At 41.7% G+C, this 72,089-nt stretch overlaps 1 protein-coding gene across 1 annotated transcript; it reads left to right on the top strand.

The window, feature by feature from the left end:
- Window positions 1-42,850: 42,850 nt before the first annotated feature.
- LOC147607697 (uncharacterized) lies at window positions 42,851-68,519 on the top strand. Its single transcript, XM_086790383.1, has 9 exons — window positions 42,851-43,637; window positions 55,300-55,392; window positions 55,479-55,583; window positions 55,678-55,821; window positions 55,991-56,089; window positions 56,203-56,331; window positions 56,720-56,899; window positions 67,585-67,701; window positions 67,886-68,519. Exons 1-9 carry the CDS (start codon window positions 42,951-42,953, stop codon window positions 68,057-68,059), a joined length of 1,728 nt encoding a protein of 575 aa, XP_086646509.1. The 5' UTR covers window positions 42,851-42,950; the 3' UTR covers window positions 68,060-68,519.
- The last annotated feature ends 3,570 nt before the right edge of the window (window positions 68,520-72,089 follow it).

Below are 72,089 nucleotides of genomic sequence, written 5' to 3'. Positions count from 1 at the left end.
ATTCTCTATATAAACTTCTTTTATCTATAGCCTGCATGTATTGATGAGTGTAATCTCGTCGATATTTTCACTTGTTGAAATCTCTTTCTTTAGAGTTCAACAAGTTTATCTTGTTGTGTTCGGATTAAGGAAATTTGGATTTTTCCTTTGTGGGCATTTCTTTCTCTAGTTCTGTACTTAAGGTGATTTATACAGTCAACCTGATGGTTTACGGCCGGATGGACATATGTGACTCATCGAGACGTTGATGACTCTCTATGTTGATATGGGTAACTCGGGACACCGATAATTCCATGTGCAGATGTGAGTATATCGGGGCGCTGATGAATCCTTGGTTCCTATTGTTGTAATGCCATGTTTTCCTACTTTATTCCGAATGGTTTACAATGAGGAAACTACTTTGAGTATGAATTGCTCTAATCATCCGCAGTAGTCTGATGGGCAAACAGAGCGTATGATTCAGATTATAGAGGATATGCTTCGTGCATGTCTCTAGAAAACCATCAAATTGGGAAAAATATCTCCCAATGATGGAATTTGCCTATAATAGTTTTAAGCATACAGTTATTGGTTTTAGTCCGTTCATGCTTATGTATGGGTATCAACCCAGGGCACCTATTGATGTCGGTCTTAAGGACATCGAGCTTGATGCATCGAGGGATTTCTTGCGTGATATGTAGGAAGGAAATGGTGACCGAAGCTCGGGATTCTATCAGGAGTGCTCAGGATAGGGTACGGTTCTGCTGATAGAGGACGCTCAACTTGGTTTTCTAAAACCAGGAGCGTTGGTTTATTTAAAAGTTCCTAAAGATTTTCAAACTTTGTCAAAAGAAAAATGCTCGAATTTATCTCCTAGATATTGTGGTCCATTTCGATTTATACATCATATTGGCATGGTTGCGTATGAACTTAAACTACCTCCACATATTAGAGTTCATCCAGTCTTTCATATCAATAGATTGAAAGGAAAACTGGGAGGTGAGGATAACATAGTTACTCCTCCAGAACTCGTTGAAGTCGAAGAATCATTCTATGTTCCACATGAACCTGATAAGGTACTTGAATTCAGAGAAAGGAAACTTTGTAGTTAACTAATTCCTGAGGTTAAAATTAGGTGGAAAGATAGGAAAATAGATGATTCGACTTGGGAGTTGGTTGATATTGTTCAGTGCAGTTCTCCTTATTTTCATTGCAAGCGTGCAATGTTTTGAGAGAGGGGAAGTATGTTATATGCACACTATATGTGCATATACTAGGAGGCTAACCCACATTAGGCTTGTGAGCATGGGAGCATGGGAACAAGCTCTAGTGGAGCATAGGTTAGGACTAACCTTAAGGGTTAAGGTTAGGGTCAAGCATCCAAAGGGTCACACATGGGAAATGGAGAGCCAAGAGTCACTTGAGGGCCCTCCTATATAATAGGGACATGGGGCACACTCAAGGGGGGCTTGGAAGCCAAGGCTATGTTATCTTTAGGCTTAGGCTATGGTCTCTTGATGTTAGCTTGAGGCTAGGTTATGTTATGCTCTCTTGTGTAGAGGATCATAACTACTCTCCTACCATTTCACACTATAGATACATGCTATTAGATTGGAGTTATACCTCTTGATGGTATGGGACATCAAGGTAAAGGTATGATGTATTTCATTATAATTCATGTGTGCATCCCTTGGGCTCGGGGGTGGATGAGTTTATGCCTGATTTATGCATGTTCATGCATAACAATTATCTAGAGAGATCTTAGGGTTTTAACAAGGTTTCCCTTTTATTTCTATGTAACAACTCTATTAGAGACATGATTTAGTCCAGTTCTTCCTCAATTGTATTGATGTTGTTAGTTAGCTGAGTGCTGAATTATGTCTGTCCAGGGAAGGCTGTAGTTTATGGTTGTAGGTTCATTGCAGTTTGAATAGTCATTGGGGTCTATCAGTGGAAGATCCCCAAGTTTTAAGTGTGTTCTTATGATATTTTTGGACCCATTATCTCAGGGGTGTTGAGACAGAGTCTGTCTTTGTTTTCGTGAGATGAAAGCTAAGAGTTCAAAGCTTGAATCTGTGTCAAGACTGATGAGAACTTGTGATATGGAGCTTGATATGTGTTATTCTGATTGACTTTGTTGAGATAGAACAATTATGAAGGTATGTCTAACGTCCTGGGAGTCAGAGTTATCTCATATTTGAAGCAGTTATCTTCTGTTGAGAGAATACACTCAAATAAGGTCAAAAGAGTGTCAGTCAGTTATGTATCTAACGGGTTAGCTGTGAGGTAAAAGGATTGTTTTCATCTTTTTGGATGCAAGGGAAGTTGTTTTGAGTTGAGTCTGATAGTCAAAAGTCTGACAAAAGTTAGCAGTAGTCAAACAGACGGGTCTGTGGTTTGATTGGTCATTCAGAGTCAGCTCTGCAAGTTCATTGTTGTGCTCAACTAAATGTTAGGGCTGAAATCTTATGTGGCTTGAGTGTTTAGAGGAACTAGAGGTGTTAGAGGACTCAGAGCTAAGGAATTCTAATCCAATTGAGTCAGCTACTATCAGTCCCATCAGCAATTAGATATTAGCAATCAAATCAGTCAGATTAGCCACCAATAGTAAGTCATGTGGATAGCAAAGAGTCTTTGGTATCATATCTCCATGAAATTAGGGTAGCCTAAGGGTTCAGAAGAGTCGATGGACAAGTAAGAGAAAGTTCTTGAGTCAATTATGGCATCTAAGTCAACTCGTTCTGTCTTCATTAACCGAATCAGTAGCCGTCAAGACCAGTCGGATTGATGTTAGTAGGAGATCCATGGAGCATAAGGGTAGGCTAAAGATCAGAGGTCTTGATAGTTTGATATGACCTAAGAGGAAAATTGGAGGTAATAACTAAAGGGTGTTGTGTCTGTTTGTGTTAGTTGGAGTTCAAAGGATTGATTCCTAGTTGATTTGGTGCCTTTTGGGCTGGGATCTTAGTTTCCCTTAGTTCTGATCCCATTGTGTTTTCTTCTTGTGTGTATGTTGGTGGTGTAGTAGAGGCCATCACACATCCTTTGGTACTGCCACTGAGGACCAGAAAGCTCTTGCTTAAGTCTTTGATTTACAAGTTGTAAACCACTTGCAGATCAACTCAGGACCTATGGTTGATTTTGCATATGATATTTTTAGAGGTGAGAGAGGGGAAGATGTCACTTAGCTCCTGAGTGAGGAGGGTTGAGTTGACAGCATTAAGAAACAATAAGGATGATGATGCGTATAAAGCTTCGATGATAGACTACTTCTGGAGGGAGTAGCCAGGGAATGGTATGATGTATTGACAAAGGAGCAAAGGGGTAATTGGGAGTACTTGAGAGATGCATTAAGAAGAAAGTACAAAAAGACTAAAAGTCTAGAGGACCTTTGGAAGGAACTTAGTAGGCTATACCAAGGGAAGGAAGAAGAGATTGTTGCTTTTGTAAACAAATTTGAAGAGGTATGGAGAAGGATTGTGAGGGTGTTATCAAATACCTCCTGATTTCTTGAAGAAGGAAAGGTTTATAGGACTGTTGCATGGGGTTATTAAGGATAAGGTTGAATTGAAAGACCCAGATACCTATGCTGAGGCAATCAGGCTTGCATCAGAACAATGGAAGAAGAAGGTGTAGAGGCAAGAGCTAGCTCGAAAAGAAAGGGAGGTAAGTTTGTTAGCCAGATATAACGATGGTACCTGTGGACACATGGTTGAGCCTTTGCCTACTGATGTTCATGTAGAAAGAGATTGTCGTGTTGAGATTCCCATAGCTATAGAGGTCAAGAAGTTTGCATCAAGAAATTTAGAGACTAACTAAGCAGATTGGGAATCTGAATCCCTCTGTACAGGTCATTCAAAATCAGGTCCAAAGATCATAGGGAGAGAGACCACCAAGGAATAGGATGGAGCACTCTCAATGCTATAATTGTGGTGGGGAGAGGGGGCATATAGCTCCATAGTGTACTCAGCCCAAGAAGGAGCCAAGAGGCGTATACCTGATTATTCAAAGGCTTGAAGAAAACAAAGGAGTTGGTAATAAGGAAGTGAACAATGGAAACTAGGGGTCGGTACAAGGGCAGATACCACCTCAAGGGCCTTTAGGGAATGTCCACATGCTTGATACCATTGAAGAAGAGAAGGAAGATGAAGTTAACATGGCTAATAAAAGAACTAGGTTGTAGAGGTCAGAGTCAAAGGGAGCTGGTAAGGAAACAAGGGCCAAGAAGAAAATGGAGAAAGGGAAGTCAACTATGGAGAAGCCAGAGTCCAACAAGCAAGGGAGAGCTAGAGCCAAGAGGAGGAAGATTGGTATGAAGGACTTTCAACTAGGTGAGGGGGAATCCCCTTACAGTCTATTGTCAGATGTGAAGAAAAAGAAAGCAGATGTTACAAAAGGTCAGGATTTGCAGCTAAACTCTAGCATAAGAAGACAGTGGCATAAGCTTGCTAGTGTCAGACGGGTCAAGGTTAAAACACCCCAGGCTAATGTGGTTTAGCTGAGCAAAGTGTTTAACATTTTACCTATAGTTGATGTCCGGATTAAGGGAAGAAAAGTAAGTAAGGTATATATAGATAGTGGAGCCTAGATGTGTGTTATGACAGAGAAAGCAGTTCATGATTTGGGTTTGGAAGTGATAGGTAAATCCTTTTTCAGTGCTAAGATGGATAGCAATTCCAAAGTTAAGTGTTTGGGTGTGATTGAGGGAATGGAGATGAATATGCTTGGATAGAAGATAGTAACTGATGTACATGTCATGCCAGCTGGGGTTGGGGCATATCCCATCATCTTGGAAAGGCCCCAGCTTATTGCAATGAGGTCAAGGCAAGATTGGTACAGAGAATGTATAGATTTGTTTGTAGAGAGGCCCAAAGGAAAAAGGATAAGATATGATCTAAAAACAGGTAAGATCCTAGAAATTGAAGAGAAGTTGGAGACAGATAGAGGAGCCAATTCATCTTCTATAGACATTTATGATGATGATTACTCTACTCGTTCCTCTGATGGAACTAATGGGGAATAAGAAGTGGATCGGAGTTTGTTAGAGTTGGAAGCAGATATTTGTGGTATATGATGAATCATTCAACAAATTCGGTTGGTGCTCAGGCTGTGAAGCCCAATGTTCCAAAGGAGGAGCTTATGCTAAGGATTTGACTAATGAAGAGAAACAACAATATGGAGAACTGCTTGACAACAAGTACCCCAAGCTGTTTGCAAAGTACTATACTTAGATGAGGGGTACATCTAGTGTTGTTCATGAGATCAAACTAAAGGAAGGAGCTAAGCCAATAGCTCAAAAATTAAGGAGATTAGGAACAATACAGAGGCAGATTTTGGAGACAGAGGTCACAAAGTTGCTACAGACTGGTTTTATTTATCCAATTAATGATGTTAAGTGGGTGTCTCCTATTATTATTGTACATAGGAAAGGAAATAAGTGGAGGATATGTCTGCACTACAAACCACTGAATGCTACAACAAAGAGACATAATTACCCTCTCCCCTTTCAAGATGAAATTTTGGATCAGGTGGCACGACATGAAAGGTATTCAGTTTGTGATGGTTTTAGTGGGTATTATCAGATTAGGATATCTCCTCAGGATCAGAAGAAACCTAGTTTTATAACTCCATGGGGAGTGTTTTGCTCTACAGACTGATGCCTTTTGAATTGCTTAATGTCTATGCCAGTTTTCAAAGTTGGGTGGATAAGATCCTTTCCCCATACTTGGGAACTTTTGTCAAAATATTCATGGATGATTTCTATGTATATAGTGATAGACTGATACATGTAGAGAGACTTGACATTATCTTTAGACATCTTGATGATGATAGAGTTCAGCTCAAACCAACAAAGTGCAAGATAGCAAGGGTAGTGCTCTTTGGGACAAGGGTAGTGCTCTTTGGGACATGAGGTGAGTGAGACTGGCATAGCCCCAGACCCTTTAAAGGTAGAGAGTTTATTACAAATGGAAAGCCCCAGGACAACCAAAGAATAGCATAGCCCCATACCCTTAAAAGGTAGAGAGTTTATTACAAATGGAAAGCCCCAAGACAAACAAAGAGTTAATGAGCTTTGTTCAAAAGCATAGGTATCTATCTAGATCTTTTTATATGCTAGCTAAGTATGTTTACCCTTTGCAAAAAGCTAGTCACAACAAGATCCATTCAAGTGGATTCAGGTAGAAGAGGATGCTTTTGAGAATCTTAAAGATAAGTTGTCTACGCTGCCAACAATGATGCCCCCAAATTGGAACCAGCCCTTCTATCTGAGTCTCATTGTTGGGAAACATGCAGTGGGAGAAGTGTTAATGCAGAAAGGAACCAAACAATCATGTATGAGACCTGTCTTTTATATCAGCATAGGGCAAAGGGTGAGACTAAAAAGGCTTGGCATGAGGTGGAGCTATTAGTCCTCTGGACACTTGTATATGCCACAAAGAGATTGAAGCCTTACCTAATTTATAGACCTTTTATTGTTCTTACCTCTTGTAATGTTCTATCTCATATAATGAAGTATCATGGTGACAACCAAAAGGTACAAAAGTGGATCATGACATTATAAGAGTTTGACGTGAGCTTTATTAAGGAAGATAGTGTGAGGGATCATATGGCTGACATGCTAACCTATAAGGAGGTATAGGTGAGGCCCAAATCCATTAAGGATATTGAAAATTAGGTGGTTCCTAATCACAGGTTGCATGAAGAACTATAGGATATAGACGGGACTCTATTCTTTGACAGGGCTTTTAAAAGAAGTCTTGAAAAAGGGGGTGTTGGGATTGTTTTTGTAAGCAGACAAGGTCAATGGTCTGGTAAACCAGGAGATACAGGTTAGAAGCAATAATGAGGCTAAGTATTGCAGCCTCAGTTTGGGTCTTGAAGCCAGAGGAAGGTGAAAAGAGTGGTTGTAAAGGGTGATTCTCTACTTGTTATAAGATAAGTAAAAGGTACCGAGAAAATGAATAAAGATGAGATGAAAACCAAGTTCTTTAAGGTGAGGAATCTCCTTAGTTGTTTCCAATCCTTTCAGATCTGGCATGTATCCAGAGGGGACAACATGAGAGCACATGAGCTAGCAGAGCAGGTTTTGTCCAAGTATTTACATAATGTGTTAGTCCAAAGAGTAGTGTACCAGGGCGGCATCGAATCCCTTTGTGATGAAGAGGAGCAGGTCCTTCTGACAAGTTTTGTAAGAAGAGGATTGGATGCTTCAAGAAGAAGGGCAATTGTTAAAAGAGCTATGAGATATGTTTTGATTAGTGACATATTGTATCATAAGGGAACAGATGGTGTTTTGAGAAGGGTTTTATGTGAGGATGATATTCAAGATTGTTTTAAATCTTATCATGAAGGGGGATGCGGCGGAGGCCAATATGGGGTTGACATTACAAAAAGAAAGGTATTAACGTCAAAGCTTATGTGGCCAAGTATGAACAAAGACATCTAGCATTAGTGCAGGAGTTGTCATGAATGTCAAGCTTTTCAGAAGAAGGTGCTAGTTCCTGAACCCATGCATCACATTATGAGCTATAGGGCCTTTGAGAAGTGGGGGATAGATGTCATAGGGCCTCTTCCAGGAATTAGAAGTAGAAAAAATTATATCATCACTACAGTGGATTACCTAACAAGATGGTTAGAGGTTAGAGCAACCAACAATTCCACAGCACATCAGGTTTGCAGTTTGTCTATGAAATGATTTGTTGTAGATTTGGTGTTCCTTTGGAGCTGGTCAATGACCAAGGAAAGGAGTTCAGAGGTGATATAGTCAAGAATCTGACCAAGAAATTGGGTATGAAGCATAGGTTGACTACACCAAACCATCCCCAATGTAATGGATTGGTTAAAATCTTTAATGGAGCTTTGCAGAAACTATTGTTCAAACTAGTGGAAGACCATCCCAATGATTGGGACATGTACCTAGATAGAGTAGTATGGGAATTTAGGGTGTCTGAGAGTGTGAGGTACAATAATGCTTTTGATACTACCTTTCAAACCAAATTCAAAGTCAGATGGGAGGGACATTTTATTATACATGAAGTTTTTCCTGATGGAACTTATCAATGCAAGACTTGGGAGGTCAGATGCATGCCAGCAGCGTTAATGGCCTAAGGTTGAGGCCATAATGTGAAGCAGAAAACAGGAAAAAGTAAAACACTTGAAAGTGTTTCACTAAAGGGTTGGGGCAATATGTGAGAGGAGCCTAGAGTTGAAAACAAACATGGTATGTGGGAACATCTAATGTACATAAGATGGATGACATAGATCCTAGGTGGTAGAAGGCAGTGTAGTAGTAGCGAAGAGGATAAGCACACATGCAAAAAAAAATGAAAATAGAACGTGTATGGGCGATTGTGAGAAGCCGGCGACACAACAATCCAGAAGGCGGCAAGGCGGCACCAACCTGGGGGGGATTAAGAAGATTTTCATAGTAGTAGATGGGGACAAATGAAAGATCATATAGAAGGGAGGAGCAAGAGAGTGAAGAGTGGGAGAAGTGAGTGACTACAGTGAAGACTACTTACAGATTGAAGGTCTTATAGAATTCGATGGTTGCAAAGTGAAGTTTAGTGCAGCAAAGGTGAATTTGGATAAATCATAGTAGAGACATGATTTAGTCCAATTCTTCCTCAGTTGTTGTTGCCAGTCAGCTGAGAGCTAAATTGTGTCTGTCCAAGGAAGGCATGTAGTTTGTGGTTGTAGAATCATTGTAGTTTGAATAGCCACTAGGGTCTACCAGTGGAAGATCCCCAAGTTTTTAGTGTGTTCTTATGATATGTTTAAACCCATTGTTTCAGGGGTGTTGAGATAGAGTTTGTCTTTGTTTTCGTGAAGAAAGCCTAGAGTTCAAAGCTTAAATCTGTGTTAAGATTGATGAGAATTTGTAATATGGAGCTTGATATGTGTTACTCTGATTGACTTTGTTTGAGATAGAACAATAATGAAGGTATGTTTGACCGAATTTGTAATATGGAGCTTGATATGTGTTACTCTGATTGACTTTGTTGAGATAGAACAATTATGAAGGTATGTTTGACATCCTAGGAGTTAGAGCTATCTCATAGTTGAAGCAATGATCTTCTATTAAGAGACTATACTCAAATAAGGTCAAAAAAGTGTCAACTACAGTCAGCTCTCTAGGGGGTCAGCTAGTGAGGTAAAAGGGCTTTTTTGATCTTTTTGGATTCAAGGGAAGTTGTTTTGAGTTGAGTCTAACAGTCGTAAGTCTTACAAAAGTCATCAATGTTTTGAGTTAAGTCTAACAGTCACAAGTCTTACAGATGGGTCTATGGTTTGATTGGTCATTCAGAGTCAGCTATATGTTCATTGTTGTGATTAGCTAAATGTCTTTAGTTAGGGCTAAAATCTTGTGTGGCTGAGTGTTTAGAGGGACTAGAGGTGTTAGAGGACTCAGAGCTAAGGAAGTCTGATCCAGTTGAGTCAGTTGCTATATCAGCCTCAGCAATCAGCAAATCAGATCAGCCAGATCAGTTCAATAGGTAAGTCAATTGTGGACATCAAAGAGTCTTTGGTATCATATCTCCATGAAATTAGGGTAGCCTTAGGGTTAGGAATATTTGGCAGGCAAGTAAGAGAAAGTTCTTGAGTTAGTTATGGTATCTAAGTTGGCTGGTTCTATCTCCGTTAGCCGAATCAATAGCCATCAAGACTAGTCAGATTGATGTCAACAGGAGGTGTTCAATGTGGTTCTAGGATAGAAGGATTGAGGTCAGGTGAAATCAGGAGATAGTGAAGAGAGCTAGGAGGATACATATCGGATCGAATTATGTGTTAGTCTTTCGAGTCAATTTACAAACAACTAGGTGATATTAGTGTTGGATGTCAGCAAAGGAGGACTAACAGGTTCTGAGAAGTTCTGGGTCAAGTATTTGAAGTTGGCTGATGTTGGAGGACATTTTGGGAGTTGGGCGACACGTTTTTGACTAGGTTTGGCACAAGAATCCGTCTAGACTACATTTAGAATTTGATTAGTTCTGTATCAATTATGGGGGATTCAAGTAGGCCACTTGTCAAAGGAAGCCATCTAAGGCATTTAGGCTAAAGATCAGAGGTCTTGATAGTTTGATCTGACTTGAGAGGATAGTTGGAGGTAATAGCCGTTGTCGGATTGAAGGGTGTAGAGGTGTTTGTTTGTGTTAGAGGATTGATTCCTAGTTGATTAGTGTATTTTGGGGGCTGGGATCCTAGTGTCCCCTAGTGCTGATTCCATTATAGCTGTGTCAGATTGAAGGGTGTAGAGGTGTTTGTTTGTGTTAGAGGATTGAAGGGTGTAGAGGTGTTTGTTTGTGTTAGAGGATTGATTCCTAGTTGATTAGTGTATTTTGGGGGCTGGGATCCTAGTGTCCCCTAGTGCTGATTCCATTGTGTTTTGTTCTTAGTTGTCTATTGGTGGCGCAGTAAAGGCCATCACACAACATTTTCTTGGTACGTCATCTCATTTATAGCTTTTTTGACTTTTTCTCCGCAAATCTCCAAAGTTGCTAGCTATACCCACAGCTGGTGGAGGATTTAATGCTCCCAGCTCACTCAACCATTGCCCAACACACCAAACTTTGTGAGAATCTTCCCTACCTCTGGACACCCTAGCATTTCACCCCAATTAAGTCGATTAGCTCTCTATCGTCATGATTCCATTGTCTCCTTCCCCAAATCTACCTATTTTCTGGACATACAATGAATTCGGTGTCTAGAACCCACGATCGCCTAATTCTTCATAGTCCTAGGTGTGCCCATATACGCCCTTGCTTGCCCTAAGAGGGATTTGTCAATAGTCTCCTCAGCTAGGAGAACCAAGCTTCTCAATAGAGCTATATTTTTAAGAGCCATATCCACAAGCTCCTACAATCATAATTAGTGATTAAATATCACTAATATTACCTTGTTTTTTAGCTAATCAAGTGTTCTCTCTAAGCCTTATCACTTGTTCCATATCAATGTTTGTCTTGGAATCTCTTGCAAGGCCCAAAAAGTTCCTTAATATTAAATCCAAGCCTTTCACAAGCTCACAAGTGGAAATGAGAAAAAGCCAAGGGACCAAGATACTATTCTAGCATGGGAGACCAGAGATGAAAAAGCAAGAGCTATCATATTAACTCTAGATTTGGATGACACATACATTCACCATACATTCACCATGTGGATGGGTATGAATCTTCCAAGGCTTCATGGGATCAACTGGACACCCTATTTGGGGCTCAATCTAGGAGCTCTAAGTTTGGTTTACTCATTGAGTTTTTAAACTTGATATGAAGTCTATAACGTCTCTTGCATCTCATCTTAACTATATGAAAAGTATTATGACCCAACTTGTAGGTATCTCACTAAAGGTGGATGAAGATATTGCCATTGTGGTGCTACTCTAGTCATTGCCTCCCAATTTTGACAACATTTTGACAACTTTAACCAACATGCCTCTCACAAATCTTGTTGATGTTAAAGCTTCTCTTTTGGAGGAAGAGAAGAAGCTGAAGGTCAAAGAAAAAGAGGACAACTTATCCAACACTTCATCAAATGAAGTGTCTCTCTACACATCAAACAAAGGCTACAAGGTTCCTACGTACAACTCTTCAATCATTTGTGATTTTTGGAAACATTGAGAAAGATTGTTTCTTTCAAAAGAAGGCTCAAAAGGCCTACATTATGCATGAAGAGATTAATGGCAGCAAATTCAGAGAAAAAATATAAATTTACTTACAATACACACAGCTTGACTATGCAAGAGCATGAAGTGGTCTTCTAGCTCTAAAAAGTGCTCCAAAAGCACTCAAGAGTGGGAGAGGGTAGTAGTAGGAGGCAAAACATAGCAAGAGGGAGGATTAATTATGATAAAAAGTAGTTCCCAATAGCTAGAAAAGTAGGAGCATTTTTCATCTTGAGTATAGGGAAGATAAGTCTCGAGACTCCAGGCTCCACACAAGAGATCTCAAAAGTTATCGTGTATAACATTTTGGATAACTCCACTAGCTTAGCAAGGCATAACTCTTAAAAAAAAGACTACAAAAGTCTTTAACTACCTTAATAGCAATTTGAAGAGAACAACTTCTCATAAGTAAATCCTTTATATACGAAAAGCATTTACATTACTAAAAAAACTTGGAAAGCTTTTTTATATACTAAAGTTTTCGTTCCTAAATCTTCCTAGAAATCCCGAAGGCCATGAAGCCTGGTAGAGAAGAGCTACCTGAGCTCAGAAATTTTGGTATAAATGCAATCATTTTTTGAGGTGCTATCTAAACCTACTATCTAGTAATAATCTATGAGTCTAGCCTCCTTTTCTAGTTCATGATAGATGGTGATGTTTTAAACAAGCATTTCTATGTCCTTGACAGGGATTTTCACAATATAAAGAGATATTGGCTGTCCCAAATATGGGTCCAGCTAGCCCACCCATTATCCCCTAGTATCTCTACTTCGTGCTCCAAGATCCACCAACAGTACTGATACGATCCTTGCTTGTAAGTAAAATATTTATCCTTTCATTTATAAAGGCCTTCTAAAAAGACATCACGTGACATTCTAGCCGTGATTCTTGAAAGATAACAATCAAGATTCTTAGCTTCATCATTATTTTTCTAAGAAACATCATTATAACCATGGGTTCACTCTAATACCACTAGTAAAACCCCATGCCCCTGGGTCCACAATCACTTGCCATGTGTGGGTCGCCTCCACTTGGGTCCCAGAATTTCATTATTGAGCCTAAGGGGATAACACATAGCATAAGAACGTCCATGGACACATATTCAAAAACTCAAATGGCATTGATTCCATTCATTCTCATCATACAAGAGAATACACAAGTAGAAAAAAACCAATAACAATGGAAGTATGCTAAATTTTTTACAATATACTCATGCATGGTTCTTAAAAGAACTTCCATCATCAATATAAACACAACGACCAATAGAGTCAGATTGAATGAACAAGTTTGAAATTGAATCAACATTGTGTATATTAGTAGTGAATCAAATGAGATATAACAAATGATAAATTTTAACTCAATCTAGAAGGGCTAATCCCCAACACCCTATCATAATGCTAAGAAGCTCAATCAGCTCAGATCAGACAATTCATACAATGCTGTGAGTGTCAAGCTTAGTCTACAGACTCAACAGGTGGCTTCTGCTCACACTATCTTATTCACTTCAGCTACTATTAGCAGCTGCATATAAGACAAGGTTTTATAATGATCCACGTAGATGAACAGCTCATCTCGAGATTGGAAGATAGATGATGCATGATTGAAGCTTCATCTCCATAATCTTGCCTGCCGATCCAATAGCTAAATTGCATCGGTTAGGTCAGCTCTATAGAACTGTCTCTTGAGACGACAACGACCTAAGATTCCTCCTTTGATGTAGGAATCTCTTTCCATCAAATAGGCACACATCACGTGCACATTTTTTAAAAGCATTACATGATGGTGTGAACTTGCATATTTCAACACCTTCCCTCAAGATCAGCAAGGTCTCTGAACCTTTGTTTAGACAATTGATTTCGTAGAGTGGAAGATGACTCCATAGCTGATTCAGTTAGTTGACTCTGATAGAGATGATTCAGTTAGCTAATACAAATAGCTGACTTAGACTTGCAAAATTAAAAATTAAAAAAATCTAAAACATGTTTATTTTGCAGAAGACTATTGAGCCTTTCCTTGCTCCAAGCATGGAGCAAATGTGGAGCTTTCCCTTACTCTTCAAACACCCTCCCTTAAGGAAAGCTACATCATGCCAAGGCCTACTCGATGCTTGAAAAAGAGCTCTTTGCCTAGGGCTTTAGTGAAGATGTCTGCAACATTTTTTTGGTATTACAATGCTGCAACACTATGTCACCAAAGTGTATCTTCTCCCTCTAATGAAATGTTCTCTGACTTCAATATTCTTAGTCCTTTGATGCATGAATAGATTTTTGGCTAAGGCTTCAGTTGATATGTTATCACAAAGAATAGGAGTAGGAACGTCAACTCCATAAATACCAAGTTCTTGCAAACATCTTTTCAGTCATATAACTTCACAAGCTAAGGTGGTTAAGGCTTTGTATTCAGTCTCTGTGGATGACAAACTAACTATATTCAGCTTCTTAGAACACCATGAAATGGCTCAAGAAAGAATGCATTGCCACTAATACTTCTTCTATCTCATAAGACATGCTTTATAGTCAAAATCACTAAATCCATGCAAACTTAGTGTGTCACCTACATATAAGATATCCCAACGTTGGGTGCCTTTCAAATATCTTAGCACTCTTTTGGCTATAGTCCAATGAGATAATTTGGGATTCTGCATAAATTGAGCAAGGCTATTTACTAGAAAATAGAGGTCAAGCCTAGTGATAGTTAAGTAAGTGAGAGAACCAATTAGTTTCCTGTTCAAAGTAGTATTAGAAGGATGACCTATTTCATCCTTTGTAAGCTTCAAATTGGATTCCATTGGTGTAGACATTGGCTTGTAGGTCTCCATAATACCAAACTTCTTGAGAATAGTCTGAGGCACTTTTACTAAGAGATGAATATACTACCTACTATGGTCCTGGCTACTTCAATCCCAAGGATATAGTGCATGTATCCAAGATCTTTCATTTCAAACTCAGCTGAGAGTTTAGATTTGACAGTTGCAATGCTTCCTGCCAAAATCATATCATCAACATACTAAAGAACAAGAACACTATCCTTGCCTTTCACCATGTAATAGAGAGTATAATCTACATTACTCTTTTGGAAACCTTGAGCTTTGACATGCTCATCAATTCTACCATGCCAGGCTCTTGGAGCTTGTTTCAGACCATACAAGCTCTTCTGCACCTTGCAAACAAGATGCTATGTTCCTGCTTTGACATAGCTTACAGGCTACTACATGTAGACTTCTTCCTTGAGCTGGCCATTAAGGAAGGCATTGTCGATATCTATTTGCCACAATCTTCACTTATGAAAAGAGGCTAGAGAAAGGAGTAACCTGATAGATTTCATCTTGGCTACTGGTGCAAAGGTCTCTTTATAATCAACCCCCTGTTTTTGAGCAAAACCTTTAGCCACAAGTCTTGCTTTGTACCGATCTCTTTTCCCTTCCTTGTTATACTTCAGCTTGTAGATCCATTTGCAGCTTATTTCTTTCCTATTGGGTGGAAGCTCACACAAATCTCAAGTGTGATTCTTGTGTAATGCATTCATCTCTTTGTCCATTGCATCTATTCATTCTTTCTTATCATCACAGGCATCCTCATAGAGAAGAGAGGTTCACCATGCTGCATTAGTGATGTTAAGAGATCATAATTTATTTGTCCAAAGTTTGAATTGTTACCTATGTAGTCCTCCAAAGGTGCTCTCTCCCCTTTGAATGTAGCTAATGAAGAAGAGGTTCTGCATCTGATGGATGAGCTGATGTTCAGCTAGTAGTCTCATCAAATATCACATCCCTTGACACAAATGTTTCCTTTTTTATTGGATCATAGAGTTTGTAATATGTTCACTACTATATCCAACAAACACACACTTTCTTGACTTGTCCCATCAAGCTTCTTCCTATTTGCATTTGGAATATGAGAAAAAGATAAATAACTAAATATTCTGAGATGTACCTGAGGCTTGAGTTCATGAAAAGCTTCATATGGGGTGATGCCTTGGAGTGCTTCAGTTTTGGGGATCTATTCATTAGGTAACATGTTGTGCTGATAGCTTCAGCGGCCTAGTAGGTGTTGGAGAGATTCTTCTCCTTTAGCATACACTTGGTTAACTCAAACATGACTTTGTTCTTCCTCTCAACAACAACTCCATTTTGCTGAGGTGTATAGCTACAAGTCAGTTGCCTTATTATGCCATGCTTAAGAATATATTTTCTGAAATCATTTCAGACCTATTCTCCTTTATTGTCTGACATGAGAACCTTGATTCTTCTACCTGTCATGTTCTGTGAACCATAACATGAAACTCTATGAAAAATGCCAAATACTTTAGCTTTAGATTTCATGAAGAAACTCATCATCTATGAAGAAAACATAGTATGTATTGCCACCAAGTGAAGGAGTGTGGGGTGATTCACAAACATCTGTGTGAATGAGGTTAAGGACTTGTGCTTCTAGATTGCTTGCTCTACTATTGTTTCTAGATTGCTTGCCAATGCAATAGGCTTCATAGACTTTATCAACTTTTTGCAGAGATGGTATACCCAAAACCATGCCTTTTGATTTCAATAGACACATGCTATTGAAATTCAAATGACGATACCTTTTACGCCATAGTTTTGAAAGAGGTAAGGAGGCTGACCTATCAGCTTACATTCCTGATAGTTTTGCTAGTGATCCACTTCACTTGAAGAGTTTTCCATGCTTCTGACCTCTTCTAAATACCTTGTAGCTTTGTTGAGGATCTCTGATCAAGAATTGCTAACCTTCAAATTCCACTTTGAAGCCTTTATCCACCATGGCTCCAAATGAGAGTAAGTTATTGGTTTACTGAAGGCACCAAGAGGACATCTTGAAGCTGCTTCCTTTCCCATGTGTTCAACTTTGAAGCCTTTATCCATCATGGCTCCAACTGAGAGTAAGTTATTGGTTTACTGAAGGCACCAAGAGGACATCTCAAAGCTGCTTCCTTTCCCATGTGTTCAGCTCAAGGAAAACTTCTCCTTTACTTGTGAATTAGGAGTGTTGTTTGTAGTGTAAATCAAACCATCATGAATAGAATCCAACTTAGAAAAGTATTTAGCATAAGAAGTCATGTGGGAGCTTTCCCCATGATCAATCCACCATGGTTCCTACTTGTTGCCATGGTCTACATGGTTGGCCTCTTAGAAAAGTATTTAGCATGAGTGAAGTCATGTGGGAGCTTTCCCCATGATCAATCCACCATGGTTCCTACTTGTTTCCCCCCCCAATTTTGCTAGGGCTTGAGTAGTTAGATTAGCTGGTCTCTCCATAGAAACCATCTTCTAGCAATCTTGGAAGAATAATGGTGACTCCATCTTCAGCTTCCATGTATAGTTTGTATTATTGAGGTTTTCAACTCCCTCTAAGTGCTACTCAAGTTGGGTGCCATTGAGTCAACAGAATAAACGGTTAATTCCACCTTCAGGCTATGACACAACTAGACCTAACTCCAATAGAGCAGCTGATTCTATCTATAGTAAACCTGGCCAAGAAAGTAAACCCAACCAAACAAGTAAATCTAGCCAAGCAAGTAAACCCAGCAAATGAGTAAACCTAGCCAAATGCTAAATGTCGACTCCAGAATGTGGAAAGCTATGCGCGGCAACAAGCGTAGGTCGGAAGATGATGTGGATTCTACAGATCTGAGTCTGTAGGTAGAAGTGGTGGATGCTAAATCTACAACCCAAGTGTAGAACATTGAATGATAGAATGTAGAAGACTAACTTAGCAGTTGTGTAGCACAAACGTGGAGCGGAACAGCTGCAGATCTGAGACAGTGTATGACTGAATCTGATGTAGATGCTGGTGTGCTTGATCTCAAAGGCTAGGTGGCACCTAGGTGAACTCTACACAATAGCAATAAATGAGGTTCTGATCCCATGTCAAAATTCTAAGGACAAGGAAATGCGACACAATGACCAGCATAGTCAAATTGAATGAACAAGTTTGAAACTGAATCGGCACTGCTTATATTATTGAATCAAATGAGATACAAAAATGATAAATTTGACTTAATCTAGAAGGGCTAATCCCTAAAACCCTATCCTAATGCTAAGGAGCTCAATCAACTTAGATTAGATAATTTATACAGTGCTGTGAGTGTCAAGCTCAAGCCACACACTTAGTAGGTGGCTTCTGCTCACTATCTTGTTCACTTCAGTTTACTATCAGCAACTGCATACAAGAAAGGCTTTTCTAATGATTCAGGTAGATGAACAGCTCATCTTGCTAATGGTGGTAGATAGCTGATGTGTGATTAAAGCTTTATCTCCATAATCTTGTCGCAAATCTAGTTAGCTAAATTATGCCAGTTAGGTCGGCTCTATGGAATCTTGCTAATGGTGGTAGATAGCTGATGTGTGATTAAAGCTTTATCTCCATAATCTTGTCGCAAATATAGTTAGCTAAATTATGCCAGTTAGGTCGGCTCTATGGAATTGTCTCTTGAGATGACGTGACCTAAGGTTCCTCCTTTGATGTAGGAATATCTTTCCACCAAATAGGCACATGTTATATGTTTGATTTCCAAAAGCTTTGCATGATGGTGTGAACTTGCATATTTCAGCATCCTGCCCTTTCTAGAAGGAGGTATGGGGAACACATGGCTAGGAATGGGTAAGCAAGCCCCTTGAGCAGATTTCCCAATGATGCCCCTTATTGATTAACTAAGGTTACAATCTCCACACACTTAGGTGTGTCCGAATGGTCACTTACACTAGACCAAAATTTCACATTTCACACCAAAAAAAACATCAAAGTAATTTGTTTTAAATTTTTTAAAATAATTTATTATGTTTCTTTGATTTCTTGCTAATGTACCATGCCTAGCTTGAAATCAAGATTTATGACCAACTTAAGATTTTTGTAGCTCTTTACCTAGTAAACTTTATCTTGCCTAATATATACTACATCGTTGCCCCATAAAACTTGTAAAATATCTATTATTATCTATCTATGAGTCTCAAAGTCAAAAAGGAATATTATATCTCTTTATAATGGGTAGCTTAAGAATTTTTCTAGGCTATTATACCTAGGAAAAAATCACAAGTTCAATTTTTACAACGTAGGAGTGCGCAGTAAAAGAAAATGACTAAGATTTTTAGTTTTGGAGAGGGGGTGAACCTTACAACAAGGTACTCTTCAAGCTAAACAAGCAAAGATTTTAATAGTTCAAATCAAGTTTAGGTGGAACTAAGCTAAGGAGGAGTGCTAGAAATATATAAAAATCTACAAATTTGGAATGGGATATTGAATCTTGAAAGCAAGCAAACCATGGCTGAAACCCATGATTCCCATACCAAACCAACAATGATTTTCTATTTAGGTATTAGAATTCTTCATTCAAATTAGCCTCAAAATTATCATTCACACTTATCTCTAAATAGGCCCCCACTTCTACATATCCTCATCTATGACATAGATAAATTCTTCCCTCAACATTCGCATTAAATAAAAAAGAGTGCACTAGAATTCAAGTACCTCTTTTGAATCCAACCACAAAATAATTCACTACATGAGAAGTTATGCATATAACCTCATCCGAGAGGAATTAATAATGGAGTGGAATAAGAAAGTGATATGTGTGCCTTCTGTATATACATCTTGGAGTAGGCAAAGAGGAAATTCCTTACCCAAGACACAAGGGTGACTCTTCTCTTTGTCTTTCTCTTTGACTTTATCTCCTTTCCCTTGTGTAATCTAAGCATGTGCATCTTTAGCATGCATACCACTACCTATCTCACCTTGTTCTTCCACCCTTTCAATAATGCCTTGACTTTCCACACTAATAGTAGAACCTTCATTTTCCTCTCCTATAGTACACTAATTTTTTATTATTATGTCATGGTAGCTTCCAATAGTGTTAAGACATCCTTATCCTTCTATCCATCTTTATCACTACCATCTACATGTGTCAAAGAAGTCTTGTTATCATTAATAAGGGTTTCACTAGGCTTCCCAGACAGAGTCACAATTTGATTGGAGTAATTCTTAATGGTGGTGGTTGAGGTGGTATGACTAGTGTTTGTAAACGTATGTCAAGCACCCCTAATATGTACCTTTGTGGGTTATTCCCCATGGCAAGTGTAATGCTCATAGCTACTATTTTATTTAGGCCCATCGGCCTATAAGGAGGAGCATAGAGTGTTGAGGATTGCATAGAGTGAAAAGGTGTTCCTTTAAAAGTAGCTAATAGGTGAAGTGGGAATCAAATTCAAGCCCCTCACTTAAAATCCAACTACCTTACCAATTTGCCTTTACAACCACAAATAGTTGTAACTACTAGTTGTGTCACTCGTGGCACTAACAATATTTATGGTTGTTTATAAGCTAGAGGGAACACCTAGTGTTCAAGTCAAGGGCTTCCCTTAGCCTTATTGAAGCATGTGTCATTGGGTGTTGCCTTCGAGCCACAAAATGCAACTTCCCATTGTGTCATCACTCCGTTGTCACACTGGAATGCTCATGCCAAAGGGGCAAAGGTCACGATGGTTCTCTCTCATAAAAGGCAAGAAAAGAAGAAGCTAATGGAAGAGGGAAGCCTACAATCACACCTATTCAAACAAGCATCCATCAAGTAAGAATATGATAGCATGCAAGGAAGCAAAGAGAGGGAAGAAGGAGAGCTTACAAGAAAACTATTGCAAGGGAATAATTATGTCTTGCTTATTATCAAAAATAAATTATATACAAATGACTAGTTTTCACACTAGGCTGACCAAACTTAAAAATGATCCGACCTATATTACTAGTCTTAATAAGCAACTATGTATACTAAGTCTATAGACTTTTCCTATTTGACAAGGCTGCAACTATGTGTAGTAAGTCTATAGACTTTTCCTATTTGACAAGGCTGCAACTATGTGTAGTAAGTCTATAGACTTTTCCTATTTAACATGAAGTACATGGTAAGACTGCCTCATATGCTCTAGCACCATCTTACAAAAGTTAAGTACATGTTGGCATGCAGGTAATATGGCAAAGCACTTTACGATAGGTCAGGTGAGCAAAAACATATTAACCAATAGAGAGGTTATTAACGCGCTCTCCTTCATAATGGTGACTACATCCTCACATCACCCAAGTCCTCAATCGATGGTGAAGCTACTAATGTTGAGAAGTGGATGGTCCCAGGATATGCCATGGAGGTGGCGACCAAGGTTAAGTGGAATAATGTGGGGCCAATTTTCAGCTAAATGTAGGGAAAGTTGATGGGCAACTTACAACACATAGGAATTGGATAGAGAGGGCTTTCAAAGTGCTACATTATTTCTCAATTTGTGTGACAAATACCATGTTATGCCATATTCAGGACACACATAATCCTAAGGATGCATGGGATACATTGGTGAAGCTGTATGATATGACTACACAACCAAAGAAGATGCAATTGAAGAAAAAGATACATGGTGTGGTTTGAAACAACGGGAGCATAAATGATTATGTGCAGGAGATTAAAGAATGTGCTGATGCACTTGCTTCTATTGGTGACCCCATGGAAGATGATGACTTAGTTGCCAATACATTGAATGGTTTGGGAAAGGATTACAAAGCATTTGAAACCTCTATCAAGGTTAGAAGTGGAGGAGATGAAACTTGTTTTTGGTGCCTCATCTAGTACTAGTGGACATTCAAGGGACCAAGCATTCTACACTCATAGAGGTGCTAAAGGCAAGGGGAGAGCTAGTCCAAGAGGATGTACAGGTGGACATGGTTGGCATGATAGGCCACCATAACAACAACAAGATTCATAGCCATCATTTGGTGTACGTGGTGGCAGAGGTTTTTGCCCTCATTCTAGAGGGAGTTTTGGATCTCATGGTAGAGGTTGTTGGCAACCACAACATCAAAATATGCATGGCATTGAGTGCCATTATTATGGAAAACTTGGACACATGGCTAGAGATTGCTACAAAAAGCAAAATGATGTTCGTGTAGTAAAGGACAACATGGAAATTATGCATCAACTAGCAACAGACACATAGATCATTTGTTAGCCAAAACGAAGCATATGATGGGTACTATGACATCTCGCAAAGTGAGTGATGACACATGGTATATGGATTCAAGAGCATCAAACCACATGCCTTGTCATTGAGAGTGGTTTGATAAAATGATGCCAACACAAAATCAGGGTTATGTTGCTACAGGTGATGATATTCAGCATCCCATTACACATGTTGGTAGTGTGCCATTGAGGATGCATGATGGAAGGGTGAAGACTATGTCTAAAGTATTATATGTGCCATCAATTACAAAGAGTTTGGCATTAATGGGATAAATGGTTGAACAAGGGTTGTAAGAAGCGAGATTTAATGAACATGGTTTCTTTGTTGAGGATTTCAAGCATGGCTACAAATTGATTGTCGAAGGTCAAAAAGAAGGAAGATTGTTCAAGCTAGATGAAAGCATTCCAGAATTAAAGTTAGCCATGTTTTCTCATATTCGTGGGATAGTGCCAGACATTGACATTTGGCATAAAAAGATTGGTCATATAAACATTCAAAAGCTGAAATCTATGCAAACAAAAGGCGTTGGTGGTCTACCTAGATTCAAATATGATGGGAGTACACATGTTTGTGATGCATGCCAATTTGGGAAACAAGCAAGGTTGCCATTTTCGAAGGATTGTCGAATGAGTAGAAGACCACTTGAGGTTGTGAACAGTGATATATGGGGTCCCACACAAACCTAACCAATAAATGAGAGTAGGTATTATATCACATTTATTGATGATTTCAACAAGATGACATGGATCTATTTTTTGAAAGAGCAGAGTGAAGCCTTGGGCAAGTTCAAAGAATTCAAAGCACTTGTTGAAAAGCAATATGGCCATTAGATTAAGTGTTTGAGGACAGATGGTGGTGGTGAGTACATCTCACATGCATTTGATGCATTCTTGAGAGACCATGGCATTAGAAGGCAGCTTACATATAGGTACACTCCTCAGCAAAATGGAGTTGATGAGAGAAAGAATCGTGTAATAGGTGAAGTGGCAAGAGCACTCATGAATGAGAAGAATATGCCTTTGTATTTTTAGGCAGAAGCATGTGCCACAACGGTGTACATTTTGAATAAGACACCTACAACAACTACCATACATGAGAGTACTCCTAAGATAAGAATAACAGGTTTTGGGCCAGATATTGGACATCTTAAAGTTTTTGGATGTATTGCCTATGTACATGTGCCAGATGAGAAGAGAAGGAAATTGGACGCTGAGAAGTGCATATTCATTGGTTATGCACAAGATAGAAAGGCTTGCAAATGTTATAATCCAGAAACTAAACAGGTGCTCATTTCTAGAGATGTGGTTTTTGATGCATTAGCAAGTTGGTACAAAAACAAAGATGATGTTATGGTGGATGACATAGATGCAAATGTACATGTCAACTTGCCACAAGAGAGTACTATTTCATTATCTGGGCCAGGTGAAACATCAAGTGAAAGTGATAATGTAAGTCCATGGTTAGGAAGGTTGAGACATGGTAATGTGAGCACAAGTGAAAGTGTTGTTGATAAAGGAAAAAAGAAGGTTGAAGGAATTGGTATAACACGTTATGAGTCATCTAGCTCAGAAAGCTTAGATGAAGAACATGGTATCCCAACCTTACGTACTCCAGGTGTAAGGCAAGAGAGATATGTTCCTCCATATGCTAGATCACATGGTGTACAAAGTGATCCACGGGTTTTGAGAAGGTCACAAAGGATTAGGTATCCAGTGGAAAGATTGACATATGATGGGTATGCAATTATACGTACATGACATCAATGATAAAGCATGTGGAACCATCATGTTTTGGAGAAGCTATTGGAAAGCATGTATGGGAGAAAGAAATGGACGAAGAAATGGATGCCTTTGTATGGACGAAGAAATGGATGCCTTTGTACACAATGATACATGTATGGACGAAGAAATGGATGCCTTTGTACACAATGATACATGGGACTTGGTTGCATTACCAAGTGGAAAGAATGTCATTGGCTGCAAATGGACATATAAAGTGAAATGTAAGTTAGATGGATCAATAGAAAGGCAAGCAAGGTTGGTCACAAAGGGATATGCACAGACACATGGTTCGGATTATGATGAGACATTTATCCCTATGGCTAAGATGAGAACAGTGAGATCTGTGATTGCATTGGCTGCATCGAATAGTTGGGAAATGCATCAAATGGATATAAAGAATGCATTTCTAAATGGTGAATTTCAAGAAGAAGTATTCATGGAGCAGCCAAAAGACTATGTGCATCCCAATATGTGTATCCCAAATATCCTACACATATATGTAAGTTGAAGAAGGCCTTGTATGGATTGAAACAAGCACCACGTGCTTGTTCAGACAAGATAAGCAGGTACCTTATTAGCATTGGTTTTCATGTGGGAACATCAGATTTATCCCTATATGCAAAGAAGATAGCACATGGTATTGTGGTGATTGTTATCTATGTAGATGGCTTGATTGTGACAGGTGATTCAAACAAGGATATTGTTGATGTTAAAGCTTCATTATGTGGTGAATTTGACATGAAAGACTTAGGAGAATTGAGATACTTTCTTGGCATGAAAGTGGTGAAAACAAATAAAGGCATTTGGTTGGTTCAAAGAAGGTAGTATGCATTGAGTATGCTAGAAAAGTATGGCATGACAGGTTGTAAGCCAATGAGCACACCATTGGAGCAAAATGTGAAGCTAAGGGCTAATTGAGGATGTGACAATTTATAGAAAGATGGTTGGTAGTTTGATATACATGACTACCACTAGACCGGATTTATGCTATGCGGTTGGGCTTGTGAGTCAGTTTATGTAAAGCTCAAGGAAACCACATTTGGATGCAGTGAGGAAGAATCTTGAGATATGTGAAAACTATAACACATTATGGACTCCTTTATGTTTATGGAAAAGCTATAGATGTTCAGATATTGTTGAAATTTGAGCATTGTGATGAGCTATGGTGGATCAAACACTAGAATCAACATCATTAACAAAGTGATTAGTAAATAATTAAGCCGTAATTAATGGGTAATTAGTGGATAATTAGCAAATAGATTAATGTAGGCATGGATACTCAAAAACCAGCAAATTCTCATTAGGGCAATGCCTCAATTTATAGAGTTTACATCAAGCATCAAATCCCACTGATTTCTCCATGATTCACTCCACCTCTTTTCCCTGATTCTCTCCACCTCTTCACTTTTCCCAGAATATCTCCACACTTCCTAAATCTTCTCATGCTACCCTTTATTCTCTCCCAGTAGATTCTTCTCACCTTTTCACAGGTTCTTTCACATTTACTCATTCTCTTTTACAGCCTCTAACCAAGGGCTTGTTCCCGCACACACCTTATTCACTTGTATTTTCAACACCTCCCCTCAAGTGAATACTCCTAGTACACCTAGACCCTATACCAAGTTTGCCTCCCCTTACTTGATAGTCTGCGCAACTAGTGTCTAGCACACCTCCCCTCAAGTTATCTTAGCACACCTGGACCCTATACCAAGTTTCTCTCTTACTTGATAGCCTGCGCGACCAGTGCCTCAAGTCCCTAAACTCATAGTCCTTGACACTCTCTCTCTCTCTATGTGTCCAAGGCTACTATAGTTGCCTGCGACCTTGACTAAAGTGCTCACACATACATCTACCACGTGGCCTACACCATCGGTGGCTCAGAGGTGGTTTTACTTTGTTGGGACAGGTTACATTGGGTTGTGGGGTCTCTCTCTCTGTCTCTCTCAGAAAAGATGATTTGACTCCACTTCCTTTGGAGCCTCCGTGAAGTTTGCCGATGTCGTTCCTTCTCCACTGGGTTTGCTGTAGCAGTCTCTTGCCATGTGTCCTGGCTTTCCACAGTTATTGCAAGTGAAGGTCCTTCCTCTTACTCTGCCTCTTCCTCGTCCTCGTCCTTGAGAGAATCCTCCTCGGGTGAAGAATGCTTTTTCTTCTCCTGCTGTTGAGTCGAGCCATTTCTTCTCTTTGCCTCTGCTCTCTTGCTCTAGTAGAGCTGCTTCTATCTCGTGTAGCTTCAATTCAGGTACATTCTTTAGTGTTGCTACAATGTTTTCATATTCACCTTTGTACGCTCTTCAGAAGCACTGCTAGTGCCTCATCATCTTCTACGTTTTTGCCAATAGCTGCCACAGCTGTTGCTTAATGCTTTTATATTTGTTCAAGTGTGTGATTAAAGGTTCACTTTCCTTCATGTCCAATTTGTAGAATTGCATTAACAGATTTATCTTTGAATTTTTTGCTTATGTGTCAAATAATTTATTGAGTTCATCCCATGCATCTTTTGCCCATTGTATCCCTGTGATGTGATGAATGATTTCATCATTTAAACTGAGTGCAATAAGTCCCAATGCTTTTTCATTCCTACTCTTCCACTCATTTTCTCCTCTCTATGGGCATTTCCCTCAACTAATCCCCACAGATTTTTTCTCATGAGCAAATACAAAGGGGGTCTTACCTCTTGATCCAATTTCAAGATTCAAGGGTAGTGTCTACCCTTTTACAACTCAATCTGGTGTTTAATAGATGATTACAACAAATTTATCAGCATAAAATCACCATGTTGAAATTTGAGCATTGTGATGAGCTATGGTGGATCAAACACTAGAATCAACATCATTAACAAAGTGATTAATAAATAATTAAGATGTAATTAGTGGGTAATTAGCAAATAGATTAATGTAGGCATGGATACTCAAAAACCAGCAAATTCTCATTAGGGCAATGCCTCAATTTATAGAGTTTACGTCAAGCATCAAATCCCACTGATTTCTCCATGATTCACTCCACCTCTTTTCCCTGATTCTCTCCACCTCTTCACTTTTCCCAGAATATCTCCACACTTCCTAAATCTTCTCATGCTACCCTTTATTCTCTCCCAGTAGATTCTTCGCACCTTTTCATAGGTTCTTTCACATTTACTCATTCTCTTTTACAGCCTCTAACCAAGGGCTTGTTCCCGCACACACCCTATTTACTTGTATTTTCAACAGATATACAGACACAGATTGGGCAGGTTGTTCTTATGACAAAAGATCTACTAGTGGCTATGCTTTCACATTGGGAAATGCAGTGGCAAGATGGAGTAACAGAAGCAACCCATAGTTGTTTTATCTAGCACAGAGGCAGAGTATAGAGGAGCAGCTATGGCTGCATGTGAGGTGGTATGGATGAAAAAGCTACTCGAAGATTTGGGACAACAATGTGATGGGAAAGTTGTCATACATTGTGACAACATTAGCAACATACAGTTGACAAGCAATCCGGTATATCATGCGAGGGCCAAACACATAAAGTTCCACTATTACTTCATCTGGGAGAAAATGTTGGATGGACAGATAGAGTTGACATATGTGAAGAACAGGTTGCAGATATCACTTGGTAAAGAAAAGTTTGAGTACTTCAGAGACAGGCTTGGAGTACATGAGATGGATATGGTGAGGAGTGTTGAGAATACAACCTCATTTGGATCTGGTGGATAGCGGTAGCATGTGGACACCAATCTAGCAGTGTGTATGTGGACAATAATGGTCGTGTCTAGTTGGCCAAGTGTGTGGACATTAGACTTAGGTTATTTCAGTGTGAACTTATCACTAGTGTAGCGTGCTGTGTTTTGTGGTGTGCAATGAAGGAAAGCTATGGAGCTTCTCTATCATGTAAATGTTGATGGTTTGAGATAATGAGAGCTAATTAGGGTTTGCCTCTCTACACTTGTGTCTATTTCATCTCTTGTTTCAAAAGGGAGAAGGGGAAAAGGTAAAAGGTTCACGAGAATATATTTATTTATTTATTTATTTATTTAGAAAAGCACATACACAAGTTGACCCAAATTGTGTTTTGGAACATTACAATCGTTTTGATACAACTTGTGCAACACTCCAAAAAATTGTGTTTTCCCATAGTTAAGGAGCTTCCTTAACTATAGGAGCTAGGTCTATAGCACTTGACTGTCCCAAAAAAAAAAAGTACATTATTTTTTGTGCCAAATGGGATAAGAAAGTCCCAAAATGTGTTTTTAAAAAACTTTGGACCGTGCAAAAATATTTTTAAAAAAACAAAAGTTCTTGAACTTGTCTAGGGCATTCGTATGACCTTCAAACACCCCACACTCACATGCACCTACGATCTGGGTGGGTTTTAGAGGCCAATTTAGAGGAAAGTGGGTCCATAGAGGTGGGTACATAGAGGTGGGTACATACTAGCCTACACTAGGCTTAGGACCTTTGGTCAAAACCCAGTTTAGCATTGTATAAGGACCTACAATAGGGACCAATGATATTTCGTCTGAGTTTGAGTCAATGGAAGGATCCCGAGTCCCAAAGAGTGAGAACCCTAATCAAGCCTCACCAGTCTGGCTAGGTGCCAGACTTTTTGACAGCGTAGCAAGCTACCTCTCAGAGGTTCGGTCTCAACCGCTACGTCTGAACCAAATCTTACTACATATAAACCACATGATGAAGGAGTTAAGGTAAAATCCAGAGAGATACCTGGTGTAGCTCATCGTTACAAGCAAGGAGCATTCACGTTGATATCCCTATCCATACAGCTCCTATTATAAGTGTGACCATCGAACCACCCCTCGCACAAGTGCTTATGCCTCATGGTAGAACATTAGAAGAAGTGCAGGTAGTAGAGGCACTAATCCACGCTGCTAGAGAAAAAGAAGAAGAGACTTTACAATTGGCACCAGCAGCAAAACGATTAGCAACCCAAACAACTTAGAATGCCCAAAACAAGCCCCAAGCTAGGACTGCACAAGTAGTTGACCCAGGCAATAACATTACATCTACCTTGGGGGGAAAGAGCTACACTTGTAAATCTTGGATCAACGTCTTCTCAACATATGATTTTTTGGGAGTATAACGTATCAACACAGACTCTTGTGGATTTTGCTACATCCCAAGCTTATGGTGTTAGTTGGGAAGGGATTGTCCAGTCAATATTATCTGGTGTCACAATAGAGGAGGAACGATCATAGGGCATACATAGAATCATTGAACACAAAGATATATGGTACAAGTCGGGACATCCAAAGCAGGAATGCCCACAATGAGTGAAATGGTACACCTCATATGAGCCCATTGGATCCTACTTTTATAGTACCACCTAGCTACATGATGGACCAAGCCCCAACTACTGCTATTGTTCCTCAAGGTTACATAGGACTCCAAGAATCTACTAGCATAGACTTCACATTCCAAAACCATAGCAGAGGGGAACCCACCCAAGATGTTGTTAGCATAATTCTAGAATTTATGGTAATGGGTACTACAACACTCATAATAACAACACCACCTATGACTAACCATGCAACATTGCCCATTAGTATTATGCCCTTGATCACAACTATAGAAACCACAGTTATAGTTGTCCCTCCAACAATTACTCTAGGCCTAGTTAACACATCCATATCATCTGCTAGGGTCACAAACGGAGAAACCATCACCCAACATCCTTGATTCCTTGCATCTTCCTCTACTTTGCCAATGCAACCGAGAGCAAGGGGGAGATCATCACAAATGACAAGACCAATGGTGCCCTTGCCTCATATATCATCAGTACCTATGGGAATTTGTGTATGAACCCCCCCTATGAGACTCATGTGACTCCTCTAAGATTCATGCCATTATGTCTACAAAGGCAGCACCCTTCGTACCACATGTTACCCCTACTATACCAATACCTCTAGTAGTACCCCTCCCAAATGATCTAGTAGCCTTTACACAAGCATTAGGTAGAGCTACTGAAAGTATAAGACCAATCATGAGAGGTAATGGATAGAGTAGCTCTAGAAAGGTTGCACAAATGAGATAAGCTTGGAAAGACCAACACCTTTAGCCTTACACTAGATGGCAAGGCTGGTGAGATTGGTATCAGACCCTGAGAGTTGACGAATGTCTAAACTTTACTAGGATTGAAAGGTTATTCCTAAAGCAATTTGTACGTGAGGGAGATTTGTGGAGTGTGGCTTCATAATTGCACAAAGCCGAGAGAGAAGAAGATGAGTCAATGAGAGATTTTATTAGTCGTCTCAAGCATTAACTCCTATCAAAGGACATGCACCATGCACCCAATGTGCCATTACCTCCACCAGTCTTGGGACTGCAACCACCTGCACCAAGGGTGACACCTCTTAATCAAGTAAGCTTCAAGGAGCCTACTGATTACCAAGAATATAAGGTAGATGTCTAACCCATCTCACCCCTCTTTGAGGACCCCATGGAGCTTCATCTCAACTATTATGTAGTGGATGGGAGAGGGAGAGTCAAGCTAGTTCACCAACTTGCTCTGTGATAGGATGGGGTTGAGACATTAATGCAGTAGGAAGGAGAATGCCTCTTCAATGTTACCACTGTCAAGGTCCCCATCGAGTTTTAGAATGCCCTCTAAAGTTTCCTCAACTCAACCAAGCTGCACCCTCAAACATGACGTCGGCCACTTGTAATTATTGTGGCATAGATCATTGTCCCAACAAGATTGTGGTGACAAGTCCACAGACGGTGGGACCCATTACCACGCCCCTAAAACATGATTGGGGAAACTCAAAGGCAGATCCTAAAAAATCAAGATCACACACTTTTGAATTCTATCACCCGCGACTGCAAGCCCAAAACCAACATGTTCTCGAGCAACAATCTGTGGCCTCGATAGCAGAGTCCAAGAAGAAGAAGGGCCATAGGAGAAACAAATTGGTTAAGAATGGGAAAATGAAAGAAACCAAAAAGACAAATCTTGAAATGCTTCAAGAGACAATCTTCATTAGGGACCTAGATGAGGATTCAAACTCCATGGACACAAGGGCTGATTCTAAACTTGGTAGGGAAATATCACCCAAAACCAAGAGTATGGGAAAGGAGTCCCCACGGTAGCTTGTAACTCCCGAAACTAAATCACATGACAAATTATCTTGATCCTCAGAAGGAGATTGAACAAGTCCAAGAATTTAGTGATTTAGTTACCAAAACACAAGAGGAGCTTAAACCAAAGCCGAAGCAAGAGTCTCGGATACTATACACCCTAGTACCTTAACATCTACTACTAAGGTTGACAAACCTTTGTTGAGTGTTATCGTGGAAGAAAATGAGGCCTCCACCTCTCATAGTTTGATCCCTGATTGGTTCAAGGGACAACTACCATTTGGAAGCTCTGAGCCCATCTTGGAGATGGATTTTCCAATCTCACTGACACCTTTTTATGGAAAGAAGGTCATGAGTTTGCCATTGGACATCCCCAAATTGTTGGATTTTATGGTCTCACAAAGTAGTACAACTATAACCACCCGATTAAGTGGAGATCCTAAATTGTTTAAAGCGATGAGTGATCTCCTCAATGGAGAAATCAATGTAGGATTACCAGCATTTGCTGACATGCATAAGGCATGTCCCCACTATACAATGGAGACACCTCAATTTTTGCCCGAATCAATAGTCCTAGTGGAAGAAGAAAATGCCACATCTGTGGGGTGGTTAAAATTCTACTTAATAAACTAGAACAATACTTTGAAGGTGATGAGTCCAATGCATAATCACCAAAAAATGATGGGAGAAGATGGCCAAGCCACGTCTAAAAGTCTCAAACATCATTGTCAAGATGGCTAATGGAACTATCGCCAAACCTATTGGGACGCTACAAGATTTAAAGATCAAGGCTCTTAAACATCGGGTTAAATATACCTACATTGTTATGGACTTTTTCAAACAACCTGAATCATATGAAATGATCTTAGGATGTCCGTTCATGAGAGAGGTAAAGATGGTACATGACAGGTCTAAGACCATGTCTACCTCCAATTCGATGATTCCATCGTCAGGGTTGATCTTGTGACTGGCCACGTACATCTTATGGTGGGTAGTGGAGAAATTTTTGAAAACCATTCAGACACCACCACTTATTCAGCCCCATTGCAATACGGCTATACTTGTAGAGAAGAGACTGATGTAGGAAAGGACCCAGTCCACAAGGATGCTATAACACAAGTTATTGAGCATAAAAATGATCTAAATTGGATACATATGATGACTACAATTGATAGCTAGGGAACTAGAGGATCTACATGGGTTACACTTGATGGTGAGGAGCTTCCTAAGGTTGTGCCACTACAAATGATTTGGGCTCTACCTTTTGATGCCAAGGGGATTGGTTATAGTGAACTTGAGTTCATATGGGATGACTCGAGGCAAAAGCCCCAATGGTGAGGAATCTAAAACAAAAGCTGGAAGTGACACCACCTTGAGTTACCACACGAGCAAAATAGAGCTGACAACATCAAGAGAAACAGTGGAAATTGTATTTAAGTTCTAGAACCCTTTATGAAATGGGGCATTGATTTTGTGGGACCCATCAATCCGGCTACACATAGCACCCAAGCAAGGTACATTTTAATAGCTACGAATAATGTCATGAAATGGGTTGAATCAAGAGCTTTATGAAAAGCAAATGCTCTGGCAACAGCTAAGTTTCTTTATGAAAATATCATTACTCGCTTTGGTTATCCTTTTGAGTTGGTGAGTGACCAAGGGAAACACTTTATAAATGATGTTATCCAACATCTCACCATAACGTTCATGATCTCACACTGCAAGTCTACTCCATAATACCCGCCAAGCAAATGGTCCAGCTGAAAGCACCAACAAAGTCCTCATTTCCATATTAACAAAAATTGTTGAAGATCAATGCAATGATAGCTCACAACAGCTCTATGGGCTTACCGAACCTCTTACAAAGTTGGAATTGGTTGCACACCACTTAAGATGGTATATGGGGTTTAGGCGGTAATGTCCTGGGAATCCATGATACCCAACTTAAGGGTGTTAATGACTAAGAGACTTTAGAGTAACATGTTGGCCAACCGGTTGTTCATTCTTGAACAATTGGAGGAAGAAAGAAAAATTATAGTGTAGAACATATTAACAAAAAAGGATCGATGAAAAAAGTGGTTTGATAATAATCTTAAGGATAAGGAAATCAATGAGGGAGACCTTGTACTTATGTACGGAATCCACAACAAAAAAAGAAACTAAAGTGTACCAGTAAAGGACCATTTGGAGTTTTCAAAATAACACCTCAAGGTACTATGCATGTTGAAACCCTTAATGGTTGGGGTCAAAACCGTTGGCTTCTTTAATGGTAGTAAATTCAAAAATTATTATAATCCTCTTACCAAGGAAACCATGATAAGAAGGCTTCCAAGGAGAAAGTGAAACTAAAGAAAGCTCAAGCTCGACAAGAGGCTAAAGAAAGACAAATCTGATAGTAGCGATGAGACGAGAAGGTATTCTAGGATCTACATAAACCTTTGTGGGAGAAGTTGAAGGAGACCAGAGAAGCACATAGCACCTCTACAAACATCTATTCAATTTCCTAGCGCTTATGTGGTAAGGTGCTTTACAATGAATTACTTAATACGGGGGCCTTCAATGCATGGAACCAGTTGGAAAAACCCCAACTCATAGATACCTCTTTAAAGGTGAAGGGTATCCATGGTAGAAATACCAAGGTTCTTAGGCTAATATAAATAGAGACATATTTTAAATGCAAGCACTTGGTGGGAGACTTCTTGGTTATGATAGCCAAAACATTACCTTGTATAGGTAATACTTGGCTGCACATGGATAAAGACTGCTGGATGTATGATTGACAAGTATTACCTTGTATAGGTAATACTTGGCTGCACATGGATAAAGACTGCTGGATGTATGATTGACTTGTCAATAGGGCATGTCTTTGTTGGTGAAGCCATGACTAAACATTCTTCCCTACCACCTCTCACTCGTTAGAGTTGCACAAGTCGAAAGTTTCAACATCCACAAAATCTTAGAAAACCCCTTCCACTTCAGCGTCCACTGTACAAGGAACTCTTGATTCTTTTACCTCTACACGGCAAACACCTCCATGTTAGAAGGACAAGCAAATACGATGGGCTAAAAAGTAATCTACCTTGAAATAGGTTCCCAAGCTTTCTCCATCTATACCACCTCAACCGACCAAGCAAAGAAAGCCTCAAAATAATAATTGACGTAGGAAATCCAAATTATAAGCTACCCCAAAATGGATACCCAAATGTTTACTACTACGAGGGTAACCATTGTATTTAGATACCAAAACATAAATGTATATCACTAGCCTCACTGCCCGCTGCTTACAAATGCCCAAGTCTCCTCAATGATGGACGAAAGATTCAGTAGCTCAAATTCCAACAAAGGGAAGACTATTGTAAGGGAACCTTCATCACCAACAACGAAACCCTATCACAAAATACTTGGTGGATTAATAGTGAAGCTTCTACATCACAAAATGTTACAAAACCATTGTTGGTTATACAAGCCCCCAACCCCATTAGTTTCCTTAGAGTGACCCACTAGACAAGTACAATTGCCTTGCCATCGCAAGTGTCAACTCCATTTCTCGTCTATAAGGGAGAACCTATAAACTCCATCCAATATTATAAAAGCCCCTTACCACCCTTAAAGCTAGAAATTGATATTCCACAACAAGTAACAAAGGGTGCTCCTAGCCAATAAGCAATGATGGAGCATAGCTGGAAGGGATGGTTACAACAAACCTACACTATCTTCCACGAAGTCAAGGTATAACAGAAAGCATGATGAAGGGGGGACTCATGCTAATATCATTACTTTTACCTCCCATGTTTTTCTCCCCAACAAATTTCATGTCCATATCAGCATGTTAGCTAACCTATTAGCTAACCCATAACAATATAGCTTACACCAACATGTATAGCAATATAGCACCTATACACATACTAAAAATGCGACTAACCAATAAAAATTTAAAAAAGATGATGAGAAAGAGAACATATCAAAATAAAAGAATGAAGTAAGACTATGTGTTACTACAGGCTGTGAGCATGGACTTTTCGTGGATTGATATGAGTGACCCTATCTTGGACCCAGATTGTTTGTATTGGTACTATGAAGGGCAGCTAAGTATTCCTCCTTTCCAAACCCACTCATGCTATTTTTATGCACCATTAGGGGAGTGATTTTTTGGAGCCACCTTTGTAGACCTGTTTTACCTACAGTTTTGTCCCCTTGCACCATGTCTTAGCTGTGAGTGTCGCATGTTGTCCACAACATCCTACTTATGCTAGCATTGTAGAACTGATTTTAGGCGCTATGGGACAGGACTCTTGCAGTCCATGGTAGGAGAAACACCACAACTACATGATGACATGAGTGTACTTTACATAGTGAGAGGACCTTATCAAGTAAGAAATGCATAAGAAGAGCTTGTAGAGCAGGGGAGGAGGGCAAGAGCTTACGCACTTACATCGTCATTCTATGAAATAATGTTACCAACTCCTTGTCCCTTTTGGAGCATGGTGAGTCCTTCCCTAGATAGCTTAGCTAGAGGTAGCTACTTAGCTCACTTGCATGTAGTACCCATGCCATATCACCGTGAGGATGCACTCAGCTCGTTAGCTCGTACACTAGAGGAGGCACATATATTAGAATCAAATGGTAAGGATGATGAGCTTAGTAATATTGAGTCTAACCCAACATATGAGTTATGGCTATCACGACCTGTTGCGCTAATTTTTGAAGATTTTTTAAGGTTTATAGGAAGCACAAGGGAAGCACAAGGGAAGTGCCAAACATTACAAGTACAATTTGCAAGACCGACTTCCCAACCATATAACTAACCAGGTGTATTCTAAAGCCATCCTCAACTAATGCTATAATTTTAATCTTTTTTTTATAATTCTCCATTTAATGTTTGTTTGAGTGCTTACTTGCATCATTATGTGGCTGGTCTGACTAGTCTATCTTTTCTAGTTATTACTTGGATAACCATTCAGGATTTGTTCCTAGCTCAATCCTTTTTGAGATTGACTTTAAATTATGCCAAAAGTGTATGCCAAGTACTCCACCTTCCTTAGTGTGCCCTCTTTAGTTAGAATAGAGACTTCTAGGTGAATAATGCAAGTAAAGGTAGTTTAAACAAAATATAAAAACAGAAAAAATCAAAGAAAGGCCCAATCATAACCATTGCCATGTGCGAACTAGGTAGGACTTTTGGCTCTTAGTGATGGAGCCTTGGGACCATAGACTTGATCTCCATGGGATGTTACCTTGTGGCTAAAAACCTACCAATAAAGGACTTTAAAAAAACAAAAAACATTGTTATAAAGGTACTTAATGATTCCTACATACTTTTGTATGAGGTCTCTAGGCCATTACTTGGGTCTCTCCAAGGTGGTGCCGTACTTCTATATTTTTTATCTTTTTACTATAAAAAAAAAGAGACGAAAGCTTGTAATAATCACTTTAGCAGTTTTATTTATAAGGCTAGATAATAGCTAGAGATGGTATCACCAAAGTAATAGTGTGTAGAGACTAGGGTCATAACCCAAGGCATACTCTTTGCTCCGGGTCATAACCCAAGGAATACTCTTTGTTCCATCCTAGTTTAGATAATTTGGACCAACCTTAATATTACCCTTGTCTTAAGTAGAAAAAATTGACCACCCCATTTCCTCACTACTTGATTAGGTGTTTGCATCATGCTTAAATTTCAATTCCACAAGAACACCTTACTAGTTATACCATGTTGCCTTGTAAACCTTACAAGGCCTCTGACATTTCCAACACCAACATGCATCTAGCATACAACCTCGATGCATATTCATCAACATATTCCAAGGACAAACTTTGCATCATCGAGAAGGGGGGTTTGTTAAGCCTTTCCGGAGACTTTTATGGTGTCGATGTTCCTTACTAATGCAAAAGATAATTTACTGATCACACCACCTACTTACTAACAAGAGATTCAAAGTACTAATCACTCACTAATTGCAAAGATCCTAGTATCTTTGATGCCAACTTGAAATTCTAGGAGACATGGAGAATGTTAGCAAGACCAAAATCTGCAAGAATTTGGGAGGAGACTTCCCCCCCCACATGCTTGCAAAGTTTCACCTACCAACGATATTTGGGTACCAACTTGAAATTCTAGGAGACTAGGGAGAATGATAGCAAGACCAAAATCTGCAAGCATATGGGAGGGGCCCTCCCCCCCCCACATGCTTGCAAAGTTTCACCTATCCCGACGATACTTTGGTACGATGGCATGGGGAAAAGTGAGAGTTTTCACAGTCTCTCGAGCATTGAGAGACTTGAAAAATGTGCATTGGGTGCCACGTGACGTACCAATGCACGCTTTTCAAGTCTCTCAGTGCTCGAGAGGCCGTGAAAACTCCCACCCTTTCTCATGCCATCATACCCAAACATCATCCATGTTATGGATAAAGCTCTCCTAATGATAATTAACTACCTAATGGGATGCTAATCCTACTCTAATGATAACACAATTAACATGACTAATCTAAGGTTGATGATACCTAAGTGAACTCATGATGATGATGAGTATGCTCAAGCACAATTAGGTTACAAGATTAAGACTTGTACTCATAAAGAGGCTTGAGATGTATGCAAGTGATATAATTCATTGCTTCAAATGGCTCCCTTTTATATGAGGAGGTACATCCTTGGGCTTGTACGTCAATGTGGGATAAATCCCTTTGCTCATGTGGCTGTATGCTATGCTTCGCACTCTCTTGGCTACTCATTCTCACTCCCTACCTCTTCCTTGTGCTCTTTGGCACCACATTTCTCAACACCCTCTCCCCTTGGTGCTAAATCTTTGGGCTACTGAATGTGAGGTTTACAACATGTCATCACCCCCCTTCATTTCTAACTTGGTTGGAAAACTCAGAGGCTCTTTGGCTTGGTTACTCTCTCTAGCTTAGAGGTTACTTTTAGAGATGGTCGGATGTGAGTTACAACAATCATTACGACTTGTTGCGATAATTTTTGAAGATTTTTTAAGGTTTATAGGAAGCACAAGGGAAATGCCGAACATTACACGTACAATTTACAAGACCGACTTCCCAACCATATAACTAACCAGGTGTATTCTAAACCCATCCTCAACTAATGCTATTGTTTTTAATTTTAATCTTTTTTTTAATAATTCTCCATTTAATGTTTGTTTGAGTGCTTACTTACATCATTATATGACTGGTCTATCATTTCTAGTTATTACTTGTATAACAATTCAGGATTTGGTCCTAGTTCAATCCTTTATGAGATTGACTTTAAATTATGCCAAAAGTGTATGCCAAGTACTCCACCTTCCTTAGTGTGCCCTCTTTAGTTAGAATAGAGCCTTCTAGGTGAATTATGCAAGTAAAGGTAGTTTAAACAAAAATACAAACCAAAAATACAAAAACAAAAACAAAACAAAGAAAGGCCCAATTATAACCATTGCCATGTGCGATCTAGGTAGGACTTTTACCTCTTAGTGATGGAGCCTAGCCTTGATCTCCATGGGATGTTACCTTGTGGCTAAAAACCTGCTAATAAAGGGATTTAAAAAACAAAAAACATTACTATAAAGGTACTTAGTGATTCTTAGATACTTTTGTATGAGGTCTCTAGGCCTTTGCTTGGTTCTCTCCAGGGTGGTGCCCTACTTTTACATTTTTATCTTTTTACTATTTTTTTAAAGAGGCGAAAGCTTGTAATAATCACTTTAGCAGTTTCATTTATGAGACTAGATAATAGCTAGAGATGGTATCACCAAAGTAATAGTGTGTAGAGACTAGGGTCATAACCCAAGGCATACTTTTTGCTCCATTTTAGTTTAGATAATTTGGACCAACCTTAATATTACCCTTGTCTTAAGTAGAAAAATTTGACCAATCACAACAATATTTCCTCACTACTTGCAGTGTTTACATTATGCTTAAATTTCAATTATTTTCCACAAGAACACCTTACTGGTGGTTATACCATGTTGCCTTGTAAACCTTACAAGGCCTTTGACATTTCCAACACCAACATACATCTAGCATACAACCTTGATGCATATTCATCGACATATTCCAAGGACGAACTTTGCATCAGGAAGGGAGGTTTGTTAACCCTTTTCGGAGACTTCTATGGTGTCGATGTCCCTTACTAATGCAAAAGATAATTTACTAATCACACCACCTACTTACTAACAAGAGATTCAAAGTACTAATCACTCACTAATTGCAAAGATCCTAGTGGCTTTGATACCAACTTGAAATTCTAGGAGACCAGGGAGAATGATAGCAAGACCAAAATCTGGAAGCATGTGGGAGGGGACCCCCCCCACATGCTTGCAAAGTTTTACCTACCGATGATATTCGGATATGATGGCATGGGAAAAAGTGAGAGTTTTCACGGTCTCTCAAGCATTGAGAGACTTAAAAAATGTGCATTGGGTGCCACGTGACATACCAATGCACGCATTTCAAGTCTCTCAGTGCTTGAGAGGCCATGGAAAACTCTCGCCCTTTCTCGTGCCATCATCCATGTTATGAATCATGGATAACTCTCCTAATTATAATTAACTACCTAATGGGATAACTCTTCTAATCATGGATAACTCTCCTAATTATACCTAATGGGATGCTAATCCTACTCTAATGACCTAATGGGATAACTCTCCTAATCATGGATAACTCTCCTAATTATAATTAACTACCTAATGGGATAACTCTCCTAATCATGGATAACTCTCCTAATTATAATTAACTACCTAATGGGATGCTAATCCTACTCTAATGACAATACAATTAACATGACTAATCTAAGGTGAATGATACTTAAGTGAACTCGTGATGATGAGCATGCTCAAGCACAATTAGGTTACAAGATTAAGATTTGTACTCATAAAGAGGCTTGAGATGTGTGCAAGTGATATAAGTCATTGCTTTTCAAATGGCCCTCTTTTATATGAGGAGGTACACCCTTGGGTTTGTATGTTAATGTTGGATAAATCCCTTTGCTCATGTGGCTGCGTGTTATGCTTTGCACTCTCTTGGCTACTCATTCTCACTCCCTATGTCTTCCTTGTGCTCTTTCATTTCTAACTTGGCTGGGTAACTCAAAGGCTCTTTGGCTTGGTTACTCTCTAGCTTAGAGGTTACTTTTAGAGAGGATCGGGTGTGAGTTACAACAATCATTACCCCCCTTGGGTGCTCAACTGGCTACTCTCAGGTGGTCAGGTAGATACACACAACAAACAAGATGAAATGATACGATGGGTGTCTACTCATATGGTGACCCCTCTTTTACAATAGATGGCTAGGTGGTGGTAGCTTCTTTGTTGCTCAGTGTTAATGTTGACTCAATGCTTTTTGCTTATGCAAATGCACACTTGCATACTCGTTTGGTTGGGGTGTTTTTATAAAGACTTTTTTTTCTTCAGTTTGAGACTTCCTCTTGCATGCTCATATTGGCCGCATTTTACATCCACTTTTGACTTATAGTCACTCACATACGACTGCCCATTTGGTGGCAAAAAATTACAAGGGTTACATGAAAATAATTTGTCGATGATGATGATGGTGTCATTGTTTGCAACTTGTGTCAGTGTCATTGCAGCTATAGCTGAAGCCCAATGACATGGTAGTATTTGAGAAATATTGATTAAGGCTCCCATGTGAAGTGCCTCTAATAGAGGGCTCTTCTACACCTCTCTTTTAAGGATTAAAAGTTTTTCCTTTTTTTTCTTGGAAGATAACCTTATCTTCTTATGTGCTGTGCACCATGCTCTAATTGCACTGGAGTTTTCTTGGAGATGCACTCTTGTGCTACTTGCACTGTGAGCTGTTTGATGCAGCTACTACTGCTCGATTTGTGATCTGTTTCTTTCTTCCACTTTGGCATCGGCCTTGTACCCTCGTACATATGTGCTTTGCTGGATTGCTGCTTCTTACACTGATGTGCTGCACTTCTTTTCTCTTGGCTCATCAGTTCTGCTGTTGTGTGCCAACAGTTGTGGACGATTCTGTTTACACACACTTGCTTACTTTGCCTTTGCTGACACCCTTGCTTGTATGTGCTGCGTGCGCTAAAACCACTTTAGCATGCTTTTACCTAGAGCTAGCGTCGTGCTACCTAATGGTGCCCAAGTCCAAGGAAGTCACTCCTGTTGTATAGTGAAGGCTGAGCAGATGGCCCTTAAGACCACCATCTTTACTTGCTCAGTGTCACTACTTACTCTTGTTGTTGTCCTTCTAGAGGTTCACAGGCAGTCGCTTCCTTCTCTGTCTATTACTGGTATTCAAGTTTTGTGCTGCCTAGCTGCATCTACTCGCTCTCGCTTATATTATTTATAACCATTTTGAGCTGAGCAAACTGCACTATTGAGTGTTGTTATAGATGTTACTTTTGATGCTACAAAGGAAGTGCTCCATGACTTGCTGAATCGACCTTGTGCAACTGAGGGAGAAAGCTGATGCCCCAAATGCTACACTGAACAGAAGTCCTCCTCTACTCTCTTCTTATCTCTCTATCTTTCTACCTCCCTAATGTCTTAAGAGAGTAAACTATGTTGTAGCTTGAAGCTACACCACATAGTGCTACAGCTTGACAATGTGCAAATTGGGAACTCTCTCTCTAATCTCAAAACAACAAGGAGGAGAAGCTATGATGAAAAGAGACAAGGACCTTAATTTGGAAAACCCTAATTACACTAATAAATTTTAATGATAAAGATTAGTGCTAATAATGTCCACAAATGTTAAACTAAGCTAGGAGAGTAAAACCAAGCTCTAATACCATGTTATGAATCATGGATACATCTCTCCTAATGATAATCAACTACCTAATGGGATGTTAATCTTACTCTAATGACCACACAATTAACATGACTAATCTACGGTGGATGATACCTAAATGAACTCATGATGATGAGTATGTGTAATCAACTCGAGCACAATTAGGTTATAAGATTAAGAGTTGTACTTATAAACGGGCTTGAGATGTGTGCAAGTGATATAATTCATTGCTTAAAATGGCTTCCTTTTATATGAGGAGGTACACCCTTGGGTTTGTACATCAATGTGGGATAAATCTCTTTGCTCATGTGGTTGCATGCTATGCTTTGCACTTTCTTGGCTACTTATTCTCACTCCCTAGCTCTTTCTTGTGCTATTTGGCACCACATTTCTCAACAATCTAACGGTGACCAAACTTTGCAAGCATGTGGGAGGGGACCCCTCCTAATGCTTACAAAGTTTTATCACCAACAAACGATGTTTAGGTATAACGGCATGGAGAAGAGTAGGATTTTTCAAGGCCTCTCTCTAGCACTAGGAGACTTGAAAAATGTGCACTAGGCACTACTTGACATATCAAATGCTCTCATACAAATGGTCTCAAGTACACCATAATTTAGCTCCAATGGGATCCCAAGTAATTTAGCTCCAATGAGGTCCCAATCACCATAATAATGAGTGGCTCCCAATGTACCACCTATGTGGCTACACAATACTCCACAACCTTCTTTTGCTTTTTACAATCACCAATGTGACAAATAACCTTTGGCTAAAGCAACCTTTGAGTTGCAATTACACACACGAATAGAAAAAACATGCTATCCCTCCCACAAAAGGATTACAAGATCAATTTCTCAACAAGCAAGACAATTAAAAATCAAGTAGTCATTCTAAATGAACATATTTGGAGGTGATGTATGCCAAGACATGGAGTGCCTAATCATGTAATATGTGCATTTCAAGCAATCCTCCTTGTCCATTCTCCATTTGTGTCACCCACCATCACACTCACATATGTGAAAGCCCTATCTTATGACATTCCTTTTCTCCAACCTAACTAGGGGCAACCTAGAGCCTTGAGCCAACATCTTGATTGGTCCTAAAGTCTAAAAGCCCAAGGCCATGTCTTAGTGCAACATCTAGGTGTTCAACTACCGTGGCAATGAGTTTTGTGAAGAATCCATGCTCACTTGAGCCACGATGGCAAATGTTGGAGTGCGGGTAGTTTGAGAAACAAGCATCCATTCGAGATCCACCTAGATTTAGGTGGGTCTGGACACAATTGATACCATGGGTTTTCCTTTAAGAGTGAGTGCATGCACAATGCCAATGGTGGCTATGCAAACCTTGACATGGGTGCAAGCTTTTCTAACTTTGGCAGAGGTGAAATCCATGGCTATAAGACGTCCACGACAAAGCCATCCAAAGTTGTAGCCGGATGGCGTCGAGGTATAACTAGTAGGCCTTGCTGCTCCTTGTGGGGCATGTGAACAGACTTCAGGTGGCCGTGGCTGGACCAAATTGAAGGCGCCCGGGTCTACGTCATCATGATTCACCATGCATCATCGACAATGGGCATGCACAAGGTTTACCGTTCATCATCATCACCGTGGCCCGTATTTATGAGGCAAGGTTTCTACATATCGTGCCGAAAAGTCTCACTCCGCTTTCAATGCTGAATTTCCCAATCCCACCATGGATCCTGGCGGCGTTGGCAAGAAGAGTGTTCCGCAGTGGCTAAACAGCTCTCTGTGGTCGTCTCCCAGGGCCTCAGGTAGCTCCCCACCTTCCACCGGGAGGCGTCTTCCTGCAGAAGCCAAGGCCTTCACAGATTCTCAGCAAGAAGAAGAACATACTGTTTCTTCAACCCCTGAATCTAGTGTTTCTGCAACACCTGAATCCGACGCTTCTGCGATATCGGAAGCTAGGGTTCCTGCAACATCGGAAGCTAGGCTTTCTACAACACCCGACACCGAAACAAGAGTTTCCGCGGCAGCCTCTGAAGCTAGGGCGATTTTTGAATCTAGGGTTTCTGTTGCACCTGAAGCTGGGTTTTTTAAGGAGAGCGAGCCAAAACACAGCGATAATGGCGCTTCTGAAGCCATTTCTAGCGATAATATGGAAGCAGGATGCAGCAGAAATGGCCTGATCGAGGAGGGGGTAGCGACTCAGACAACCGAGGAGAGGCTTGAAGGCACAGAATACGCACAAAGTAGTAGTTTGCTCTCTCTCGCAGATGAAGAAAGCTCGGATTTTTTCAACACAGAAGGGCCTCTGCCTTCCCCTTTGTCTTCAGCCTCCTTGCTTACAACAACATCGATTGGGTCTTCTGTCACGCGAAGCTCTTCCTTTGATTCTAGAGTTGGCCGATTCAATGCGGAGGTAGGTGTCTCCATCCAATTAATCATAATCAAAGCTCTTGTAATCATAGCACTTGCCTTGTCCCATGTCACGTCTGAAAATAGAGCATTTGAGCCATAATAATTCAGCATTTGCATTTTCTTTGAGATATCATATATATAATATGTAGTGATAGGCAGTGAACATGTCCAGCGGGTGTAGCTAGCAGGGTCCAAACCCGGGTTCTCATTGTGAAAGATAAAGCCTGCATTACTAGGCTATGCCCCGACAGACTGAGCATTTTTACTGTTCAATCGGGCATCTGTGTGATTATTGCCAGTCGGAGGATTACATGTACAAGCAGGGCATTTGAGCAACAATTAAGCTTTTGCATCGTTTGATAGGGATTTTCTGTGGAAGATTAGTACTTTACCTCTCAAGAGGGTTTGCCACGCATGGACACCCTTTTTCTCCTAATTGAAGGTTCTTTTTGGGAGTAAAAAAGATCAAACTGATTCAAAATTCAATTACCTTACTTTCTCACATAAATGGTCTGATGCCAAAGGCCTATCTCAAATATATAACTGTTTGCAATGCACAAACAGTTATTCTTTGTTAGTATAGGTTATGATTGCAAAAACAAAGGAGCGGCTGATGCCTAAATGTCACTTTTATTCAGAGTGGAAAGGGGTCTGACACTAGCGAGGTGAGTTTGCCTCCTAAGAAATTTGCTCTAGTACCTTTTTTGTATTCCCAAGAAAACGTCCCTCATGAGTAAAAATAAAAAAGCGTCACATGATGCAGACTACAACCCTCCATATAGGTTGAACAAGTATTAAATAAGTATAAAGAACCCTCATGAGAGGTCTATGAAAGAACCAAAACACATAAGGAGGGGGAACTCTCTTTGGTTGGCCACTTTTGAAGGGATGCTACAATGGCAGAGGAGTCGGGAGTCTGGAGTCTGGAGTCTGATGACCCCTCCTGGAAAATGCTTCGTGATACCCAAAAAAATTGTGTCCTAGTTGATTGTAGGTTGGAACTTTTTAAACCACTAAACTCCCAAAATCAAGTCTACACCAGTCAAAGGGGTGATTATGAAATCGTCCGTGAGTTCCACATGCATGAATACCAATCTACTACTACGTGCCATTGACTTAATCTGAATATTGGCGCCAAATCTTGTCTTTTGGAGTAGTTGTTGGGCAATATGACCAGTAACAACATCCTCTGTAGTACTGTCATCAAACAAGACTATGACTGGGTGGTCTTCAAGATGACGACAACACTTGGGTAACACACCTTCCTACTAAGCTTCTAGCTTCTTGGAGGTTCCCTGGTGTGGTCAAACAAGACTACGACTTGGTGGTCTTCAATATGACGACAACACTTGAGTAACTCACCAGGTGCTGCTTGCCACCATGTGGCACATCACCTCGTGCTAGGCCTTTTCTCGGGGTTGTATTGGCCAGGTACAACGTTTGATCCGGAACTTCTTGTGGGCCGGAAGTGATGGGAGGCTAGCCAGGGCCAAGGTGGCATGGAGAGTGATCATTCAGCCACGTAGCAGAGGGAGGCTTGGCCTCATCGATCCAGCTATACAGAGCCGTGACCTGCTAGGCAAGTTGATTGTCAGAGGACTCCTACCCGGTGGTGAGCCTTGGAAGGACTCCGAGGCTTGGAGGCCCGTGGCCTAGAGTACTAGATGGATCTTCACAGAGATGCGAGCCTATGGTTTTAGTCCTGCCTTTGAGGACAGATTCACAGCCAGTCTACTTCGGGCTTGGGATCATCAGTCCTCAGACAGATTGTTCTAGTGGCCTCAGAGGAGCAGCTTAGGCAGCCTTTGATCTGGAACCCCCTTATCTGTTTATCCAGTGGTCACATGCTAGGGGCTCGACCGCACATATCGTGGGGTGCCTTGAGCATGGGACTAGCTAGGTCTCTCGGAGTTTGGATTGCACATAGGCAGTTACCAGTTACCTTAGGCGGAGCAGGAGAGAGGCTTGACACGGTTCCAGGGTAGAGATAGGCTCAGCATTTTGACATCGACTCAGCTATTCCTCGAGGGTGGCTGTCATGACCCTGTGAAAGTGGAACAGCATGAGTGTCAGCATGGTGGTTGGTGAGCAAGATAAATATTTAATGATTCATATTTGGGTGCCCCGACAAATAGTAATATGTGTGGACATCCCCAAATGTGAAGGGGGACCAAGGGACTTATTACTTTTAATATTTAAACCTTGGGTGGCCCCTAGGCATAAGTGGCCCTTAGGAACTTTAATGAACAATTAAAGAAGGGGCCTAAGATATTTATGGAAGGGGGCAACTCCACTTTTGGAGGTACACGCCTCTCTCTTCTCTCTCTCTCTTGCTTTTGGAGAGAGGTCGTGCAAATTGGCTGCGTGGAGGAGAAGGGAAAGAGAGTCGACTGGCTGCATAGGGGATACTACTGGTTTTCCTGCGTGGAGAGTAGCCGTACAGTACAGCAGCTGTGAGAAGGCTAGTACAGACTGGTACGGGTGTTGCAGGTTCAGGCGACTACTGTGCAGCGGCTGGTACAGACGGTGCAGGCGACCAGGGACAGGCGGTGGCAGCTGCACGTCACCTAGCGCAGGGCTGCTGTACGATGGCAGGTACAAGCTGCTGCACGTCTACTGGCGCAGGTGGCTGCAGGGTGACCAAGTACAGGCTGCTTCTGTACAGGTGCTGCAGGCAGGTACTGTACGGACAGAACAGTACGGTTGCTGCAGGTCCACTCACGCATACAGGTACAGGTGGAAACTGTACGGACAGTCCTGTCCAGCAGGTGCAAGCGGGTACATCTGTCCATCTCTGCAGGCAGCACATCAGTCAGGCTGCTCTGCAGGTACAGTCCTGTACGGACAGGTACAGGCGGGTATAGTCCGGTTCAGTTCAGCAGTTCAGGCGGTTTTCAGTCAGGTGACTGCAGGGAGGGAAGGTACAGACAGGTACACACGTGCTGCAAGTACAGACTCATACAAACAACTACACACGTGTGATGCAGAGTTGCTGATGTAGGCAGCTGCAAGTACAGACTGGTACGGTCAATCCCTCTGGTGCAGAACTGCGCATAAAAATTGGTAAGCTCTGAACATATCAATCTTTCTTTCTTTCCACTGGCTTATGTCTGCTGCAGAGTTGTTTCATCTGGCCCTTTGTGAGAGGAAGGGTATAGCAGTTTGAAGGGTGGAAACAGAGATTGGACAGTGGATTGGTTTTTAGGCTGAGTTTGAAGCCATGAACATGGAACAGCCAGATGTGTGCTCAAGGCTGCCCTGTTGAATTGTCTTGGTTGATTAGAGGGAAACACAGTGTGTTGCCTTTGTGGGACACAGATCTGTATGTGAATCCTCTATGCTAAGAGGTCTTGAGGGCTGTCAGATTGAACATGCAGGTTTACTTTCCTTGACTGGCTTTATTGTACTTAGTTATACATTCCATTGAATTTGAATAAAGAAATACTGAAAGGGGCGCCAAGCTTTGGGGCCAACAGGTGTCGATTTCCTTTCAGTTCTGGAGCATTCTAGCTCCTGCTAATTTGTTATTTGTTTGGACTACAGTTGGAAGGGTGACTGCTAGTCGATTGAGTGTCGTCTAGCTTTTTACTTTCAAAAGCAACCGGTCTACCATGTTGAAATAGAGCAGCCCCAATAGCATAGTCACTGGTATCAGTTTCAAGAACATAAGGCCGACTAGGATCAGGTAATGCTAAGATAGGTGCTTCCTTGACTTTATCTTTCAAAAGTCCGAAGGCCATATCCAAATCGTTATTCCAAGTATTCTATATGGAATCAAAAAGACGTCCTTCTCATTCAATAAACTCTTGTGTCGTACACAACAAAAGGGATGATGAAACTTGGGAACCCAAGAGTTGCACTGTAAACAACTGGGTTACTATGTTGCCCTCATGCAAGGGATCTCACAAGGTGAAAAAAACAAAAAGAGAGGATACAAAATACCATTGGAAGGGATGCATTTCTGCTTTCAAGGTTACATTTGAAGACTGGTTTGCTCAGGTCCAACATGTTTACATGGCAAAGGATATATAGGTACCTCCAACTCAACATATTCCTATGCAAGCACATTGTAAGTTGTAATTCAATTTTGCAATTATATTTTTCCGCATGAATGTCGGGGGTAGCAATCTTGTGAAGCCACTTCCTTACGATAATCTAACGCCTATGGGTAAGGCAAAGGATTATAAGGAAGGGGGAGCTGCAGTGAAATTTGACACATTCAGTGGGGCCAAAGATAAGCTAAAGGCACTTACCTTTTTATAGCAGTTTGACGCTGCTTTTTCTGGTGGTAATTACACGGAATCTTCTAAGGTGAGAAAAGCTGCGACTTTTCTCAAGGGCAATGCATTGCAGTGGTGGTCCACTCTTCTTTTACAGGGCATAGCACCATCTACTTGGGTACAGTTTAAGCAAGTGTTCTCTTCCGTATGGCTCACATCTACTTTTGAGGTGGATGTAATGACAGCATGACACAAGTTGGATGCATCAAAGTGTGAAAATCTTGAGGATTATAATAGGAAGTTTTGGGAAGCTTTACTCCGAGTTACTTCTGTTAGAAGTCATCTCCTGTCTAGATTTATACACCAGGGCCTTTGTTGTGGGTGTGCCCGCCCTTATCAGGTGTTTTATCATTTTTCCTCACTCCCCGTATTTTTCCCCTATTTTTCCCATTTTTTCTGAGGCTTGGGAGGGCTGCCAGAGGGTGCCAAGAGCAGTACAGTGCTGGCCGACTGGGTGTTTATCAGTCGTGGGCACTCTTGCTGCTGGCCGACTGGTTTTCATCAGTCGTGGGCACCAGTTTGCTGGCCGACTGCATTTATGCAGTCTGGGACCTTTTTATCAATCGTGGGCTTTTCTTTATGCTGGCCGACTGCCCTCTAGGGAGGTATATATAGGACCCCAGCCCCCATACCTCATTTGTATCATTATTCGGGATCTTCTCGTGTATATAGAGCAGAGTTACACGCCTACATCTCTCTCTCTCTTGTGCTGTTTTTCTGCCTGCGTTTTTGCTCTTGTGTTCCCAGATTTGGTCATCATCTCCGCTGCGTATTCTGACATGGTATCAGAGCCCTAGGCTCTAGATAGTTCTTGGGATTTGTGTGAGCAAGAGGGGGACTGTTTTGTGGCTGATTGGTGGACTGTTTTGGACTGTTCGGGAAGAGGAGAAGCAAGAGGAAGGCGGGCTGATTTGCTGGACAGCCACTTGCAGGTTTTAGTTCTTCTTTGTTCCCACCCACCCACCCTTGTCAGAGTACATCCCCGCAATGGCAGATCTGTTTGAGATGGCCGAGAGACATGTGAAGATCCCGACACTCCCCACGTTCTCGGTGGACCGTCAGTTGGACGGGAGCAACTACGGCATATGGAAGGTGATGATGGAATCTGTTCTGGAGTCCTACGACCTCGCCGATTTCGTCGTTGTTGGTGTTCCACGGCCGGAAGTAGAGGAAGGGGAGTTACCGTCGATCCGAAAGGACCGGGAGGCCCAGACACAAATGTGGGATCGTGTCAACGCCAGGGTCCGTTCGTTTATTTTCCTCAACTGCACACCACAGGTAATCAATCATGTAAAGCACATGACGCTGGCCAGAGGTATATGACAGCATTTGGCCTCACTTTACAACAGGGTATCGCCCATGAAGAGGATTTCCTTGGAAGTACAGATGCGGGTTATGAGCCCTGCAAAGTCGTCGACGATGCGGGAGCATATTAACAAGCTGCAAGCTCTTCAGCAGGAAGTTCTTCAGGTTGGGAAGGAGATATCGTCGGAGGACATGGCCATCACGTTGCTGTCACATTTGCCCTCTTCGTACTCAGCATTTTACTCCTCTTTGATTACCAGTGGGGCAGGCTCAGCACCATCACGTGGGAGGAGCTTGTGCCCATGGTCCTGGACCAGGAGGAACGATTCACGAACCCTCCTCAGGGTGGAGGTTCGGAGGCCTTAACTGGCCAACGGTCGAAAGGCCGTAACTCGGGCAAAGGGAAGGCTTCATCGGAGAAGTCTTTTGAGAAGAAGTCTGACGTTGACCGCGAGAAACTGAAGGCAGAGAAGACCTGTAATGATTGTGGCGAGAAAGGCCACTACTGGAGGCAGTGTCCCAAGCGGAAGACCGAGAAGGGTGAAGACTCCTCAGCAGCAATCATGAAGACTCCGGCTTTTGTGCACTTGGAGGTGATGGACACCGATGCTTCATTTTCTTCAGGCAGGGAGGAGATTGGAGGACTCTCCGCAACGGATACTCGGGAGTGGATTCTCGATAGTGGTGCTTCCAGGCACATGACTCCTTCCCGTTCCGGTTTACAGGATCTCTGCAGGCTTTCTGGTCATATTCTTACTGGTGATACGTCCACTATCCCAGTTCACAGTGAGGGCAGGATGGAGATAGTTCCCGATGGCAGAGGGGGGAAGCCCCAGGTATTGTATGTTCCGGCCCTTGGTTTTCATCTGTTGTCAGTGCATCAGGTTTGCAAGACTGGCGTACGGGTGGAGTTTGATGAGCATTTTGTTGCTCTCCGGGACAAAGCAACAGGCCAGGTGGTTTGGGAAGGTGGAGTGGAGAATGGAGTTTACAGGCTTTCAGCACTCTCTCTCCCAGGTCCTCAGGATTGTGAGTGGCAATGGCTACTTAAGTGTGGATACGCTGCAGGAGCGGGCTTTCCGAGACCAGGTGGTGGATAGCTTGCCAGTAGATGGCAGCAGTTGGCAAGAACTTTCCAGTACTGATGTTGGTAGTTCTTGTGTTCGTGAGTCAGAGGAAGCTGAACAGGTCACTTATGCTCTGATGTCTCGTAGTGTTCGGGATGTTCTTTCCACGGGGACCTTTCGGAAAGCCAGGCAGGTGACAGGTGCTTACTTGCAGAAGGAGGTGGTGTCTCCAGGCTTTGTGGTTCCGGATTTAGAGGGGGTGGTTGACAGGTTTCATCAGGCTTCCAGGACTTGTTTGTGCACCGTAACAGGTGTTGATCCTTGTGAGCAGTGTGATGTCTCTGTGACTCAGAAGCTGTAATAGAACTTCCAGTAGTTGAGGATGTTCTTTCCACGGGGACCTTTCGGAAAGCTAGGCAGGTGACAGGTGCTTACTTGCAGAAGGAGGTGGTGTCTCCAGGCTTTGTGGTTCCGGATTTAGAGGGGGTGGTTGACAGGTTTCATCAGGCTTCCAGGACTTGTTTGTGCACCGTAACAGGTGTTGATCCTTGTGAGCAGTGTGATGTCTCTGTGACTCAGAAGCTGTAATAGAACTTCCAGTAGTTGAGGATGTTCTTTCCACGGGGACCTTTCGGAAAGCTAGGCAGGTGACAGGTGCTTACTTGCAGAAGGAGGTGGTGTCTCCAGGCTTTGTGGTTCCGGATTTAGAGGGGGTGGTTGACAGGTTTCATCAGGCTTCCAGGACTTGTTTGTGCACCGTAACAGGTGTTGATCCTTGTGAGCAGTGTGATGTCTCTGTGACTCAAAAGCTGTATGGTTCATTGATCTGGTTGATGGACACCGGATTGGACGGGAGCTTCCTGATGAGGCAGTTGAGCTCTTGGTTGCGGATGACTCTTTGGGAGGCAGGATTGCGTTTCCTGTGGTTTCTGCGGCATGCGAAGGATCATGGACTCTTGTACACAGGAGGAGGATTGTTGGATGGAGTCCGACTCCACGGTTGGAGTGACTCGGTTTGGGGAGGAGATTCGGACACGAGGGGATCTACTTATGGCCCAGGAGCAGTTTTACGGAGCAGGAGGAGGTTGCATGGCAGGTTTGGGCTTCCACTACAGGAACCCATGGTCATCCAGAGGCACTTTGTTCGTGAACAGATCGTTGCTGATGACATCTTGCTGGAGTTCTGTTTAACAGAGGACAGTACGGTGGACCTCTTCACGAAGTCGCTCTCAGGATTTGCTCAGGCGGCACCCCAGCTCCCAGTGGTTAGTTACACAGCCAGGAGCTGAGAGGGGGTGTTAGAAGTCATCTCCTGTCTAGATTTATACACCAGGGCCTTTGTTGTGGGTGTGCCCGTCCTTATCAGGTGTTTTATCATTTTTCCTCACTCCCCGTATTTTTCCCCTATTTTTCCCATTTTTTCTGAGGCTTGGGAGGGCTGCCAGAGGGTGCCAAGAGCAGTATAGTGCTGGCCGACTGGGTGTTTATCAGTCGTGGGCACTCTTGCTGCTGGCCGACTGGTTTTCATCAGTCGTGGGCACCAGTTTGTTGGCCGACTGCATTTATGCAGTCGTGGGACCTTTTTATCAGTTGTGGGCTTTTCTTTATGCTGGCCGACTGCCCTCTAGGGAGGTATATATAGGACCCCAGCCCCCATACCTCATTTGTATCATTATTCGGGATCTTCTTGTGTATATAGAGCAGAGTTACACGCCTACATCTCTCTCTCTCTCGTGCTATTTTTCTGCATGCGTTTTTGCTCGTGTTCCTAGATTTGGTCATCATCTCCGTTGCGTATTCTGACAACTTCTTATCGTGTAGTGCCTTTGTCTGAGCAGGTGGAGAAGTATTGTTGTGGGCTGCCCAAGGAAGTGCGTGACTATTGCATAAAGACTCCAGTAACAAATATGTCGCAGATGATAGAGAATGCTATGACAGCAAATGCGTTGCTCACTTGGGTCTCATCTGGATTTAAAGGAAGTAAAAGCTCAAGCAAGAGATCTGAAAAGTCAGGGCATGCTTCGCGTGATGCAAAGGGTCTACAGAGAAGAGGTATAAGAAGTTACCAATGCCCAAGAGAACTCCTGAGGAGAGACAGGCTTTGATGGATGCTCGAAAATGTTTTTACTGTACAGAAGAGGACATATGTCTTTTAATTGTCCCAAGCGTAAGTCCCAATCTTGTTGGGGAACAGCCAGGTGGTGAAGAGACTGAGTTGTGCAGGGCACGGGGCAAAGTGAGAGATCAAAATGCCTTGATTTTCTTTGACACAGGTGCTAGAGCCAACTTTATTTCATCGGATTTGGCTGGCCGATTGGGGATCCGTGCAGAGGAGATGGGGCCTTTGTATGAGGCTAATATGGCTTGTCCAGGGTATGCAGAACCCGTTACTCCTATTATTGGGAAGCTTAGGCTTCATGTGCAGGGTTATGTGGACAGTGAGGAGTTTTTCATCATGCCACTTGATGGGATGTGATGTTTTGTTGGGTATGCCATGGTGCCATAGAGTACATGCGGTGGTGGATACATACAACAGGAGGATTACTTTGACTCATAGAGGGAAAGAGCATATTTTGGATGTAAAGCTTAAAGGGGAATCTGTTCCTATTGTATCAGCTTCGGCAATTTCATCAGTAATGAAAAAGCATCTTTTCGCGTACTTGATTTTTGTAAAGGATGCAAAAGATGATGAGTCTAAATCTAATTTGTCTATATTAGAGAAAGACAGGACTGATTTCCTACGTGAGTTCCATGATTGTTTTTCCAAGTCATTGCTAGGAGAACTTCCCCTGGAAAGGCCAGAAGATCATGCTATTGATCTAATTCCGGGTAGTACTCCACCAAATAGACCGCCGTACCGTGTTAGTGCAGCTCAACAAGAAGAAATTATGAGTCAGGTACAGGAGTTGTTGAATAAAGGGTTGATTCAGCCTAGCTCATCACCCTTTTGCTCACCTGTGCTCTTAGTGCAAAAGAAAGATGGTTCTTGGTGCATGTGTATAGATTATAGGGCGCTGAACAAGAATACCATCAAGAATCGATTCCCTATTTCGAGGATCGATGACATATTGGACCGCTTTACAGGGCTCCACAGTCTTTAGCCGGATAGACTTGAAAAGCGGGTATCATCAGATACGTTTTAGACCCGAGGATGTGCATAAGACAGCATTTCGAACCATTTTTGGGTTATATGAGTTCTTAGTTATGCCCTTTGGTTTAACAAATGCGCCTGCCACATTTAACAGAATGATGGACAGGATTTTTCGGCCTCATAGAACGTTTGTGGGCACATTCTTTGATGATATGATTGTGCATTTACACACTGAGGAGGAACATAGGAAGCATTTGGCCATTGTGTTTGAAGAACTCCGGAAGCATAGGCTGGTCATTAATGGCAAGAAGAGTGAGTTCTTCTTGGAAGAGATACACTTCTTGGGGCATATTGTGTCTAAGCATGGAGTCCGTATGGATCCTTCGAAAGTGGAAGCAATTCTTAATTGGCCAGATTTGAGGGCCATGCATGATGTACGCAGCTTTTTGGGATTGTGTTCCTATTACAGGCGGTACATACGGTATTTTGCTGAGATTGCTTCGCCCCTTCATGCCTTAACAAAGAAGGCAACTCCGTTTAGATGGGCTGATCAAGAAATTACAGCCTTTAAAAAGCTTAAAGAAAAGCTTACTCCGGATCCCGTATTGGTATTACCGGATCTCCGAAAGGCCTTTGTTATCCAGTGTGATGCATGTGGAAACAACATTGGGGCAGTTCTCATGCAGGAAGGACATGTGATAGCCTATGAGAGTCAAATATTGCAGAATGCCGAGAAGCATTTACAGGTTTATGAGAAAGAGATGTTGGCTGTAATTCATGCTCTTTCTACATGGAAACACTAGTTGCTTGGGGTTGATTTCACTGTGCAGACAGATCATCAGACCTTGCGTTATTTCCTCACGCAAACTAAACTTTCTGAGAAGCATATGCGATGGGCCAATTTTTTGTCTATGTTCCACTTCCAGATTGTGCATGTGGAAGGCAAAAAGAATGTTGTGGCAGATGCTTTGTCACGCAAGCCACAGGTCTCAGCAGTTTCACTTGCTTATCATCATGAGCTTGATGAGATGAAAGAGCAGTATGCCCATGATGGCAGATGGTCAATCGGAAGAGGCTAATTCTACAGTGTTAGATCTTCTTTAGTGTTATGTGTCAGAGCACAAGCAACAATGGGAAAAGTATCTTCCTTTGGTGGAGTTTGCATATAACAACACTGTCCATACCTCGACGGGCAAGGCGCCTTTTGAGATTGTGGAAGGAGGGAAGAAGGTACCACCCATTTTGCATACAAAGGATAAGATCTTTGAGGCTGATCAGTATGTGGAGAACATGGATGAAGCTTATCGGAGAGTTAAGTTGGCACTCCAAAAAACTCAGCAAAAGCAAAAGAAAGCGACAGACCGTCACAGACGTGCATTAGAGTTTGCATTGGGTGATTGGGTTCTTTTGCGATTTGAAAAAGCTAGGCTCAAGAAAATGAAGGGTAAAGAGGGGAGGGGGCTGGTTGGCCACCTCATGACCAGGCTTTCCCCTTTTATTTCCACTTGTGGTTACACTCTTGGCCGCCCATCAATGTCCAATGTCTGCCCACAGCCATTCCACACCTGGGCATCCATGTCCTGCTGGCTTGGATGCTTAAAATGATGCACATGGCACTGCGAAACTGGCGAGCCAGATCTGTAGGTGTAGTAGGTGTGCCACAAGACATTTAGATCAGTCAGGAGGCAAGATGCCCAAATCAAGCAGCCAGGCAGCCCATCTGGAGAGCACAAGATACCATTGGACAGGTTGAACAGGTGGTCAGAGAGGGTAGCCTACATAAGGGGCAGATTGCTTTTAAATAATTCCTTTCTTTTTCCCATTCCAGCCATCTGATTTCAGATCAGGTGAACATAGTTGTTTATGAGATAAGATCATTTTTATTTTTGCTCATGGTGGATATTCTATATTTTCATCCAGCTTTCCAAGAAGGTGATATCGATCACAGAGTTGCAGCGGCTTGCATCACAAGGAATCCCTGACTCTGGCAGTATACGTGCAATTACGTGGAAGGTCAGAATTTGATCTGAGTATGAGTGCATACTAGTATTGGTCTACTTGACGCTCTGGTCTGATCAAGTATTTTTTTGATATGGAAGCTACTGCTTGGCTATCTACCCAAAAACAGAGACCTCTGGAGCATAGAACTGGAAAAGAAGCGGGCTGAATATGCTGCCTTCAAAGAAGAACTTCTCGTGACTCCAGTAAGCTTCTCAAGGGCGAGCTAAAGACTTTTTTCTTGTGTTTATTTAACTGCGAAGTGCTTAGTTCTGACTTTGATTTTGAGGTGGGCTCTAGTCAGAGGTTACCAGGAGGAGGGAGGACGAAGCTTTGGACATATCCAACAAGGGGTCTCAAGGCCCTCTGCCAAGGCATGACATCACTCAAGACGATCACCCTCTGAGCCTTGGAAAGACTAGTATATGGCACCAGTTCTTCGTGGTTTGTGCCTCTTCTGCACACTGTTGCTATTTTTTGTCCTTTTTTTCACAATATTGTAGTCTTGGACGTTGATGAAGGAGCATGCCATATCACAAAGTCTACACGATTTCTTGAAGTCAAGTTTGTTTTGGGTAAGTGTGGTTGATTAAGTGGCCTACTTTCCAAGCAGGATTCTGAGGTCTGTGAGCAGATTGATCGGGATGTCAAAAGGACACACCCTGACATGCATTTTTTCTGTGGTGATTCGGCAGCTTCTTTAGATAACCAGGCAAGATGCATGAGCGTGTTTTCTTTGTAAATACGAATTTTGTGCTTAACAATGGTTTTTACATAATAAAATACGAGTGCATCTCTGATCATGTCTTGGTTGTCTCGTGGCAGGAGGCAATGAAGAGAGTCCTTTTCATCTTTTCGAAATTGAACCCTGGCATTCGGTATGTGCAAGGGATGAATGAGGTGCTGGCTCCTTTGTACTATGTTCTCAGGACAGACACAGATGAACTAAATGCTGTAAGTCACGTGTTTATCATTCTTATTAGTGGTGGGCTGGTACTCTGCACCTGTGTGTGTGTGTGTGTGTGTGTGTGTGTGTGTGCCTCTCTCCATTCTTGCAGAGGCTCTCTCTCTCTCTCTCTCTCTCTCTCTCTCTACGTGTGTGTGCGTGTGCCTCTCTCCATCCTTGGCAGTGGCCCTCTCTCGCTCCTCTTGTCTCTCCTCTTCTCTCTCTTAGTCATTGCTTTACCGTGCCAAGTTATAGTTGTTGGTCAAGCTGTAGCTGTCAAACTATGGCTAGTTATCATTATCAATTTTTTTTTGGAGATTTATGTCTTAAAGCAATCACATTGTTAAGAAACCCTAATGTGAACTGAATGTGCTTCACTGTGTCGTGGGTGTCTAGGCCAATGCAGAAGCCGACTCTTTTTTCTGCTTTGTGTCATTGCTTGGTGATTTTCGTGATCATTTTGTGCAACAATTGGACAATAGTGCTGTAGGCATTCGTTCAACGATTGCAAGGTTGAACACATTGTTGAAAAGGCACGATGAGGAGCTATGGCGGCATTTGGAACATACCTCCAAAGTAAGAAATCGATCAACTGCTATTGCATTGAATAGGGAATTGAAGTATGCGGAAAGGATTATGCATTAACGTTGTCCTTGAAGTTTTTTTCATTATATACGCATATGTGCACGGGCATTTAAACCAATACTATGCACGGGTCCATGTAAACGATACAAACTTGATTTGAAAATTCACATGTTAAAAAAGTTATTGACCTGATCAATTTGGATACGAACAAAACTTGAATGCAGACAATCATGTGGAACCTTTCTCCCCATCACGAAACTTATGTAGTTTGTTATGTTCTAACCTTGCCATCGTCCTAGAGTTGTTTTTGACAAAACAAAAAGTTTCAAAAGCCAGCCGGGGCTAGGAGTGTGTGTGTGGGGGATCGTAATGATGATAGTGACCACTGACGGCAGCCAGGGTAAGGAGAAACGGGCCCAGATGAGGAATTGGTGCACGGGAAAAGTAAACCTGAGGAATGTATTCTTCCTCTTTTTGATGTTCAATTGCTTTCACCCTTCTGCACGATCTTCTGCAAGGCTGGGCCTTCATATTCTGTAGGCAATAATGCTTCTAGTAGTGGGAGGTATTCCTGACTTTAGCGAGAATGAGTAAGATATCCTGCATGTTGGCTGGGATTGATCCACCCTTGAACTATAAGCAAGGAATTTTTGACACGGCTGTCCCCCCAGATTTCCCTTGCAAGTTGAGTGTTTTACTAGAATGCAGCGATGGCCTAGGATCAAGTTGAGAATAGCCATGTACTTGGCTTAAGCCTCACAAGGCCAGGTAAAGAGAGCGCTTCAGTTTTTTGGGAGGAAACATTGTCTAGCAACATCAATCCCTATGAGAGAGAGAAAGAGGAAAGTTATATTAAACGTCTTCAAAAGACCCAATGGATCTATGAGACCAAAAGTGATACAATAGTGTCCATTTTATCTCATCATGGTACAGAAGAAAACAAAGACGAGAGCTATGAGCTGGGAGGGGTGAGGAGACTATCCAACAATCCGAGTGTCAGTTGTTGGCAGCTTGCTGACAAGAGCATTGTGCCTAGAAGATAACATTATTCATCACATCGCAGGCAAGAGCACTTCTAAAGAGGCATGTGAGGAGTTAGAGAAAATAAGATAAATTTCTTTGGTTTGGATATATATCATCAAGAAAATTTCTCTACTCATTTGAACTTCATGAAGAGTTTAATGCTTCAACTCTCATCCATTGGAGCACCTATTGAAGATGAGGATGCCATTGTTGTCCTCAAAACTGTTGACAAGGAGCCCTACTCAACAGTGGTCTCCACTCTCAAGAACCTTCCAAGTCCCACTTTTGAAGAGGAGAAGAAGATCAAGGAAAGGACAAGTGGAACATATCAAGCTTTCGTTACTAACAAGAACTTCAACAAAGGACCACCAAAAGCAAAGGGCAAGATAAAGTGTAACTTTTGTGGCATGAACAACCACATCGAGAAGGATTGCTACTTCAAGAAGAAGGCACAGTCCCAAGCTAACTTTGGAGGTAACGATGAAGACAATGGTGATATGGTCCAAGATGATTGGGCTTTCTAAAACATCAAAGCCAATGGACAACCCCATTGTAAAATCTACCCATTTGTAAACCCCTAAAGCCAAAATGGTGTAACCCTATGTGAAAATCCATATAAATCTAGGCTACCTAGTAAAGATGGTATAGAGGTTAATCCATCTATGCTATAATAGGTGGCTATTACTTGGAGGGGAAGTTTGTTGGGTAATGCCACGCAATACCCACACATTATGGGGGAGCCACAAAGCCAAAGGTGTTAAGCCTATAACCTAGAGTTATTCAAGCCATGTAAAATGTCCAAGTGAATCTCCAAGAGTCAAGTAGAAAGGAGTTACTGGGAATCTCCACCAAATGCAAGGGGCCACATGCTCGCCACATGCTCACATGGAGGCAAGCTCACGTGGAGCCAAGGCCACAATTCAGACCTAGATCCACAAATGTAGGGATGCTTTATCACATCTCGTAAACATGCTTAGCATGAGAAAATCGTTGTATCCCTCAACCTATTTAAGAGGCATCAAATCAATGAATAAAGTGTGAAGCATTTCCATCATTTGAGTTGTTGCCATTATGCTAGTGTAATTAACCCTTAATCACTTGTTATTATTTTATCATTATGTTAATTCCATGGCATGAGTGCACTTCTATCCACCTTAGTTTTCAAGACCATTGAGTATCTCTATTGAGCATTGTATATACTTCATGTTAGTAATACATGGTAGATTAGGTCATCTCTCTCTACTGTGTATTGAGCATGAAGAAGCAGCAATTTGTTGTGCATGGGTTTTAGTCTTTGATTAGGTGCTAATCGTAATTAATCAATCATGAACACGCTTCCGGAAGCACCCATGTTACAGTTGTACAACATACTTACACCCTTGTAATGCACAATGCAGCTGTTCCGGTTTGTGCTCTTCCGGTGTTTAGCTTTGTTAAGCATGATGCTCTGATACCAATGTAACACGCGGAAGCTCTGGGGGTCTTCTTTCAGCCCTAAACACTACTGAGAACATGCTGATGCAAAAATGTAGACAGAAGGGAGAGTAGAGAGAGAGAGAGATGTTGGAAATTCAATATATTCATATGGTACAAAAAGGTACCTACAATCTACAGCCAAAGGCTGCCTTCTTGAAAAGGTGTAAATCACCAAAACAGTCCTAAACTTGGACCCATTCCCTAGTGGAATGAATGACTCTATCCTTGAGCACATGTGCCCTTTTATAGCCCCTTTGGACACTTGGAGAACTGGCCGATTGCTGTCCGCTAGCTGAGTGGACATTAAATCGAATATATTGATGCTTCCGCAGCTGACAGTATTCCTGGTACAACTGACTCTCCTGTGTGCAGCCGACAGCTCCTATCTTGCAGCTGACAACCCCTTCATGCATGACAGCATCCTCTTCATGTCCTTCTCCTAGTCCACTACTACCACATCTGCACTTTATGCTCCAACTTCTGGTTCTTATCATCTTTTTCTGGCTGCCCCCTTTTGGACTAGCATCAGGATATGTCCATGGGCAAACATGCACATGACATCCCCCCCTGCTAAACTTGATGACGGGATTCCAACCTGTTCTTGGATGACTGTCATCATCCCATTCTTTTCCCGAAGTCCCTCTGTCATCCATCCATCTCTGGCAACTCTTTTCACTGAAAACTTGGCCCGGTCTCCAAAACCACTCTGACTCTGAATAATATCTATGCATCTATTCCTTCCAGTCCGCGATCCATTCTTGCCTTGACTCTGAACACTGTCTTGGTCTTCATTCCTGAGAATTGAGTCTGGCACTCTCACATCACCCCTTGGAGGATAATCCTCCCTTGGGACTGTTGCCCGAGAACCTATCTGGCTCACAGGACTGCCATCCCCTTTGGCTTTGTGGAACACCACCAACAAACCTCATGGGAGCTCTTCTGGATCTTGTGTTCCTTGCCTTGGGCTTCGTACCCGTGCACTTTCTTGTACCTTGGACATGTACACTATCATATAGGACTGAATTAGTGTTTAGCTTTGCTGAGCCTGATGCTCTGATACCAATGTAACACGCGGAAGCTCTGGGGGTCTTCTTTCAGCCCTAACACGACTGAGAACATGCTGATGCAAAAACGCAGATAGAAGGGAGAGTAGAGAGAGAGAGATATGTTGGAAATTCAATATATTCATATGGTACAAAAAGGTACCTACAATCTACAGCCAAAGGTTGCCTTCTTGAAAAGGTGTAAATCACCAAAATGGTCCTAAACTTGAACCCATTCCCTAGTGGAATGAATGACTCTATCCTTGAGCACATGTGCCCTTTTATAGCCCCTTTGGACACTTGGAGAACTGGCCAACTGCTGTCGGCCAGCTGACTGGACATTAAATTAAATATATTGATGCTCCTGCAGCTGACAGTATCCCTGGTACAACGGACTCTCCTGTGTGCAGCCGACAGCTCCTATCTTGCAGTTGACAGCCCCTTCATGCACGACAACATCCTCTTCATGTCCTTCTCCTAGTCCACTACTACCACATCTACACTTTATGCTCCAACTTCTGGTTCTTATCATCTTTTTCTGGCTGCCTCCTTTTGGACTAGCATTAGGATATGTCCATGGGCAAACATGCACATGACATCCCCCCCTGCTAAACTTGATGACGGGATTCCAACCTGTTCTTGGATGACTGTCATCATCCCATTCTTTTCCCGAAGTCCCTCTGTCATCCATCCATCTCTGGCAACCCTTTTCACTGAAAACCCGGCCCGGTCTCCAAAACCACTCTGACTCTGAATAATATCTATGCAGTAGTTCCTTCTAGTCCCCGATCCATTCTTGCCTTGACTCTGAACACTGTCTTGGTCTTCATTCCTGAGAATTGAGTCTGGCACTCTCACATCACCCCTTGGAGGATAATCCTCCCTTGGGACCGTTGCCCGAGAACCTATCTGGCTCACAGGACTGCCATCCCCTTTGGCTTTGTGGAAAACACCACCAACAAACCTCATGGGAGCTCTTCTGGATCTTGTGTTCCTTGCCTTGGGCTTCTTACCCGTGCACTTTCTTGTACCTTGGACATGTACACCATCATATAGGACTGAATTAGTGTTTAGCTTTGCTGAGCCTGATGCTCTGATACCAATGTAACACGCGGAAGCTCTGGGGGTCTTCTTTCAGCCCTAACACGACTGAGAACATGCTGATGCAAAAACGCAGACAGAAGGGAGAGTAGAGAGAGAGAGAGATATGTTGGAAATTCAGTATATTCATATGGTACAAAAAGGTACCTACAATCTACAGCCAAAGGTTGCCTTCTTGAAAAGGTGTAAATCACCAAAACGGTCCTAAACTTGAACCCATTCCCTAGTGGAATGAATGACTCTATCCTTGAGCACATGTGCCCTTTTATAGCCCCTTTGGACACTTGGAGAACTGGTTGACTGCTGTCGGCCAGCTGATTGGACATTAAATCGAATATATTGATGCTCCTGCAGTTGACAGTATCCCTGGTACAACGGACTCTCCTGTGTGCAGCCGACAGCTCCTATCTTGCAGCCGACAGCCCCTTCATGCACGACAGCATCCTCTTCATGTCCTTCTCCTAGTCCACTACTACCACATCTACACTTTATGCTCCAACTTCTGGTTCTTATCATCTTTTTCTGGCTGCCTCCTTTTGGACTAGCATCAGGATATGTCCATGGGCAAACATGCACATGACATCCCCCTCTGCTAAACTTGATGACGGGATTCCAACCTGTTCTTGGATGACTGTCATCATCCCATTCTTTTCCCGAAGTCCCTCTGTCATCCGTCCATCTCTGGCAACCCTTTTCACTGAAAACCCGGCCCGGTCTCCAAAACCACTCTGACTCTGAATAATATCTATGCATTAGTTCCTTCTAGTCCCCGATCCATTCTTGCCTTGACTCTGAACACTGTCTTGGTCTTCATTCTTGAGAATTGAGTTTGGCACTCTCACATCACCCCTTGGAGGATAATCCTCCCTTGGGACTATTGCCCGAGAACCTATCTGGCTCACAGGACTGCCATCCCCTTTGGCTTTGTGGAACACCACCAACAAACCTCTTGGGAGCTCTTCTGGATCTCGTGTTCCTTGCCTTGGGCTTCGTACCCGTGCACTTTCGTGTACCTTGGACATGTACACCATCATATAGGATTGAATTAGTGTTTAGCTTTGCTGAGCCTGATGCTCTGATACCAATGTAACACGCGGAAGCTTCGGGGGTCTTCTTTCAGCCCTAAACACTACTGAGAACATGCTGATGCAAAAACACAGACAGAAGGGAGAGTAGAGAGAGAGAGAGATATGTTGGAAATTCAATATATTCATATGGTACAAAAAGGTACCTACAATCTACAGTCAAGGGCTGCCTTCTTGAAAAGGTGTAAATCACCAAAACAGTCCTAAACTTGGACCCATTCCCTAGTGGAATGAATGACTCTATCCTTGAGCACATGTGCCCTTTTATAGCCCCTTTGGACACTTGGAGAACTGGCCGACTGGACATTAAATCGAATATATTGATGCTCCTGCACAGCTGACAGTATCCCTGGTACAACCGACTCTCCTGTGTGCAGCCGACAGGTCCTGTCTTGCAGCCGACAGCCCCTTCATGCACGACAGCATCCTCTTCATGTCCTTCCCCAAGTCCACTACTACCACATCTGCACTTTATGCTCCAACTGCTGGTTCTTATCATCTTTTTCTGGCTGCCCCCTTTTGGACTAGCATTAGGATATGTCCATGGGCAAACATGCACATGACATCAATCAAGCATAAACACAATTCCAAAAGCACCGATGCTAAATTGGTATCAGAGCATCAGGTTTTGATGGAAGAAGGGCTGCAATTTCGGTCTCTCATAAGGGCGTGGAGATCCTTGCTGAAGAAACCCCTTCATCATCAATGTTTTCACTCCGGTTTGTGTTTTTTTTAATTAGGGCTGCCTTTTGTAAATTTTGTACTAGATAGCTTATGTGTGAGCAAGGGGCGCTCAGCCAAAGGGTAGAAAAGAGGGCCAAATGCACCAAGTAGAGGGTGGACATAGCAAGCATGCAAGGTGGCTTTTTGGTGCTTCAAATGCAGCCAGAGAGAGAGTGGTGGAAGAAGGCGCATCAAAGGGGGTCAATTGGCGGGCACTCAAAGGCTAGATCTGGGAGAGCATAAGGGCAGCCAGATTCAACAAAAATGCAGCCTGTTCAGGTAGCAAGACCGTGACAACACACAGTAGGCATCATCCACAGCAACAAAACACATCAGAAGGGCGCCTCCAAGGGGGTGCTACAGGCGGGCCAGTTTGTGGATGGAGGGGGCAGCAAGGGCAGCGTTTACATATCCGAGTATATACTATATACCCGAGTATATGAGGCTTCCAAGTAAATGAGGCAACGTTTACATGTTCGAGTATACACTTGAGCCAATTGGCCACACCAACACTTACTTCATCGCGCAAGAATGAAACCTTCGCTACGTCCTTGACCACAAAGGTGTGTTTGTTTTTCTTAAAGTATATATGCAGCATGGACACTTGCATAGAACATGGTGTTTCAACATTTGTCAGAGAGCTCTTTGGTTTTGTGGGATGAAACATTTTCCACCAACTTCAATGTCTAGAAGAGCATAGTGGAAACATGTAGGATATATAGAGAGAGAGAGGAGATTACCTAGCAGTTGGAGAGCCACTTCGCAGCTTGCCTACAAGAGATCTAGCAAGAAAGTCATCACCTACAACGGTAAGTCCATCTGTAGATAAGCTCAACAGGAGGGCATGTCCGAGGATGCCGGAAATCTTTTAAGAGAAGTGGTTTGAGTGACAAAGTTCCGGCAATCCATCTGAGAGTCCATTTCAATTTCCAAGGACAGGGAGGACTCATCAAGGAGGGCTTGTGCTTTGGAGCAAGTGTTGGATGATTCCGAGGATGAGGTGGCAAAACTTTTTGGAGGAGGATTGGTCACTCCTTTGGATGTAGGCAAGGATTGGACTAGATGAGCTTCACTCCGAGTCTGGCTATCATCATTCTACACCTACACCTACACTTACGTGTAGTTGGCAAGAGAGATGCCGTTTGCATCATCGACGGTCTCCTTTGTGGAGTCCTTCCCCACCGTATTCTTTGGACAAGACTTACTCTCCTTCACCGGCTTGATGAAGGGAGACTACTGGTTTGTTGAGTTCTTCCTGAAAGAATGCGTAATGCACAGAGCATGCGGATGGAGGCCAACAACCAGCCAGGTCTCCCCACCTGAAGATCCCGTGAAACCATCATAAAGGTGGGGGATGAGGGTAGACCAAGTCACGAGATTAAATGACACATTATGAATCAGGAGGGATCTAGGGCTGAAAAGAGGCGTCGCGATCTTGCCTAATCTAGACCGTCGGATTCCCGTCGCGCAAGTGAACTAGGGGTGAACTCAGGGTAAACCATGGGGATTTTTGGGACTTAGAAAATTTTGGAGGGGTTGAGCTCAATGCAAAAGAGGATTCGAACTTGGAACCATCCGCTCAAGCTTTCAACATCTAACCACTATGCTATACTTTCCAGCAGGTTGTGGAGAGTGTTTTTAAATTTAAATCTTGATATTTTGGTCCCTAGTTCACTTTCTTACCGGAAAATGTTTCCCTAGTTCACTTTCTTGCCGGAAAAGGTCTCCCTAGTTCTCCCTAGTTCACCCTAGTTCACCCCTAGTTCACCTTGCGAGTTCACCCCTAGTTTACCCGCAGTTCACTTGGGAATCCAACGGTGTTGATCAAATCCCGATCGCGATGCCTCTTTCCAACCATAGATCCCTCCTGATTCATGATGTGTCACTTAGTCATGAGGGAGACCAAGGGCTATTTAGCCCTATATAGAGAGGTCAAGTTGACCCCAACCCACTATGTGGGATAATACACTACCACATGGTAGCGTGAGGAGCAGGGGGCAAGAATTCATTCCAACACTCCCTCCATATCTCATGAGAGGAACTGCCATGTTTGCTGTAGGTGGTTTATATATTTTTCAGCTCATTTTTTGTGTACTAGTGCGTCACCGATGGTCTCCTTCGTGGAGTCCTTCTCCATCGGATTCTTTGGACGCTTCCGGCTCGACGACGGGGGACTTCTGGTTTGCGGAGTTCTTCCTCCATGCCTCGTGAAAGGAACGAGTTCAATTATTGAAGCTTCTGAAGCCTCCCAAGTTCAACGGGAAGATGGACGGAGAAGTCGTCACCAATTGGAGCTGCGGCTTGCATGTTTGCTTAAGGTGGTTTATATATTTTTGAGCTCTGTTTAGTGCATACGGCTTTGACGGGTGTTACTCTTGTGGTGGGACGACCACCTTAGGCACTACTCCGTGACTAGCCACAAGGCGGTCTTGAAGCGGTTTATTCTCGTAGATTACCAATGTGAATTGAAGAAACAATGGGAGCGTTTTATGTAGAAACGTGGCGAATTGATCTTGTTGGTTTTGTGGAAGCTTTCGCTCATGCTCCCAAGGACCGTCTGATGGTCAAAGGAGATTGAGCGATTTGTGGGTGGTTTGAAATTGTCTTTGCACTTAGTAGACGTTCATGCACATCAGCCCCTTGATCTTTTAGATGTTTGCTACAACACTCGAGATGCGGGAGAGTTCCAAGTTTGGGACTCAACAACAGGGGAACAGAAAGGCAAAGATAAGGGTAGCTAGTCCAGGGCCAAGGATGATAAGGACAAGGCAAGTGGGGGAGCCTTGATGACTTGCCCCACCCCTGAAGAGCGTCACGCCAAGATGGCTGTTGGACAGTGACTTTATTATGACTCTACCGAGCACACCGCGAGGGATTGTCCGAGGACCTTGGAGGAGCAATGTGAGGAGGCTTCTTTAGAACTGGAGGAGCAGTCCGAGGAGGAGGCGGGTGCGTGTGTGCATGTCTCAACTTTTTTCATTTTTTGGATCGCGCACACACCAAAGGTGCTTCTTCAGGCCATAGATATGAACATAGGTAGCTTTCAACCAGGTCTTTGAGGAGAGTCTACACAATTGCCGTTTGCACTCCGTGGAGAATCTTTGGCTTCAGTGGGTGTCACTTAAGTTTCTGGGGTCGTTTAGGATGACTCTTCTCACTTGCCATTTGCATCTTATGTCATGGAGGCACCTCAAGAGGACATGTCGATTTGATTTAATTTCTAATTTCCCAGACTCCTTGAGGTTTTGGGATTCGCACATGCACATGCACGCGTGTGTGTGTACATGTACATACAACATGGTTACCATGAAACTCGTTTCGATGGCTTTGAAACTCGTTTCACGTTTCAGTGTTGAAACGTTTCATGTTTCATGTGGGGAAAAAGGTAGTGATTTTGTGCGCTTTTTAGCTTTTATAATTCTCTCTTTCCTTCTTTCATCCTATTTGTTCTTTTCTCTTCTCTTTTGTATGTCTTCTTTGTTTACTGATGATAAATATGCTAATATCATCTTATAACTATTGGCCAGCACCTTCACATTTTATGTATATGATCGTTTCGGTCCAACATTTCCTTGTCCACCTACGTGGTGTTGAAACGTTTTGTTCCAAAATAAATCGTTTCAGCATGATTTCGTTTCAATAGTGAAACGTTTCGCGGTGACCTTGACGTACACACATACTTAGATACATACATATACATGCCTACGTATACATACACATACATGTGTCTACATAGATACATACATACACATTATATATATATAGATACACACGTACACATACCAGCATACGTTTGCTTACATATGCATACAAACACACATACATAGATACATACATACACATGCCTCACATACATGTGTCTACATGGATACATACATACACATTATATATATATAGATACACACGTACACATACCAGCATATGTTTGTTTACATATGCATACAAACATACACATACACATACATACATCTGCTTACATATACATAGAAACACACACACACACACACACACACACACACACACACACATGAGAGAGAGAGAGAGAGAGAGAGAGAGAGAGAGAGCGCCTGGCCATAACCATGGGATGACTTTGAACTCGGTTCCCTACCATGGGAGCCCTCATCTGTCACGGCCAGGCTATGTGCCGGCAAGCAATGATTTTCATTTTCAATGAGATCCTTGGGCTTATCTGAGGAGTTGGTTTTTTTCTGATTTATTTTTTCAGGTGAACCCTCAATTTTATGCTTTTAGGTGGATAACCCTCTTATTGACACAAGAATTTAATTTCCCAGACTCCTTGAGACTTTGGGATTCTCTCCTTGGCAATCCAGAAGGTCCACTTGTAAGTGAAACCCCAAGACATGTTTTATTAGGTTTTAAAAAGACTGCTTTTGGTCATCAAATACAAGGACAAAGGACATATTGACAGTGGATACTCTTTTTGCAAAGAGATGGCCAGGGTTTGATTTCATCCATCATCAAGCTAATGTGGCCTGCTAATGTGAGCTAAATTGTTCATCTAACAGGAGATTTTATTACGAGTGTGCTGTGCTATGCTTATGAGCGTGAGAAGCCGCTTGTTGGCTGGTGATTTTACTTCCAATTTGAAGCTTCTTCAACGTTATCCATCCATTGATATTCATCACTTACTCCGAGTGGCGGATGAATTGAGGACAAAAGCATTTTTTCTGAGTGAATGAGTTCTCTTAAACTCTGGAACGGGCTCTTTTTGTGGAAAAAGGCATGATAGTATGATACATTCTTTGGGCATCCCTTGTTCAAACTTATGATGGGCGCACTCAATGAGATGGTGCTGCACTGATTGTATGTGGCAGTCTACTACAGGCAAGGATCGATCAAGACTACGATTGCTACATGGACGCCATTCGTATATTAAGCGAGGGATAACATCTTTTCAGCGGGGTTAGGCTTTCAACTCCATTTGATTGCAGATTACTCTATTTGGTATGTCTCCTATGACTGGCGGAATTTGTAATGGACTATGAGCTCAAACACGCATTGTCTATATGCATACATTCCTTAAAGAGAATTTGTCATGTGGTGTTCCAAATTTGTGATGAGCTATGACCTCAAACATTAATTATCTAATGCATATATTTTCTAAACTTCTAAGTGGCAGTGATTAAGCTGCCTTTTTGATGGAAGTTCTCAAACTCACACAAATCTTTTAATATGCACATGTAATGCTTCCCACACCACTATTGAGTAAATTTCAACGATGCATTTTGCCTACTGAGATTCTCTTGCTGCGGCGAGAACCAAGAATGCTAGTAGACTCCATATTCCGTCCACCATCTCAAAGGCATTTCTTAAAAATAATCCCTTTTCTAGTTGCTTTGATTGATCTTTTTCCAGCTTTCCTTTCAAGTTGCCAATGCAAGGGTCAATGAAAAGAACAAATAGAAAATGTGTGGAAGATGGATTTAAACTCAGTGAAGATAGAAGATTTAAACTCGATAGGCTCAACATGACAGGAGGTTACTGAACCCGTCTACGTATAGTACGTAAGGTTGGTCATATTGTAGGTCAGTCCATGTTGGCGACCTTACAATTGGTCTAGATGGATCCATTCGGCCATATCACCTGAAAGAGACTAAACAAGAGATTGTGCGTTCTCGGGTAGTTTCTGTCCCCAAACTTGATGCCATCGGGCGCTCGGGTATGCTCAACACAGAGCGCCTTCTGCTTACAAAATGAGCAACCAATCACAGTGTTGAGGGTGGAGCATTGATTTCCATTAGATTGTAGTTGCAATATCTCATGAATCCTTCAGATATTTTATGGGTAGGTAAGAGTTGATTGTGCTTTATAACTTTCCAAAAGACACAATAGCTGTTATTGGTGCGATACAAGTTAATTTGTAGCTGCCTTTGGCATGTTCTTGAAATTACGAAGAATTTGATTTCTTTTTGGAAATTCTTGTTGAAAATATGCAAGTGATTTTTGATCCGCAAGTTATGCATGTGTCGTAAAAATCTTCGCTTTCAGTGATGTGGATGTGTGGCCTAAAAGACTTGGTTCTCTACGTGTGCAAAAAAAAGGTTATCGGTTTGTCTTATATACACGCTAAACATTTCATAATGTGATGGAAATTAGAGAGTCAACTACATTCAAATGTACATGTAGCAATTCTCATTAGATACAAGCAATTAAAGAAGAGCATAATGCATTACTTGGAGAAACACTTGCAAATTGTTACCCAAACCTTACGCCAACCCCATCCTTTTTATTCAACTACTTGATGCTCTAGATACTACTTCTTTGAGGCATCTATAGCCAACACACAACAAAATTTCAACATCCCAACATCTATTAACGATTTCTAATACAAAAAAGAAGAACAACTTGTAACATCTATAACTAGAGGTAAACAACATATCAATATCAATATAACTAGAACAAAAATGATTTTGCATGAGAAGAATGTAAACTTTAGATGATTTAAAAACACAATGGATTTTGCTTGACATAAACCTGTGACTTTTGTTGGGAATTGTTATTGTTACTAGCAAGGGCTACACTCCTACTAGCTATAGGGAACTGTTCCAAGTTCTTCTCACGTCATGTGTCAAAGGCGCTCCATTGCTGATGATCCACAAACCATTGCTTAATGAGAAATTCCTTTGCACAAATCTCTTTGAATGCTGCTAAGATCTCCAATTCCACTTCAACACTATTACATGGCTCCTTTTTGGACACAACTTCAATGTGTCATTCTTCTTTTCTCTTTCTGCACTTTGCTTGTATGTGACTAGGTTTGTCACAGTAGAAGCATTTCAGCATGGTCTTCTTCTTCTTCCTAGTTGAAGAAGAGGGGTTACCAGAGTCCTTCTCCTTACCTTTTTTTGTGCTCATTGTCGAGAGGGCCAAACCACCACCATCTCTAGCCTTTTAGTACATCTCCTCTTCCAAGAGCATAGCACTAAACTCTCCAGACGTAAAAGCAGGATTCCTCGTCTCAATGTTCAATGAATTGACCAAATTGTCTTACTTTTTGGGCACTATCCTAATGCACCTACATGTTACATCTTCACTTAACTTGTTGATCCTAATAGCTACCATCTCATCTTTTAGATTCCCGATCCTTGTAATGAACCACTCTACTAACTCTTCATTAGAGAGATTCTCTAACACTAGTTGATTCTCAAGGTTTTAGATCCTTATACGATTTGTTGTCTTGTGACGGTTTATGTACCTCAACTATGTGCACATGATTCGGCAAGGCTAAGGTAAGGTCTTGACCTGAATATATTTTGCACCACCGATTGTGGGGACTAGCCTAGGGCTTAATTGGCTCCATGCTTCCATCCATTCCTAGCTATTGGGATCACCTAATATTCCTTGGTGTCGATTAGGAGTCACATCCAAAAGTCAGTTTTGGAGTTTTGGATGTGTGAGTTTGTTGTGTTTTATTTGGTTTTGAAGCTTATTGCATTAGGGCATTCTATTTTCATAACACTTGGAAGTTAAAAACCCTGGTTTCTTGGTGATTTGCATGATTTTGGAGCCCACAAGGCTCAGATTTCATTGCATTGAATCAAGAAATAGCTTAGAAAATATGATGAGGATTGGAATCCATTTTGAAAATAGAACAATTGAGCTCCATTAGGCAAGGATTAGAGTGCGATAATTAATTGGTGTTCATGCATTTATTGAAATTGGTAGCTTCAAGCATGCAAGATTCATACAAAAAAACTTAATTACTTGCATAATCATTATTAATTAAGATTAAGTATCTTAATCACTCCCCTTCAAGTCGCAAAAACCTCAAAAGTCTTTAAAAACCAGGCCAAACTAGCTCCTCTCAGATTGGGAGACATGAGTCTTTAAAAACTAGCTCCTCTCATATTGGGAGACATGAGTCCATAATTTTGCAAAAAGAAAGATGCGAGTCAAGAAAAGGTGAGCTTGGAGACATGATCCGTGAGATTGGACACATGAGTTGTGAGTATGGTCATGTGAGCTGTGACTCTGGAGGTGTGTCATGTCAGTCAACAAACATGAGTGTAGAGGCAGGTATACCTAATACTGTACCAATCAATTAACAGTGCCTTGAAGACTTGTAAGGACGTACCTACTTATGTCTTTTAAAGGATTTTCTTGTCATAATTTCTTATCATACGATTCCAAGGAAAATACTTGTCCTTTGTAATTGAGTACAATTCCAAGGAAATTACTCGTCCTTTGTAATTGAGATATTAAGTACAATTATTGTTGCCCAATAATCCTACGCCAACCCTATCACATAAGCTTATTTCATAAAAGTCACTACCGAGGTAGAAGCTTATTTTATATAAATAAAATGTGTGAGCCTAGTTCATTTTAAAAAAAGCATAAGCCTATAGACATTAGTCTACAGGCGTGACCCTAGAGGCATGAGCCTATACGTGTGAGCCCACTACCAGGCATGACCTAAGTCCAACCCACGAGAATTGTGCGAGCTATTGATTCCTTTGCCTAACCATGGACTCAAGTACCGAAATGGTACTTGAATCCATGGTTGGGCATTTGGCATCATTCCCCACCAATTCTAGGATGGAATCCCCCATAGGTTTGAGGGAGGAATACATGCCCTTTACAGGATACTCCACTACCGATAATCCATGAACCATTGATGCCTCTGCATAGAATTCTTCTATTGCCACAAACAACTCCAATTATGCTTGAGCACTACTTTCAGTCTCCTTCTTCTAAGGCTTCCCCACCAAT

Source organism: Cibotium barometz, chromosome 55, assembly GCF_041138505.1.
Source record: "Cibotium barometz isolate CiBa-2024 chromosome 55, ASM4113850v1, whole genome shotgun sequence".
Taxonomy (NCBI): domain Eukaryota; kingdom Viridiplantae; phylum Streptophyta; class Polypodiopsida; order Cyatheales; family Cibotiaceae; genus Cibotium; species Cibotium barometz.
Note: the sequence above shows the minus strand (reverse complement) of the source record. Positions and strands in the feature narration are given on the sequence as shown.

Coding starts and splice junctions, on each gene's coding strand:
- LOC147607697 (XM_086790383.1), top strand. CDS start 42,951: ATGGATCCTGGCGGCGTTGGCAAGAAGAGTGTTCCGCAGTGGCTAAAC. Junction 55,393..55,478: donor TACGTGCAATTACGTGGAAG/GTCAGAATTTGA, acceptor TTGATATGGAAG/CTACTGCTTGGCTATCTACC. Junction 56,090..56,202: donor CAGCTTCTTTAGATAACCAG/GCAAGATGCATG, acceptor GTCTCGTGGCAG/GAGGCAATGAAGAGAGTCCT.